This window comes from Aegilops tauschii, chromosome 6 (genome assembly GCF_002575655.3).
Source record: "Aegilops tauschii subsp. strangulata cultivar AL8/78 chromosome 6, Aet v6.0, whole genome shotgun sequence".
Classification (NCBI taxonomy): Eukaryota; Viridiplantae; Streptophyta; class Magnoliopsida; order Poales; family Poaceae; genus Aegilops; species Aegilops tauschii.
Window position 1 is genome coordinate 415,585,498 of NC_053040.3, and position 71,241 is coordinate 415,656,738.

Consider the following 71,241-nt stretch of genomic DNA (forward strand, 5'->3'; position numbering starts at 1 on the left):
GTGTGCCAAACTTGCCTCTTCGATGCTGGCGGCATTTCTGCTTCTGCTGCTTCCACAACAGGGGGTGCATTAGGCACTGCTAGCGGAGTCCACCTGCGAATGATGTATTGCGCTGGTATCTCATCAACCCCAAGGTGGGTGAAAACCTTCAAGATATGGCAGCAAAGGATACCATCTCTGTCCATCTTGCAGCATTCACATGTGTAATTGCCTGCATCAACTTCTGCTATTACATAATAGTGTCTGGACCCATATTTAGCAACCCATTCCCTATTAGGTTCAAGCTCATACAAATGTGCACCACAGGGGCATACATTGTACCTCCCAATCATCTCGAACTCCTCACGGAATTTACGGTACAAGTCTCTAGTGTAGGCTTCATATGCTTGCTTTTCAATGGGGAAATGTGACCACATTTCAGTCTCTAAGTGGCCCGTCCTATAATCTTGTGCACCCTCCCTAGCAAGCACATGAGTTTGAATCTTCTGATACTGTCTCACAAAGTTTAGCATAGAGCCATGCGGGTTCACATTGAAGGAAATATGCCCTATAGGCAATAATAAAGTATTATTTATTTCCTTATTTCATGATAAATGTTTATTATTCATGCTAGAATTGTATTAACCGGAAACTTGATACATGTGTGAATACATAGACAAACATAGTGTCACTAGTATGCCTCTACTTGACTAGCTCGTTAATCAAAGATGGTTGAGTTTCCTATCCATAGACATGAGTTGTCATTTGATTAACAAGATCACATCATTAGGAGAATGATATGATTGACTTGACCCATTCCGTTAGCTTAGCACTTGATCGTTTAGTATGTTGCTATTGCTTTCTTCATGACTTATACATGTTCCTATGACTATGAGATTATGCAACTCCCGTTTACCGGAGGAACACTTTGTGTGCTACCAAACGTCACAACGTAACTGGGAGATTATAAAGGTGCTCTACAGGTGTCTCCGAAGGTACTTGTTGGGTTGGCGTATTTCGAGATTAGGATTTGTCACTCCGATTGTCGGAGAGGTATCTCTGGGCCCACTCGGTAATGCACATCACTTAAGCCTTGCAAGCATTACAAATAATGAGTTAGTTGCAGATGATGTATTACAGAACGAGTAAAGAGACTTGCCGGTAACGATATTGAACTAGGTATTGAGATACCGACGATCGAATCTCGGGCAAGCAACATACCAATGACAAAGGGAACAACGTATGTTGTTATGCGGTCTGACCGATAAAGATCTTCATAGAATATGTGGGAGCCAATATGAGCATCCAGGTTCTGCTATTGGTTATTGACCGGAGACGTGTCTCGGTCATGTCTACATAGTTCTCAAACCCGTAGGGTCCGCACGCTTAAAGTTCGATGACGGTTATATTATGAGTTTATGTGTTTCGATGTACCGAAGGTAGTTCGGAGTCTCAGATGAGATCGGGGACATGACGAGGAGTCTCAAAATGACCGAGACGTAAAGATCGATATATTGGACGACTATATTCGGACATCGGAAAGGTTCCGAGTGATTCGGGTATTTTTCGGAGTACCGGCGAGTTACGGGGATATGGGAAGGAAGTATTGGGCCTTAATGGGGCCTTAGTGGGAAGGAGAGGCAGCAGTCAGGAGGTGGCGCGCGCCCCTCCCAAGCCCAGTCCGAATTGGACAAGGGGTTTGGGGCGCGGCCCCCCTCTCCCTTCCTTCTCCTCTTCCCCCTTTCCCCCTTCTCCTAGTTGGACTAGGAAAGGAGGAAACCTACTCCAACTAGGAGTAGGAATCCTACTCCCTTGGCGCGCCCCTCCTAGGGCCGGCCTCCTCCTCCCTTGCTCCTTTATATACGGGGGCAGGGGGCACCCCATAGACACAACAATTGATCCCTTGGATCTCTTAGCCGTGTGCGGTGCCCCCTCCACCATAATCCACCTCGGTCATATCGTAGCGGTGCTTAGGCGAAGCCCTGCGTCGGTAGAACATCATCATCGTCACCACGCCGTCGTGCTGACGGAACTCTCCCTCAAAGCTCGGCTGGATCGGAGTTCGAGGGACGTCATCGAGTTGAACGTGTGCTGAACTCGGAGGTGCCGTGCGTTCGGTACTTGATCGGTCGGATCGTGAAGACGTACGACTACATCAACCGCGTTGTGCTAACGCTTCCGCTTTCGGTCTACGAGGGTACGTGGACAACACTCTCCCCTCTCGTTGCTATGCATCACCATGATCTTGCGTGTGCGTAGGAATTTTTTGAAATTACTACGTTCCCCAACAGTGCCATCCGAGCCAGGTTTTATGCGTAGATGTCATATGCACGAGTAGAACACAAGTGAGTTGTGGGCGATATAAGTCATACTGCTTACCAGCATGTCATACTTTGGTTCGGCGGTATTGTTGGATGAAGCGGCCCGGACCGACATTACGCGTACGCTTACGCGGGACTGGTTCTACCGACGTGCTTTGCACACAGGTGGCTGGCGGGTGTCAGTTTCTCCAACTTTAGTTGAACCGAGTGTGGCTACGCCCGGTCCTTGAGAAGGTTAAAACAGCACTAACTTGACGAACTATCGTTGTGGTTTCAATGCGTAGGTAAGAACGGTTCTTGCTCAGTCCGTAGCAGCCACGTAAAACTTGCAACAACAAAGTAGAGGACGTCTAACTTGTTTTTGCAGGGCATGTTGTGATGTGATATGGTCAAGATGTGATGAGATATAAGTTGTGTTATAAGATGATCATGTTTTGTTGAAGTTATCGGCAACTGGCAGAAGCCTTATGGTTGTCTCTTTATTGCATAAGATGCAAGCGCCAAATAATTGCTTTACTTTATCGCTATGCGATAGCAATAGTTGCAAGAGCAATAGTTGGCGAGACGACCATGTGACGACACATTGATATAGATCAAGATGATGGAGATCATGGTGTCATGCTGGTGACGATGGAGATCATGACGATGCTTTGGAGATGGAGATCAAGGGCACAAGATGATGATGGCCATATCATGTCACATATTATGATTGCATGTGATGTTTATCTTTTATACATCTTATTTTGCTTAGTTCGACGGTAGCTTTATAAGATGATCTCTCACTAATTATCAAGGTACAAGTGTTCTCCCCGAGTATGCACCGTTGCGAAAGTTCTTCGTGCTGAGACACCACGTGATGATCGGGTGTGATAGGCTCTACGTTCAAATACAACGGGTGCAAAACAGTTGCACACGTGGAATACTCAGGTTAAACTTGACGAGCCTAGCATATAACAGATATGGCCTCAGAACACTGAGACCGAAAGGTCGAGCGTGAATCATATAGTAGATATGATCAACATAGTGATGTTCACCATTGAAACTACTCCATCTCACGTGATGATCGGACATGGTTTAGTTGATATGGATCACGTGATCACTTAGAGGATTAGAGGGATGTCTATCTAAGTGGGAGTTCTTAAGTAATATGATTAATTGAACTTAAATTTATCATGAACTTAGTCCTGGTAGTATTAGCATATCTATGTTGTAGATCAATAGCTCACGTTGTTGCTTCCCTATGTTTTATATATGTTCCTAGAGAAAACTAAGTTGAAAGATGATAGTAGCAATGATGCGGACTGGGTCCATGATCTGAGGTTTATCCTCATTGCTGCACAGAAGAATTATGTCCTTGATGCACCGCTAGGTGACAGACCTATTGCAGGAGCAGATGCAGACGTTATGAATGTTTGGCTAGCTCAATATGATGACTACTTGATAGTTTAGTACACCATGCTTAATGGCTTAGAATCGGGACTTCAAAGATGTTTTGAACGTCATGGACCATATGAGATGTTCCAGGAGTTGAAGTTATTATTTCAAGCAAATACCCGAGTTGAGAGATATGAAGTCTCCAACAAGTTCTACAGCTAAAAGATGGAGGAGAATAGCTCAAGCAGTGAGCATGTGCTCAGATTGTCCGGGTACTACAATCGCTTGAATAAAGTGGGAGTTAATCTTCCAGATAAGATAGTGATTGACAGAATTCTCTGGTTACCATCACCAAGTTAGTAGAACTTCGTGATGAACTATAATATGCAAGGGATAACAGAAACAATTCCCAAGCTCTTCGTGATGCTGAAATCGACGAAGGTAGAAATCAAGAAAAACATCAAGTGTTGATGGTTGACGAGACCACTAGTTTCAAGAAAAGGGCAAAGGGAAGAAGGGGAACTTCAAGAAGAACAGCAAGCAAGTTTCTGCTCAAGTGAAGAAGCCCAAGTCTGGACCTAAGCCTGAGACTAAGTGCTTCTACTGCAAAGGGACTGGTCACTGGAAGCAGAACTGCCCCAAGTATTTGGTGGATAAGAAGGATGGCAAAGTGAACAAAGGTATATTTGATATACAGATTATTGATGTGTATTTTACTAGTGTTCGTAGCAACCCTCGGTATTTGATACTGGTTCAGTTGCTAAAGAGTAGTAACTCGAAACGGGAGTTGCATAATGAACAGAAACTAGTTAAGGATGAAGTGACGATGTGTATTGGAAGTGGTTCCAAGATTGATATGATCATCATCACACACTCCCTATACTTTCGGGATTAGTGTTGAACCTAAATAAGTGTTATTTGGTGTTTGCGTTGAGCATGAATATGATTTGATCATGTTTATTGCAATACGGTTATTCATTTAAGTTAGAGAATAATTGTTGTTCTGTTTACATGAATAAAACCTTATATGGTTACACACCCAATGAAAATGGTTCATTGGATCTCGATCGTAGTGATACACATATTCATAATATTGAAGCCAAAATATGCAAAGTTAATAATGATAGTGCAACTTATTTGTGGCACTGCCGTTTAGGTCATATTGGTGTAAAGCGCATGAAGAAACTCCATGCTGATGGGCTTTTGGAATCACTTGATTATGAATCACTTGATGCTTGCGAACCATGCTTTATGGGCAAGATGACTAAGACTCCGTTCTCCGGAACAATGGAGCGAGCAACTGACTTATTGGAAATAATACATACTGATGTATGCGATCCGATGAGTGTTGAGGCTCGCTGCGGGTATCGTTATTTTCTGACCTTCACAGATGATTTGAGCAGATATGGGTATATCTACTTGATGAAACATGAGTCTGAAATATTTGAAAAGTTCAAAGAATTTCAGAGTGAAGTGGAAAATCATCGTGACAAGAAAATAAGGTTTCTACGATCTGATCGCGGAGACAAATATTTGAGTTACGAGTTTGGTCTTCAATTAAAACAATGTGGAATAGTTTCACAAATTCGTGCCACCTGGAACACCATAGCATAATGGTGTGTCCGAACGTCATAACCGTACTTTATTGGATATAGTGCAATCTATGATGTTTCTTACCGATTTACCACTATAGTTTTGGGGTTATGCATTAGAGACAGCTGCATTCACCTAAAAAAAGGGCACCATCCAAATCTGTTTGAGACGGCACCGTATGAATTGTGGTTTGGCAAGAAACCAAAGTTGTCGTTTCTTAAAGTTTGGGGTTGCGATGCTTATAAGAAAAAGTTTCATCCTGATAAGCTCAAACCCAAATCGGAGAAATGTGTCTTCATAGGATACCCAAAGGAGACAATTGGGTACACCTTCTATCACAGATCCGAAGGTAAGATATTCATTGCTGAGAATGGATCCTTTCTAGAGAAGGAGTTTCTCTTGAAAGAAGTGAGTGGGAGGAAAGTAGAACTTGATCAGGTAACTATACCTGCTCCTTTATTGGAAAGTAGTTCATCACAGAAATTTGTTCCTGTGACTCCTACACCAATTAGTGAGGAAGCTAATGATGATGATCATGTAACTTCAGATCAAGTTACTACCGAACCTCGTAGGTAAACTAGAGTGAGGTCCACACCAGAGTGGTACGGTAATCCTGTTCTGGAGTTCATGTTACTTGACCATGACGAACCTACGAACTATGAAGAAGTGATGATGAGCCCAGATTCCGCGAAATGGTTTGAGGCCATGAAATCTGAGATGGGATCCATATATGAGAACAAAGTATGGACTTTGGTTGACTTGCCCGATGATCGGCAAGCCATAAAAAATAAATGGATCTTCAAGAGGAAGACGGACGCTGATAGTAGTGTTACTATCTACAAAGCTAGAATTGTCGCAAAAGATTTTTGACAAGTTCAAGATGTTGACTACGATGAGTGTTTCTCACTCGTATCTATGCTTAAGTCTGTCCGAATCATGTTAGCAATTGCCGCATTTTATGAAATCTGGCAAATGGATAACAAAAACTGCAATCCTTAAATGGATTTATTAAAGAAGAGTTGTATATGATGCAACCAAAAGGTTTTGTCAATCCTAAAGGTGCTAACAAAATATGCAAGCCCCAGCGATCCATCTATGGACTGGTGCAAGCATCTCGGAGTTGGAATATACGCTTTGATAAGTTGATCAAAGCATATAGTTTTATACAGACTTGTGGTGAAGCCTGTATTTACAAGAAAGTGAGTGGGAGCACTACAGCATTTCTGATAAGTATATGTGAATGACATATTGTTGATCGGAAATAATGTAGAATTATTCTGCAAAGCATAAAGGAGTATTTGAAAGGAGTTTTTCAAAGAAGGACCTCGGTGAAGCTGCTTACATATTGAGCATCAAGATCTATAGAGATAGATCAAGACGCTTGATAAGTTTTTTCAATGAGTACATACCTTGACAAGATATTGAAGTAGTTAAAAATGGAACAGTCAAAGAAAGAGTTTCTTGCGTGTGTTACAAGGTGTGAAATTGAGTAAGACTCAAAGCCCGACCACAGCAGAAGATAGAAAGAGAATGAAAGTCATTCCCTATGCCTCGGCCATAGGTTCTATAAAGTATGCCATGCTGTGTACTAGATCTATTGTATACCCTACACTGATTTTGGCAAGGGAGTACAATAGTGATCTAGGAGTAGATCACTGGACAGCGGTCAAAATTATCCTTAGTGGAATAAGGATATGTTTCTCGATCATGGAAGTGACAAAAGGTTCGTCATAAAGGGTTACGTCGATGCAAGTTTTGACACTAATCTAGATGACTCTAAGTCTCGGTCTAGATACATATTGAAAGTGGGAGCAATTAGCTAGAGTAGCTCCGTGCAGAGCATTGTAGACATAGAAATTTGCAAAATACTTACGGATCTGAATGTGACAGACCCGTTGACTAAAATTATCTCACAAGCAAAACATGATCACACCTTAGTACTCTTTGGGTGTTAATCACATAGCGATGTGAACTAGATTATTGACTCTAGTAAACCCTTTGGGTGTTGGTCACATGACGATGTGAACTATGGGTGTTAATCACATGGTGATGTGAACTATTGATGTTAAATCACATGGCGATGTGAACTAGATTATTGACTCTAGTGCAAGTGGGAGACTGAAGGAAATATGCCCTAGAGGCAATAATAAAGTTATTATTTATTTCCTTATTTCATGATAAATGTTTATTATTCATGCTAGAATTGTATTAACCGGAAACTTGATACATGTGTGAATACATAGACAAACATAGTGTCACTAGTATGCCTCTACTTGACCAGCTCATTAATCAAAGATGGTTGAGTTTCCTAGCCATAGACATGAGTTGTTATTTGATTAACGGGATCACATCATTAGGAGAATGATATGATTGACTTGACCCATTCCGTTAGCTTAGCACTTGATCATTTAGTATGTTGCTATTGCTTTCTTCATGACTTATACATGTTCCTATGACTATGAGATTATGCAACTCCCGTTTACTGGAGGAACACTTTGTGTGCTACCAAACGTCACAACGTAACTGGGTGATTATAAAGGTGCTCTATAGGTGTCTCCGAAGGTACTTGTTGGGTTGGCGTATTTCGAGATTAGGATTTGTCACTCCGATTGTCGGAGAGGCATCTCTGGGCCCACTCGGTAATGCACATCACTTAAGCCTTGCAAGCATTGCAACTAATGAGTTAGTTGCGGATGATGTATTATAGAACGAGTAAAGAGACTTGCCGGTAACGAGATTGAACTAGGTATTGAGATACCGACGATCGAATCTCGGGCAAGTAACATACCGATGACAAAGGGAACAACGTATGTTGTTATGCGGTCTGACCGATAAAGATCTTCGTAGAATATGTGGGAGTCAATATGAGCATCCAGGTTCCGCTATTGGTTATTGACCAGAGACGTGTCTCGGTCATGTCTACATAGTTCTCGAACCCGTAGGGTCCGCACGCTTAAAGTTCGATGACGGTTATATTATGAGTTTATGTGTTTTGATGTATCGAAGGTAGTTCGGAGTCCCGGATGAGATCGGGGACATGACGAGGAGTCTCGAAATGATCGAGACATAAAGATCGATATATTGGACGACTATATTCGGACATCGGAAAGGTTCCGAGTGATTCGGATATTTTTCGGAGTACCGGGGAGTTACGGGAATACGGGAAGGAAGTATTGGGCCTTAATGGGCCTTAGTGGGAAGGAGAGGCAGCAGCCACGAGTTGGCGCGCGCCCCTCCCAAGCCCAGTCCGAATTGGACAAGGGGTTTGGGGCGCGGCCCCCCTCTCCCTTCCTTCTCCTCTTCCCCCCTTTCCCCCCTTCTCCTAGTTGGACTAGGAAAGGAGGAAACCTACTCCAACTAGGAGTAGGAATCCTACTCCCTTGGCGCGCCCCTCCTAGGGCCGGCCTCCTACTCCCTTGCTCCTTTATATACGGGGGCAGGGGGCACCCCATAGACACAACAATTGATCCCTTGGATCTCTTAGCCGTGTGCGGTGCCCCCTCCACCATAATCCACCTCGGTCATATTGTAGCGGTGCTTAGGCGAAGCCCTGCGTCGGTAGAACATCATCATCGTCACCACGCCGTCGTGCTGATGGAACTCTCCCTCAAAGCTCGGCTGGATCGGAGTTCGAGGGACGTCATCGAGTTGAACGTGTGCTGAACTCGGAGGTGCCGTGCGTTCGGTACTTGATCGGTCGGATCGTGAAGACGTACGACTACATCAACCGCGTTGTGCTAACGCTTCCGCTTTCGGTCTACGAGGGTACATGGACAACACTCCCCCCTCTCGTTGATATGCATCACCATGATCTTGCGTGTGCGTAGGAAGTTTTTGAAATTACTACGTTGCCCAACACACATACCGCTTGAGGACAGCATTGAAGCCCTCGCTTCGCTGTGTTGACTGCAGGAAAGGGAAGAATCTGTGCTTGAAGTAGCACGGCACCCATGTTGTCCGGTACTCATAGAGTTTGTCAAAGTGTGTACCAATAGCAGCCTGATATTTCGCCATTAGAGCAGCCCATTTTGCCTCAAATTCTTCGGGTGTGAAGCTGAAGTCAACACACTCGTTGAAATCCTTTGACAAACCAGGGTTCCTACCCAACAGTGCCCCAAGTTTCTCTTGAGCTTTCTTCATGATGTGCCAACGACAACGCCGATGCACACTTGTAGGAAAGATGTTCTTAATAGATTCAGCCATCGCAATGTCCTGGTCAGTTATGATGTTGTTAGGGGCCAGTCCATGCATTGCTTCAAGGAAACTCCCAAACAACCAATCAAAGCGCGTCTCCAATTCTTGCCTGACAAATCCACACCCCAACATGAATGACTGCCCGTGCCAGTTGATACCAATGAATGGTGCAAAAGGCATGTTGTACATGTTTGTCATGTATGTCGTGTAGAAGGAAATGCAATCATGATAAGCCTCAGCGTACGCCTTGCGTGCTAGTCCATCAACCCAGAAAATGTTCATAACCCTGTCCTCCTCATCATACTTGACCTTGTAGAAAAAATCAGGATCTATTTTCTCTTGCTCCTTGAAGTAGGCTACTGTCTCTATCATATCTCCTTCACTAGTAGCTTCCTTGTTCAAGCTCGATTTAAGATTTGATATTGCTTTAGTTGTATAAGGAACAATTAGTTCTGTCCCATAAAATTCAGACATAATTTGCATCATACGACCTGCACAAATCGCATGCAGAAAGAAAGTTAGGATATGAAAGAAACAAGCAACGAAGTTACTGGAAAACAGAACAACAGCAAAGCAACACAAACCAATGAATCAATTTGCTTTTTTTCAGAGAAGCTCAACTATATTTGCGTGGTGGGGCAACTTATGTGCATCAAGGACACAGAAGTTGCCCATCCTTTTCTTTCTAACTCATATAGTTTCCATAGATGCAGGCAAGTTATGTCCCCCTGGCACACAATGAATCAATTTGTTTTCCCAGAAAAGCTCAACTTTTTTTGCGTGGTGGGGCAACTTATGTGCACCAAGGACGCAGAAGTTGCCCATCCTTTTCTTTTCTAACTCATATAGTTTCCTTAGATGCGGGCAAGTTAGCCCCCTGGCACACAATGAATCAATTTGTTTTTTTTCTAGAAAAAGCTCCACTTTTTGTGTGGGGGGCAACTTATGTGCATCAAGAACACAGAAGTTGCCCATCCTTTTCTTTTCCAACTCATATAGTTCCCATAGATGCAGGCAAGTTATGTTCCCCTGGCACACATAAGTTGCCCAAAAATTTTAAGCTTTTAAATTTTGACAAAGAAACAGGGTTGTAGGCGAATTGCGATCCCCAAGCACACAGAAGTTTTGCCTCATCCTTTTCATATGCATTTTTCGACTAGTCAAGTTAGCGGGGGGTGGTCGGGGGAGGCAACTTATGTTCCCCCACCCAACAAAAAGTCAGCGGGAGAGGCAACTTATGTTCCCTATCCACACCAGAAGTTGGCTCCCCCACACATAGTCCAGCAGTGAGGCAACTTGCACTCCCAAAAACACACAAAAGTTGCCCAGCAAATCATAAAGTTTTTTTCCAAATTGCCAAACAAATTTTTTATGCCACACACATCTTCCTAGTAAAAATATTGTTGTACAGCAGTAAGTGCAGGATTTTTTTGCTACTCCTTGAAAAGTTAGCATATAAAGCAGTAAAAATGTGACACACACTTGTAGTCAAATTGCAATTATGAAGATTTGTTAGGAATAGCTTCTCTTTTGGAGGGATCCCTTGGTGCGATCAAAGGTACTTTGTGAGTGATGGCTTGTCAATTAGTGCATGATTGTGTTGAGCAATGAAGAAAATGACTTCCCACCGACCGTTCTTTAGCTTTACAACCATCCTTGCCCTGCACCCTGTCTACACTATTGTATCTCGTTTTCGTTTCTTTCTTCTCTTCTTTTTTGCACACTGATCATCAATGAAGACTATATCATCATGTGCATCATCGTCATCTGCATGTTCACAAAAATCTGGAATCTCATCTAGGGTAGGGGCAACTTCTGCACCACCATCATCCACTTTTGGTTTCCTAAACTTGTTGCAAACAAACTGTTGCTTTTCCAGCTGGCCAGTAAGATTAGATTTCCTCGAGGTGTTCATTTTGATTGAAACCCCAAGACGGAGAGCATATGCATTGTAGTGTGCTTGGGCACACTCTAGAGTATCAAACCTCATGCCTATAATGGGTTCTTTTGGCTGGGACCAAGCTTCATCATCATCATCTATTACCAAACCTTCTTGTGGAATAGTTTCCCCTGTTTCACCAACTGTAGTCGTGTCATTAAAAGTGTCACTATCTGCATGGATGGCTTCGGGCTGGGCAGCAACATGTTGCCAATTGTGGGATTAGGAGATTGAGCTACTTCATTATATTCTCCACCGTTTTGTGGGGCACCAGGTTGCGTGCAGTACACGGGGTCTTGAACTCCCATGACATCTGTCATAGGAACTCCACAGTTTGTATCATCGGGCAACTCATTCAGGTCAATCATTTTCAAACCTGAAAAAAGCAAGAACAATAATTTTTGCAAGTTTCAGATAGCGTTTTAAAGGCAAGTAATAGTAATTTTCAACGCAAGTCTAGCTTGCAAAAGTGTAATAACAATACATGTCCAAATGATTGACTTTTTTCCAGGATACAAGAGTGGGACCATATTAATTTTTTTGAATCTAAACTACATTTTTTTCGCGTTTTTGTGTTTTGCAGGAACATGAAGACTAAAGACGTGGCAGAACTGTAGAAGTTATAGAAGAATTGCGCAGAACATGAAAGACTAAAGACTATAGCAGAATTACATCTCAGTTTTACATAGGAGTTGCATTTTCTTCTTTCTAGACTTTGTTTCCGCGTGTTCTAAACCTGATTAGGGGGTTGTCCTTTTTCAAGTGCTTATTTGTCACTTCTTAAAACTTTCTATCACACTTCTATAATGGTTGTTACACTATATGCCTTTTTCTAGAAATCATAGTTTTGTTGTCAAATGTTACAAAAACAACAGGTGTGGCAAGAAAGACGAATTCCAAGAGAAAAGCAACTTTCTAGGTATTTTCTCTACTATCTTTCCGCCCTATATCTTTATTTTTTCGTAGTAGTGAACATGTTCTCTCATTTGTACAGCACATTTTGCCTTTTTTTATCCATGAAAAATTAACATGGTTGATAGAAGGGGGGTATGTTATTTTTTTGCTTGCATAACAATTCTATGCATGAGTTGTGTGACTCCCCCGTTTTGACCGTACACTAATCATGCACGCAAACGTGTACGATCATGATCAGGGACTCACGGGAAGATATCACAACACAACTCTAAAACATAAATAAGTCATACAAGCATCATAATACAAGCCAGGGGCCTCGAGGGCTCGAATACAAGTGCTCGATCATAGACGAGTCAGCGGAAGCAACAATATCTGAATACAGACATAAGTTAAACAAGTTTGCCTTAAGAAGGCTAGCACAAAAGTAGCAATGATCGAAAAGGCAGAGCCTCCTGCCTGGGATCCTCCTAACTACTCCTGGTCGTCGTCAGTGGGCTGCACGTAGTAATAGGCTCCTCCGGTGTAGTAGGAGTCGTCGTCGACGGTGGCGTCTGGCTCCTGGGCTCCAGCCTCTGGTTGCGACAACCAGGTAAAGGGAAAGGGGGAAAAGAGGGAGAAAATCAACCGTGAGTACTCACCAAAAGTACTCGCAAGCAAGGAGCTACACTACATATGCATGGGTATAGGTGTAAAGGGCCATATCGGTGGACTGAACTGCAGAATGCCAGAATAAGAGGGGGGTAGCTAATCCTGTCGAAGACTACGCTTCCGGTAGCCTTCATCTTGCAGCATGTAGAAGAGAGTAGATTGAAGTCCTCCATGTAGCATCGCATAGCATAATCCTACCCGGCGATCCCCTCCTCGTCGCCCTGTTAGAGAGCGATCACCGGGTTATATCTGGCACTTGGAAGGGTGTGTTTTATTAAGTATCTAGTTCTAGTTGTCATAAGGTCAAGGTACAACTCCGGGTCGTCCTTTTACCGGGGGACACGGCTATTCGAATAGATAAACTTCCCTGCAGGGGTGCACCACATAACCCAACACGCTCGATCCCATTTGGCCGGACACACTTTTCTGGGTCATGCCCGGCCTCGTAAGATCAACACGTCGCAGCCCCACCTAGGCACAACAGAGAGGTCAGCACGCCGGTCTAAATCCTATGGCGCAGGGGTCTGGGCCCCTCGCCCATTGCACACCTGCATGTTGCGAGGGCGGCCGGAGGCAGACCTAGCCTAGCAGGCGTTCCAGTCCAATCCGGCGCGCGCCGCTCCGTCGCTGACGTCACGAAGGCTTCGACTGATACCACGACGTCGAGTGCCCATAACTGTTCCCGCGCAGTTGGTTAGTGCGTATAGACCAAATGGCCAGACTCAGATCAAATACCAAGAACTCGTTAAGCGTGTTATTTTTAAGTATCCGCGGACGCCGACCAGGGCCAGGCCCACCTCTCTCCTAGGTGGTCTCAACCTGCCCTGTCGCTCCGCCACAAAGTAACAGTCGGGGGCCGTCAGGAACCCAGGACCACCTCTACCGGGATGGAGCCACCTGTCCTTTCAGCCCCCTCATCCGAATCACTTGCGGGTACTCAACGAGCCGACCCGACTTTAGTCACCACATGTGTCATGTATATAAAGTATATAGTATATACCCGTGATCACCTCCCGAAGTGATCACGGCCCAGTAGTATAGCATGGCAGACGGACAAGAGTGTAGGGCCACTGATGGAACACTAGCATCCTATACTAAGCATGTAGGATTGCAGGTAAAGGTAACAACTGTAGCAACAAGGACAGGCTATGCATCAGAATAGGATTAACCGAAAGCAGTAACATGCTACACTACTCTAATGCAAGCAGTATAGAGAAGAATAGGCGATATCTGGTGATCAAGGGGGGGGCTTGCCTGGTTGCTCTGGCAAGAAGGGTTCGTCGTCGATGTAGTCGATCACAGGGGTACCGGCAGCGGTCTCGGGGTCTACCGGAAAGAAGTAACGGAGGGGGGACACAATAAATAACAGAGCAATCAAAGCATCACAAAGCATAACATGGCAATACGCAGTGCTAGAGGTGATCTAACGCGGCAGGAGGTGATACCGGCGAAGAGGGGAAACATCCGGGAAAGTATTCCCGATGTTTCGCGTTTTCGGACAGATGAACCGGAGGGGGAAAGTTGCGTGTTCGATATGCTAGGGGTGTGTGGCGGACGAACGGGCAGCGTATCTGGATTCGTCTCGTCGTTCTGAGCAACTTTCATGTACAAAGTATTTTCATCCAAGGTACGGTTTATCTTATATTAATTTTCAAAGTTTAAAATCATTTTTAGAATTAACAGAATTAATTTAATTCGAAACTGGATTTATGACATCAGCATGATGTCATGCTGACGTCAGCAGTCAACAGGGGTTGACTGGTCAACCTGACCAGTGGGTCCCACTGGTTAGTGACACATTTAATTAAACATATTAATTAACCTAATCAGGATTAATTAGGGGTGGGCCCCACTGTCATTGACTACTTAGTTAGCTAATTAGGTTAATTAGGTAACTAATGTTTAATTAGTTTAATTGGTTGTTTAGTTTAATTAATCAAAATTAATTAATTAATTATTTTTTAATTATTATTTATTTATATTTTTTATTTCTTTTTTTATAAATGTTCTCAGGGTTTCGGGCCCCGGCTGTTAGTGGCCAATGAGCAACTAGAACGGGCGCGCTGGTTAACGGGCATAGCCCGAACGGGCGCATGCCCGAGGGGCGCTGGGCACGCACGGCGCTCGCCGGCGGCCAGGACCAGGGGAGACGGCGGAGGGGTGGTCGCGAACCGGCTGGGCGGAGCGGGCGCAGGGGGGCGCGACTGGAGGTGGTGGTGGCAGGGGGTGGCGCTCGGCGACGAGGCCAGGGGCAGAGCAGCGCGTGCGGGACGAAGGCGATGGCCGGAGCAAGCAACTGCAGGGGAGCCGGGGCGGGCTCGCCGACGCGAGGCGCGGCACGGGGCGCCAGCGGGGCGCCGGCCCAGGCGCGGGCGCGCGGTTAGGCGCGGTGTGGGATCCCGCGCGAGGGAGAGCAGGGGAGGCGCCGATGCGGGGCGGCGGGCACGGCGACGTCGAAACGGGGAGGGGGAGTGCGAGGAGAGGGAGGTCGTGGCCTCACCGGCGTTGCAGAGACGAGGGGCGGCGAGGCGCGAGGACGACCGACGAAGGAGAGGCGGGGATGGGGCAGTCCGGCGCAGCGGGGGTGAGGACTGGCCGATTAGGTTAGTGGGCTGGCCGGTTAGCTGGGCCGTGGCCCAGTGGGGGGTGGGGGCTTTTCTCTTTTCTCTTGTTTTACTTTATTTCTTTGTTTAGTCTTTTCTCTTTTTCTGTTTTATTTTTGTTCCTTTTTATTTCAGTTTTATAAAAATTAACACTAGCACCTAAATTTGTATTTATAAATATACTACTGCCACATTAACTTTTGCACCTAAATAAAATAGTTTTGTAATTATTTATTATTTAAAAGTATTTATTAAATAACAGTTTTGCCGCTGTTTTAATTACTATGGTGCATTTAAATACTTTAGAGGAGTGTGGTTTCTACACCAATATTTAGTATGGATTATTTGGCTCACCCCGAACATTTTAGTTTTAATATTTGAAAACTTTTATTGTTTGCTTGATTTTGAATTTGAATTTGAATCAGTTTCGAACTAACGTGAGATTAGCAACAGTAATCGAGGTGACGTGGCATCATTAGTAGAAAGTTACTGTAGCTTAATTATCCGGGCGTCACAATTCTCCTCCACTACAAGAAATCTCGTCCCGAGATTTAAGAGGGGAGTAAGGGGGAAGAATAGGTTACGAAATTCTAACGATTCTTCTCGGTCTTGGTTGCTCTTCTCGAAGAGGTTGATCCATTATGTTGATGCCTTCATTTCTCTGCTTCCAGTCATCATGATGAAGTCGGCATTCATTCTTCGGGAACTCCATCGTACTTACGAAAGAATAAGGGGGTATTCTGGGAGAATGGGACCTCTGCAAGGTTGACTAAGCGGTCAATAACATCGGGGAAGGTGGTGGAAAGTAACTCTCGAATTGAACTTAAGAAAATATCGAGAGCAAAGTAAGGAGGTATCATGGAAAGTTTCGAGCGGGTACGCAATCGCTCGATGTCTGAAACAGGGCATGAAAGGGGTTCAAAGCAACGGGGATAAGTATTGTGTTTGATACCAGAATTGATGATCCCTCGGAAGGTGGTCGTGAATTATATACGAGGTCACGCGCGAAGAACAACCTTGGGAAGCAGTGGTGTACAGGAGAGTCAGGTTTCGATCCTGTGGAAATGTGGGTTATGGACCCACCATGTGGGTTAAAAGTAGGAAGAGGGGTGACGTCTTGCGCGATCATGTAAGCAAGGCATGTCAGAGAATAACCGGTCAGTTTTGTTGGCAGCATCGCTGGTACCAAGGGTGAGGGACGAAGAGAACCATTTTCCTGCTCGTTGAAACGAGGCGGGCCAATAGGCAAAGTTCTCGTCCATCGGTGGTTACCGAAATGTCATCAACAATAGTAACACAGTCTTGCTGACACAGTTGCACACCAAGGTGTTTACATAAGCAGAAGAATATTACTGCTTAGATCATATAGATCACAAGCAACGTTAAACCAACCAATGGAAAGGAAAATATGACTATCATATTAAACGGATCAATGGAAAGGAAAATGTGTTTAAACACATATTTCAAGGGTATATCCTTCCGAAGGTCAAGCAGAGCATGATATCCATGTTAGGATATAATGTAGAAAACTCTTTAGGTAGGGGAGAGAAATTTCATGACATTACCCATACAACGGTGTTTGGATAATTGAGCAAGAAACATTTAGCATTGGGGTTCAAATGTTCTTGTTGAAAATCGGAGTACCATAGACATGCTTCGAGATAGCATTGACATGGTCATTAGGTAAGATCAGGCTATGGATACACAAAGGATCCATCAGGAACAACTTATAGAGTAAGTCTTACAATTTCCTCATGGAAAGAATGGATAACCTTGCTAAAAATGAAAACTATAACAATAGGGCCGGAGGGCTAGGTATGACACCACCTTACCGGGTCATATAAAGACCAATGTTATAACTATTGGAAATATGTTCCAACCATCATATCTGACCGAGATTCAGATCTGATTGGTGTCAGGATACCTCAGACTCAGGATGTCTGAGAAGAAAGGTGCAACACAAATTGATGGGATGACATTGTAAGATTCTCGGGAAATGAACTATGAAAGCAAGTTCCGAAACAAGAGTTCATCATTAAACCAAGGAGAGGGTTAGGAGGTGGCTGATGGACTCAGCGACATTCCATTGAGATTTCCAAAAGATGGATTTCCACAATTATGTGTACAAGGAGATAGCTTTTGTCAGTTCAAATGATATAATGAGGTATGCTCGAGGAAACATACACGATTGAACATTGGTTGACGGTGCACCCCAAATACGGACTTAGGTAGCACAAACAATGTTAGAATGGCGATTCGATAACCAATGGTCTAAGAATGAAATGTTGACCATTAACTTCAAAGCAATAAGGTTGCTAGAAGTTTTGAAGTCGCACACCATAGTTCAATTGTCGGTTTTCCGGTTAGGAACAACACGGGGACCAAGGAATGAACGGATATGGCAAGAAGTTTCACCTGTATCAAGATGTCATAAGAGGTGGTGAAATTCTCACGACATTCTTGACATAAAAGATGGTAATACTGTTGGTAATCGTAGCATAATTTTAAAATTTTCCTACGCTCACCAAGATCCATCTATGGAGTATACTAGCAACGAGGGGAAAGGAGTGCATCTACATACCCTTGTAGATCGCGAGCGGAAGCGTTTCAATGAACGTGGATGACGGAGTCGTACTTGCCGTGATTCAAATCACCGATGACCGAGTGCCGAATGGACAGCACCTCCGCGTTCAACACACGTACGGTGCAGCGACGTCTCCTCCTTCTTGATCCAGCAAGGGGAAGGAGAGGTTGATGGAGATCCAGCAGCACGACGGCGTGGTGTGGACGTAGCGGGTCTCGGCAGGGCTTCGCCGAGCTTCTGCGAGAGGGAGAGGTGTAGCAGGGGAGGAGGGAGGCGCCCAAGGCTGTTGTACTACTGCCCTCCCTCCCCCCTTTATATAGGCCCCCTGGGAGGGGGGCGCCGGCCAAGATCCCATCAAGGGAGGGGCGGCGGCCAAGGGGGGAGACTTGCCCCCCAAGGCAAGTGGGGCGCCCCCCCACCCTAGGGTTTCTAACCCTAGGCGCAGGGGGGAGGCCCATGGGGGGCGCCCCAGCCCACTAAGGGCTGGTTGCCCTCCCAATTCAGCCCATGGGGCCCTCCGGGATAGGTGGCCCCACCCGGTGGACCCCCGGGACCCTTCCGGTGGTCCCGGTACAATACCGATAACCCCCGAAACTTTCTCGATGGCCGAAACTTGACTTCCTATATATAATTCTTCACCTCCGGACCATTCCGGAACTTCTCGTGACGTCCGGGATCTCATCCGGGACTCCGAACAACTTTCGGGTTTCCGCATACTCATATCTCTACAACCCTAGCGTCACCGAACCTTAAGTGTGTAGACCCTACGGGTTCGGGAGACATGCAGACATGACCGAGACGCCTCTCCGGTCAATAACCAACAGCGGGATCTGGATACCCATGTTGGCTCCCACATGTTCCACGATGATCTCATCGGATGAACCACGATGTCGTGGATTCAATCAATCCCGTATACAATTCCCTTTGTCAATCGGTATGTTACTTGCCCGAGATTCGATCGTCGGTATCCCAATACCTTGTTCAATCTCGTTACCGGCAAGTCTCTTTACTCGTACCGCAATGCATGATCCCGTGACTAACGCCTTAGTCACATTGAGCTCATTATGATGATGCATTACCGAGTGGGCCCAGAGATACCTCTCCGTCAAACGGAGTGACAAATCCCAGTCTCGATCCGTGCCAACCCAACAGACACTTTCGGAGATACCCGCAGTGTACCTTTATAGTCACCCAGTTACGTTGTGATGTTTGGCACACCCAAAGCACTCCTACGGTATCCGGGAGTTGCACGATCTCATGGTCTAAGGAATAGATACCTGACATTGGAAAAGCTCTAGCAAACGAAACTACACGATCTTTTATGCTATGCTTAGGATTGGGTCTTGTCCATCACATCATTCTCCTAATGATGTGATCCCGTTATCAATGACATCCAATGTCCATAGTCAGGAAACCGTGACTATCTGTTGATCAACGAGCTAGTCAACTAGAGGCTTACTAGGGACACGTTGTGGTCTATGTAATCACACATGTATTACGATTTCCGGATAATACAATTATAGCATGAACAATAGACAATTATCATGAACAAAGAAATATAATAATAACCATTTATTATTGCCTCTAGGGCATATTTCCAACAGTCTCCCACTTGCACTAGAGTCAATAATCTAGTTACATTGTGATGAATCGAACACCCATTGCGTCCTGGTGTTGATCATGTTTTGCTCTAGGGAGAGGTTTAGTCAACGGATCTGCTACATTCAGGTTCGTATGTACTTTACAAATATCTATGTCTCCATTTTGAACACTTTCACGAATGGAGTTGAAGCGACGCTTGATATGCCTGGTCTTCCTGTCAAACCTGGGCTCCTTTGCAAGGGCAATAGCTCCAGTGTTGTCACAGAAGAGAGTCATCGGGCCCGACGCATTGGGAATCACCCCTAGGTCGGTAATGAACTCCTTCATCCAGACTGCTTCCTGTGATGCCTCCGAGGCTGCCATGTACTCCGCTTCACATGTAGATCCCGCCACGACGCTTTTCTTGCAACTGCACCAGCTTACTGCTCCTCCATTCAAAATATACACGTATCCGGTTTGTGACTTCGAGTCATCCAGATCTGTGTCGAAGCTAGCGTCGACGTAACCCTTTACGACGAGCTCTTCGTCACCTCCATAAACGAGAAACATATCCTTAGTCCTCTTCAGGTACTTCAGGATATTCTTGACCGCTGTCCAGTGTTCCATGCCGGGATTACTTTGGTACCTTCCTACCAAACTTACGGCAAGGTTTACATCAGGTCTGGTACACAGCATGGCATACATAATAGACCCTATGGCCGAGGCATAGGGGATGACACTCATCTTTTCTCTATCTTCTGCCGTGGTCGGGCATTGAGCCGTGCTCAACTGCACACCTTGCAATACAGGCAAGAACCCCTTCTTGGACTGATCCATATTGAACTTCTTCAATATCTTGTCAAGGTATGTACTCTGTGAAAGACCAATGAGGCGTCTTGATCTATCTCTATAGATCTTGATGCCTAATATATAAGCAGCTTCTCCAAGGTCCTTCATTGAAAAACACTTATTCAAATAGGCCTTTATACTTTCCAAGAATTCTATACCATTTCCCATCAATAGTATGTCATCCACATATAATATGAGAAATGCTACAGAGCTCCCACTCACTTTCTTGAAACACAGGCTTCTCCATAAGTCTGTGTAAACCCAAACGCTTTGATCATCTCATCAAAGCGAATGTTCCAACTCCGAGATGCTTGCACCAGCCCATAGATTGAGTGCTGGAGCTTGCATACTTTGTTAGCATTCTTAGGATCGACAAAACCTTCCGGCTGCATCATATACAACTCTTCCTTAAGGAAGCCATTAAGGAATGCCGTTTTGACGTCCATCTGCCATATCTCATAATCATAGTATGCGGCAATTGCTAACATGATTCGGACGGACTTCAGCTTCGCTACGGGTGAGAAAGTCTCATCGTAGTCAACCCCTTGAACTTGTCGATAACCCTTAGCGACAAGTCGAGCTTTGTAGATGGTCACATTACCATCTGCGTCCGTCTTCTTCTTAAAGATCCATTTGTTTTCTATGGCTCGCCGATCATCGGGCAAGTCAGTCAAAGTCCATACTTCGTTTTCATACATGGATCCTATCTCGGATTTCATGGCTTCTAGCCATTTGTCGGAATCCGGGCCCGCCATCGATTCTTCATAGTTCGAAGGTTCACCGTTGTCTAACAACATGATTTCCAGGACAGGGTTGTCGTACCACTCTGGTGCGGAACATGTCCTTGTGGACCTACGAAGTTCCGTAGTAACTTGATCCGAAGCTTCATGATCATCATCATTAACTTCCTCCCCAGTCGGTGTAGGCACCACAGGAACATCTTCACGCGCTGCGCTACTTTCCGGTTCGGAAGGGGTGACTATCACCTCATCAAGTTCCACTTTCCTCCCACTCAATTCTTTCGAGAGAAACTCCTTCTCCAGAAAGGACCCGTTCTTGGCAACGAAGATCTTGCCTTCGGATCTGAGGTAGAAGGTATACCCAATAGTTTCCTTAGGGTATCCTATGAAGACGCATTTTTCCGACTTGGGTTCGAGCTTTTCAGGTTGAAGTTTCTTGACATAAGCATCGCATCCCCAAACTTTTAGAAACGACAGCTTAGGTTTCTTCCCAAACCATAATTCATACGGTGTCGTCTCAACGGATTTCGACGGAGCCCTATTTAAAGTGAATGCGGCAGTCTCTAAAGCATAGCCCCAAAATGAGAGCGGTAAATCGGTAAGAGACATCATAGATCGCACCATATCCAATAGAGTGCGATTACGACGTTCGGACACACCGTTTCGCTGAGGTGTTCCAGGCGGCGTGAGTTGTGAAACGATTCCACATTTCCTTAAGTGCGTACCAAACTCGTGACTTAAATATTCTCCACCACGATTTGATCGTAAGAATTTTATTTTCCTGTCACGTTGATTCTCAACCTCACTCTGAAATTCCTTGAACTTTTCAAAGGTTTCAGACTTGTGTTTCATTAGGTAGACATACCCATATCTACTTAAGTCATCAGTGAGAGTGAGAACATAACGATATCCTCCGCGAGCCTCAACACTCATTGGACCGCACACATCGGTATGTATGATTTCCAATAAGTTAGTTGCTCGCTCCATTGTTCCGGAGAACGGAGTCTTGGTCATCTTACCCATGAGGCATGGTTCGCATGTGTCAAATGATTCGTAATCAAGAGACTCCAAAAGTCCATCTGCATGGAGCTTCTTCATGCGCTTGACACCAATGTGACCAAGGCGGCAGTGCCACAAGTATGTGGGACTATTGTTATCAACTTTACATCTTTTGGTATTCACACTATGAATATGTGTAACATCACGTTCGAGATTCATCAAGAATAAACCATTAACCAGCGGGGCATGACCATAAAACATATCTCTCATATAAATAGAACAACCATTATTCTCGGATTTAAATGAGTAGCCATCTCGAATTAAACGAGATCCAGATACAATGTTCATGCTCAAAGCTGGCACTAAATAACAATTATTGAGGTTTAAAACTAATCCCGTGGGTAGATGCAGAGGTAGCGTGCCGACGGCGATCACATCGACCTTGGAACCATTCCCGACGCGCATCGTCACCTCGTCCTTTGCCAGTCTCCGTTTATTCCGCAGTTCCTGTTTTGAGTTACAAATATGAGCAACCGCACCAGTATCAAATACCCAGGGGGAGGAGGGAGGCGCCCAAGGCTGTTGTACTACTGCCCTCCCTCCCCCCCTTTATATAGGCCCCCTGGGAGGGGGGCGCCGGCCAAGATCCCATCAAGGGAGGGGCGGCGGCCAAGGGGGGAGACTTGCCCCCCAAGGCAAGTGGGGCGCACCCCCCCCCCCACCCTAGGGTTTCTAACCCTAGGCGCAGGGGGGAGGCCCATGGGGGGCGCCCCAGCCCACTAAGGGCTGGTTGCCCTCCCACTTCAGCCCATGGGGCCCTCCGGGATAGGTGGCCCCACCCGGTGGACCCCCGGGACCCTTCCGGTGGTCCCGGTACAATACCGATAACCCCCAAAACTTTCCCGATGGCCGAAACTTGACTTCCTATATATAATTCTTCACCTCCGGACCATTCCGGAACTCCTCGTGACGTCCGGGATCTCATCCGGGACTCCGAACAACTTTCGGGTTTCCGCATACTCATATCTCTACAACCCTAGCGTCACCGAACCTTAAGTGTGTAGACCCTACGGGTTCGGGAGACATGCAGACATGACCGAGACGCCTCTCCGGTCAATAACCAACAGCGGGATATGGATACCCATGTTGGCTCCCACATGTTCCACGATGATCTCATCGGATGAACCACGATGTCGAGGATTCAATCAATCCCGTATACAATTCCCTTTGTCAATCGGTATGTTACTTGCCCGAGATTCGATCGTCGGTATCCCAATACCTTGTTCAATCTCGTTACCGGCAAGTCTCTTTACTCGTACCGCAATGAATGATCCCGTGACTAACGCCTTAGTCACATTGAGCTCATTATGATGATGCATTACCGAGTGGGACCAGAGATACCTCTCCGTCACACGGAGTGACAAATCCCAGTCTCGATCCGTGCCAACCCAACAGACACTTTCGGAGATACCCGCAGTGTACCTTTATAGTCACCCAGTTACGTTGTGACGTTTGGCACACCCAAAGCACTCCTACGGTATCCGGGAGTTGCACGATCTCATGGTCTAAGGAATAGATACCTGACATTGGAAAAGCTCTAGCAAACGAAACTACACGATCTTTTATGCTATGCTTAGGATTGGGTCTTGTCCATCACATCATTCTCCTAATGATGTGATCCCGTTATCAATGACATCCAATGTCCATAGTCAGGAAACCGTGACTATCTGTTGATCAACGAGCTAGTCAACTAGAGGCTTACTAGGGACACGTTGTGGTCTATGTAATCACACATGTATTACGATTTCCGGATAATACAATTATAGCATGAACAATAGACAATTATCATGAACAAAGAAATATAATAATAACCATTTATTATTGCCTCTAGGGCATATTTCCAACAAATACTCCAAGGTAGAACATATCATAAGCTAGATAGCAAGGAAATCAAGATACAACACAAAATATGAACAAGCTTGTGTTGGGGGGAGGCAAGAATGTTGTCGATGATAACATAATTCATCGGGGGGCAAGGATGGTATTTCTCATCCTGAATTTCGACACACAACTTGGAAGAAGTCAAACTGTTGACAATGATCACGACAAATTTGTCGAGAGGTTTTCAAGAAGATGTAATTGATCGACGATGACATCAAGTCAAAGGAATGATGAAAGTGAAAGGTTATTGGAACCACAGGTAGGACACAAACTCGAAATCAAGTTTGCTGTTCAAGGAGAAGTGATATGACGAGGAAGATCGACGCAATATTAGCTCACTGGCGAAATTTGTGCGCTGGGAAGGACCAGGTAGCACAGTTAAAATTGGCACGATAATGACATAGCCGAGTAGGCTAGGGATGACGTGATCGAGTACGAACTCGTAAGCAAAGGAGATTACTAAGAGTTGTTTAATCGTGATGTGGACTCGATTCAGTTATCGATGTCCTTGAGTGTTTAATAACTCGGAGCCCGTGAAAAATTGGAATCAATGAGAATGTAATACTTGATGGAGAACTCATAAGAGGTTATGCAGTTCCGTGATAATCTCGAGATACCAGGGGGTAATACTCGACGACAGATCAAAATAGAGGTTGGATTGGGTATTGCTCTGCAGAAGTCAAGTGCTTAAACTTGCACGAGAATTGGTGTTTAAAGGAGAACATGGTCGAAACCACGATTGCAAAAGGCCAGATCCCAGATATAAGATGAACTTATACCAAGGGAATAATTAATTTAAGAGAAGCTTTTAATGATAAGATCTACATCGTGTCCATGGGCATGAACACAAAGTTCAAGGTCGACTCCCACTTCTGCAATGCATAACCTTTCATTCACTGCTCTACTAAAAATAATTTGAGTGCGAAGACCTACCTGGTGAATTACCAGAGGAGTATGAACCTTGGAAAACTTTCGGGTTCACACAGATTAAGGAAGGCATAGGTTCAACCCATCAGGGCAACTTAGAAACATATGCCACAAGCTTCGAGAGTGACTATCACCAGCTCAAAAGTAGAGCATGGTTGACAAAGCAGAGGATACAATTTACCAAAGGCATTATGTATCCGAGAAAAGACTCACAAAGTTATTGAATATGAAGGACGTCGTCGGATAAAATCCCATGAAGGTTCTGGTGGTCCACAAGAGACCTGATGTGAGCATCGGTACTTAACCAGCAGAAGAAAGAAAGCAAGGAGATCGGATTATCAAAACAACCGACTCATTCAAAGCTCCAATGCAAAGGAATTATGAGCTCCAAATCAAGGGATCAGAAGCAAACACTCTGATCAAGGATGGATAGGTTGAGTAGGCTTAAGGGTACAATCGATGGCAATTTCATTGGTCGAGATCCAACTCATTTTTAATATGACGTCTGAGCCGGAAGGATGAATTCTAGGATCTAATTGAGGACTGCGAGAATTCGCAGCATATTGAATCAAGGGACTCTAATGATAATGACAAAGGATACTAATGAATATTGCTATTCATATGGAACGCAACCATAATGCAAGCAGACAAGTATTTGCCGAGTAATAGCGGGCAGAGGATTATCAAAAGATCAGATAGTATTTCAATGTGTCTTGTAAATCAAATAAACAACGGGGGAAGAGCGGATACTCGGTAAGTGCGAGGAATTATCCGTAGAGGGTATTCATGTGGCAAGAACTGCAAGGCAGTAGGCACAAAGTATTCACGGATCAATAGAGGGAATTTCAGGGTATCTTGTAATGACAAGATCAACTGGGAACAAAAGTAAGATCGACAGATGTATGTATTTATCCATAGGGATATTTCGGTGATAGGGAATTGCAAAAACGACGGAGACAAAGTCTCGAGAGAACATCACAGGGTAACTCCGAAATCTTCTAGTGCAGCAGGCGATCATCTGAAGTGAGGGACTCTCCGGGAGAAAGTACTTTCGAGAACCTAAAGTTAGTTTTGTTTTTAGCAAAATCATTTAACCCGAATAGAAGAGAGATCAGAGTCCCAGAGTATAGACAAGGAGTAAAAGATCCTAATACCACCCAATGGCGACGTGGGCCCGTAAGCCACACATCCATGTTAGTTAAAGTTTCTCAATGACTAGACTCGACTTCGGCCAAGGAGTTGGAAAGGGGGATTCCTACAGGCAGTTGGCTCTGATACCAACTTGTGACTCCCCCGATTTGACCGTACACTAATCATGCACGCAAACGTGTACGATCAAGATCAGGGACTCACGGGAAGATATCACAACACAACTCTAAAACATAAATAAGTCATACAAGCATCATAATACAAGCTACAAGCCAGGGGCCTCGAGGGCTCGAATACAAGTGCTCGATCATAGCCGAGTCAGCGGAAGCAACAATATCTGAATACAGACATAAGTTAAACAAGTTTGCCTTAAGAAGGCTAGCACAAAAGTAGCAACGATCGAAAAGGCAAGGCCTCCTGCCTGGGATCCTCCTAACTACTCATGGTCGTCATCAGCGGGCTGCACGTAGTAATAGGCTCCTCCGGTGTAGTAGGAGTCGTCGTCGACGGTGGCGTCTGGCTCCTGGGCTCCAGCCTCTGGTTGCGACAACCAGGTAAAGGGAAAGGGGGAAAAGAGGGAGAAAAGCAACCGTGAGTACTCATCCAAAGTACTCGCAAGCAAGGGGCTACACTACATATGCATGGGTATAGGTGTAAAGGGCCATATCGGTGGACTGAACTGCAGAATGCCAGAATAAGAGGGGGGTAGCTAATCCTGTCAAAGACTACGCTTCTGGCAGCCTTCATCTTGCAGCATGTAGAAGAGAGTAGATTGAAGTCCTCCAAGTAGCATCGCATAGCATAATCCTACCCGGCGATCCCCTCCTCGTCGCCCTGTTAGAGAGCGATCACCGGGTTATATCTGGCACTTGGAAGGGTGTGTTTTATTAAGTATCCAGTTCTAGTTGTCATAAGGTCAAGGTACAACTCCGGGTCGTCCTTTTACCGGGGGACACGGCTATTCGAATAGATAAACTTCCCTGCAGGGGTGCACCACATAACCCAACACGCTCGATCCCATTTGGCCGGACACACTTTTCTGGGTCATGCCCGGCCTCGTAAGATCAACACGTCGCAGCCCCACCTAGGCACAACAGAGAGGTCAGCACGCCGGTCTAAATCCTATGGCGCAGGGATCTGGGCCCATCGCCCATTGCACACCTGCACGTTGCGACGGCCGGAGGCAGACCTAGCCTAGCAGGCGTTCCAGTCCAATCCGGCGCGCGCCGCTCCGTCGCTGACGTCACGAAGGCTTCGGCTGATACCACGACGTCGAGTGCCCATAACTGTTCCCGCGCAGTTGGTTAGTGCGTATAGACCAAATGGCCAGACTCAGATCAAATACCAAGAACTCGTTAAGCGTGTTATTTTTAAGTATCCGCGGACGCCGACCAGGGCCAGGCCCACCTCTCTTCTAGGTGGTCTCAACCTGCCCTGTCGCTCCGCCACAAAGTAATAGTCGGGGGCCATCAGGAACCCAGGCCCACCTCTACCGGGATGGAGCCACCTGTCCTTTCAGCCCCCTCATCCGAATCACTTACGGGTACTCAACGAGCCGACCCGACTTTAGTCACCTTAGTATATACCCGTGATCACCTCCCGAAGTGATCACGGCCCAGTAGTATAGCATGGCAGACGGACAAGAGTGTAGGGCCACTGATGGAACACTAGCATCCTATACTAAGCATGTAGGATTGCAGGTAAAGGTAACAATTGTAGCAACAAGGACAGGCTATGCATCAGAATAGGATTAACTGAAAGCAGTAACATGCTACACTACTCTAATGCAAGCAGTATAGAGAAGAATAGGCGATAGCTGGTGATCAGGGGGGGCTTGCCTGGTTGCTCTGGCAAGAAGGGTTCGTCGTCGATGTAGTCAATCACAGGGGTACCGGCAGCGGTCTCGGGGTCTACCGGAAAGAAGTAACGGAGGGGGGACACAATAAATAACAGAGCAATCAAAGCATCACAAAGCATAACATGGCAATACGCGGTGCTAGAGGTGATCTAACGCGGCAGGAGGTGATACCGGCGAAGAGGGGAAACATCCGGGAAAGTATTCCCGATGTTTCGCGTTTTCGGACAGATGAACCGGAGGGGGAAAGTTGCGTGTTCGATATGCTAGGGGTGTGTGGCGGACGAACGGGCTGCGTATCTGGATTCGTCTCGTCGTTCTGAGCAACTTTCATGTACAAAGTATTTTCATCCAAGGTACGGTTTTTTTATATTAATTTTCAAAGTTTAAAATCATTTTTAGAATTAACAGAATTAATTTAATTCGAAACTGGATTTATGACATCAGCATGATGTCATGCTGACGTCAGCAGTCAACAGGGGTTGACTGGTCAACCTGACCAATGGGTCCCACTGGTTAGTGACACATTTTAATTAAACATATTAATTAACCTAATCAGGATTAATTAGGGGTGGGCCCCACTGTCATTGACTACTTAGTTAGCTAATTAGGTTAATTAGGTAACTAATGTTTAATTAGTTTAATTGGTTGTTTAGTTTAATTAATCAAAATTAATTAAGTTAATTAATTAATTTTTTATTATTATTTATTTATTTATTTATATTATTTTTTATTTCTTTTTTTTATAAACGTTCTCAAGGTTCCGGGCCCCGGCTGTCAGTGGCCAATGGGCAACTAGAACTGGCGCGCTGGTTAACGGGCATAGCCCGAACGGGCGCATGCCCGAGGGGCGCTGGGCACGCACGGCGCTCGCCGGCGGCCAGGACCAGGGAGACGGCGGAGGGGTGGTCGCGAACCGGCTGGGCGGAGCGGGCGCAGGGGGGCGCGGCTGGAGGTGGTGGTGGCAGGGGGAGGCGCTCGGCGACGAGGCCAGGGGCGGAGCGGCGCGTGCGGGACGAAGGCGATGGCCGGAGCAAGCAACTGCAAGGGAGCCGGGGCGGGCTCGCCGACGCGAGGCGCGGCACGGGGCGCCAGCGGGGTGCCGGCCCAGGCGCGGGCGCACGGTTAGGCGCGGCGTGGGATCCCGCGCGAGAGAGAGTAGGGGAGGCGCCGATGCGGGGCGGCGGGCACGGCGACGTCGAAACGGGGAGGGGGAGTGCGAGGAGATTAGGCCGTGGCCTCACCGGCGTTGCAGAGACGAGGGGCGGCGAGGTGCAGGGAGGACCGACGAGGGAGAGGCGAGGATGGGGCAGTCCGGCGCGGCGGGGGTGAGGACGACGCAGTCCGGCGGGGATGTCCAGGGCGACGGCGTCGGAGCCGGGCCGGCGTGGTGGCTCCGGCTTCGAGCGGCGGGGCGGCGTCGGGCGTCGAGGGCGCGGTCGCGGTCTGCGCGGCGAGGGGAGACGTCGAGGGAGAGGGGACGGGGGCGCGAGGACGAGGGCGGGGGCCGGCGAGGCGGCACCGGGCGATGGCCATGGGGGCAGCCCCGATCCGATCTGGATCGGGGGGGAGGGAGAGACGAGGGAGTGAGGGGGGAGTGGGTTGGTTTCGTTTAGGGTTTCGGGGTGGAGTGGGGGGCTATGGGGAGTGGGGGTGGGCCGGCTAGGTTAGTGGGCTGGCCGGTTAGCTGGGCCGTGGCCCAGTGGGGGGTGGGGGCTTTTCTCTTTTCTCTTGTTTTACTTTATTTCTTTGTTTAGTCTTTTCTCTTTTTTTTTGGTTTTATGTTTGTTCCTTTTTATTTCAGTTTTATAAAAATTAACACTAGCACCTAAATTTGTATTTATAAATATACTACTGCCACATTAACTTTGGCACCTAAATAAAATAGTTTTGTAATTATTTATTATTTAAAAGTATTTATTAAATAACAGTTTTGCCACTGTTTTAATTAATGGTGCATTTAAATACTTTAGAGGAGTGTGGTTTCTACACCAATATTTAGTATGGATTATTTGGCTCACCCCGAACATTTTAGTTTTAATTTTTGAAAACTTTTATTGTTTGCTTGATTTTGAATTTGAATTTGAATCAGTTTCGAACTAACGTGAGATTAGCAACAGTAATCAAGATGACGTGGCATCATTAGTAGAAAGTTACTGTAGCTTAATTATCCGGGCGTCACAAGTTGCCACCCCTATGTATGAAACTTGGCCAAAGACTAGATAATGTCTGCTCAAAGCTAACACTGTTTCTTGCCTTGATTTTTTTTGCAAACATCAATTTGCTTGATTAGAAAACTAGTGTAAATGCACAGATGCCAACAAATTTTTGTGCTGTTTAGGTGGGAAACAAAACTTGCTTGCAGATATAATTTAACTTGCCAACCATGTGGATGCAACTTGCCTACAACCATGCGTTAATTTTGCACACAAAAACAAAACCTACTTACAATTCTATTTTCATGACTTGATAATGTCAAAGTCTTGTTACCAAAAACACATTATCTGCTCAAAACTAACATTGTTTTTGCCTAGATTGCAAAAACATCAAAATTTACTTGACTTGAAACTAGTGTAAATGCATACATCCCAACAATACTGTGTTGTTAGGGTGGGAAACAAAACTTGCTTGCAGATATAACTCAACTTGCCAACCCTGTGGACGCAACTTGCCTACAAGCATGTTTTTTTTGGAACAACACCTGACTTTTTCAGATCTGAGTCTTTGCTAACCATGTGGATGCTAATTTGTCTAAAATTCCTATGCTTTTTTGACTGTTTTTTCGTCCCTCCTAAGTCTTATGCTTTTTTGACTTGCAAATCCTTTTTTTGCTGCAGCAATGAGGGACGCCATGGGGAAAGGATGAACATGGACGTACCAGCAGATGTAGGAGAGGGCAGGGCTAACAGGGGAGGAGGTGTGGGGGCAAGAGTTCCCTGGTAGGTGTTGTTGGATTTTTGGGGCTGGGTCAAACTTCAGCTGTAGCCATGAAGCTCTGGATCCAGCAACAATGGCGCCCTTGAGGGCAAACGATGGTTAGGAAGAAGGAGAAGGAGGGGGGAGAGGGTCCAGATGCATGGGGGTAGGTATGATGCTACCTGGGGTCAGCATAGGATGGACGCTGGTTTGGGCAGCAGCGTCCAGCTGCCGGTCCTTGATTTTTTGGGGGAGCGAATCTTTTTCTGTTGCGGGATGGGCGCGGGTGGCGGGTGGGTTCCTTTTTACGTACGACAGCTGGCAGGGGGTTTCCTTTTTAAAGGTGTGTGCCGCGATAAGCTATCTGGCCAACACGTGCCAGCGAGTCGCGTCCGAGAAAAAAAGCACTAGATCAAGGTGTTCCACTCTGTTCCCGGGCTGACGCCTGACAGCGATAAAGCTCACACCTCCTCGTCTCCGTCGACACTTGTTCGAAAGTAAAGCAGCACTCCATTAGCATCCCCTTGCTCCGTCGGCCACCAAGCCTGCTTGCGGCGGCGGATCACCAAACCCGCCGCAGTCTGTCCGTTTGTCCATCCATCCACCTATCTCTTCTCTTCCGTGGCGTCCGTATCCTCGCAGAGAACTGATGCAGGCAACGTTTCCATTGGTTGTTGATGCATTATTGTATGTTTAGCATTATTGGTTCCAAACCATCGCATACGTATACATTTTAAAAATAATTCTGCAGTCGTATGAGAAAGGTTCACTTAAAATTCCTGCCAAATGCGTCTACAATTCTTTCTTTTCAGGCGCCAGCAGTGCAATGGCTGCACCACTCAACATTCCGCACTGCTGCAGCAGACATCCTCAGAGAAGGAGAAGTTAATGGCATATCTCCTCCTACAGAGCAGAGCATGTTTGCCCACTGAACAACGACCTAGAGATTGTGCGAGATAACCAATCATTCAGGGCAAATCATTTAGGAATCAAGAAAAGAAAAGGGAGTCGCTAGTGGAGCAGCATGTGCATCCAATCATGAGCCCACGAGGAATGGAATTTTCAGTTTTAATACAGTACCAATAATTTAATATCGACATCGATTCTCCTTTCTCAGGGATCAGATTCAAAGTCGCTTTGCAAACGGCAACTGGATGCATGGTCATCCCTTGTGTGGATCAATAATGACATGCCGACGCGGACGCTAATGGCGATTAGGCAACCAATCAGGAGTCGTTCTTACCTGCTGATTAGGTACTCGCAGGTGTCGTCCCTAATAACAGTAAACAACCCCGTTTTTTTCCTTGGCAGAACAGTACATAAACAATCCCAACCTGTAGCTGTTTATCCATTGCTTCTGGTAACCTTCTTCCGGGTATCTTTTTCCCTATTCTCTCTGCTCCGGCTGTGCAGCAAAATCAACATGTTTATCCTGTCACGTCAAGCAATAATAATATAAGATCCCTTGATAGTTTCGACAAAAATATTCTGATTGAAAATAGACAGACAACTACTGCCTCCCTCCGTTTAAACACTCTTATATTTATTTGCAGAGAAAGTATCTACAAATTTACTCATTTAATTTTCCTCGAAGATTCTTTTTCAGACTTTGCTTGCACTGCCTCCATTCCTCCATGATTGCTTGATCGCGGAGGAGAAAAGGCAGTCGCACGGAATCTAGAGCTCCGCTGCACGACACATCGGTGGTTTTTGCCACTAGAATTAGAAACCAGCGCCATCGAAGAACACAACGGCTTACATCATTCATTGCAAGTTGGTGCATAGTCAAAGGTTTGGTGCCGGCCAAAAAATATGTTTGTTCAGTGGAATTTCTCTTGGTATTTTGTTATCTATAAAGGTTGGAATTTTGTTGTGTACAGCCTGCAAGCGCTTTAATAAATAGCGCTCTGGTTGCTAAGAAAAGAGAAATGCACTGTACAACAACCACTTTTTTTCTGCTAATTGGCATCCTGTTTAGACAGGAAAAGAAAATCAAACAAATGTATATAGAGCTGTTTTAGTTGGTGCGTGCATCTCCTGGTCATCAAATAAGAACTATACAATTGTGTTAGTTGCTCCAAAGTCCAAATAATGGACCTAATCACAGCACACAGTATAATGGGGATGTTTTTCTTTCAATGAATAGAATGAGGATTTCGATAGGTCGTTATCCGGGAAAATACAAATACTCCTGCCTGAGCACAAGAGACATAAATTCGGATGAAGAGACGTGTCGCCAGTTTTATACTAGACAATAAAAATAGTTGCGGCCGGTACTCTACATTTTCTTTGACAACGACCAATTTATGTATCAAAGTTAATCATGTACTAAGATGTAACTACAACTCTTGCATACCAGCAAGGAGGAGCTTGAAGTTGTGAAACTGCTACCGAAATTCAAGCGGGCGAATGTCAGGAGGGTAGCCCATGATATTGCTAAGTTATGTTTTATTTTTTGTAAAACCGGAGCATTTGTTCATGGGTGAAATTCCGTATTGTGCTAGTAATTTTTCTTGATTAATATATGGGTCTTCAAACAAAAGCACAGTATAATATATGTAAGTTTTATCCATGATTGGAATGGTTGAGGTTCACAAAACTTCTGGTAATTTTTTGTTGGCAATATATAAATCTACAATCTAAAAAAATAAAAATAAATCTTAATGTAAGCTCAATCCACAACCGAAGGAAAAGGACAAATTTCATTGTGAATATCACATTCGAAAGGAGCCTGCTATGCATACGACACCTCCATTCCGATTTGTATACAATACACCATCATTGGGAATGTAGGGTAGTTTGTCATTCAAAATTTAGGGACCTGAATACGACACACCTCCATTGGTGCGTGGAACGGAAGTACATCCGACCATTGGATTTAGCATCGTACACATATAGGACCACGGTTTCTCGTATGCACGGTAGTTTTTCATTCGAAATTTGCCATGAATAGTAAATTTGCGAGCTACACCCTCCGTCCCATAATATAAGAGTGTTTTTGACATTGACAACACTGACACTAACTAGTGTTGACATTGACAACACTGGCACTAACTAGTGTTAGTGTAAAAAACGCTCTTATATTATGGGAGTGTCAGTGTAAAAAACGCTCTTATATTATGGGATGGAGGGAGTACCATTCACATCATGTTTGATCTTTTTCATTTCTTGATTGATAAAGTGTGGATTAAATCTTGTACCAATCAGACACATAGTGACATAATGTGACTTCGATTCAAACCATTTTATTTTGGTGTAGACCAATATAGCATAGAGCATCGATGCATCCCAGAGGCCTAGACGTAGTCAAGCCACCAAGATAGAAATCCGCGTCGGTCCATCCCGATCATTGTTTCCTCCTGACTAAAAAATTTCCCCCTCCGTCACTTACTATGCATAATTGACTTTATTTTTTGTTTGATTGGAAAAATCCTCGACGCCAGGAGCACTGCAATTGGGCTACTGTTTGCGAGCAATCTTTCAAAAGAGGTAATATCACCGGTAGTCATAAAACTTGCGCTCAATGTTCAGTTTGATGCTAGAACTTTTAAAACACGGAATTGCAGTCACTTAACTTGACTCAAGCGTGCACATACGGTTCAAAAATATGTTGCGGGTGTATCCATATGTATGGGCCCACCTGTCAATGACTGATGGAGCTCAGCCAACGCATATTTGCACAAAACACGCTTGTATTTTTTTTATTTGCAAAAAAGACCGACCGCCATAACGCATTTTTTCACTAAACCTCCTCGTATTATTTATTTGTAAAAAAACTAACCACTATACGCTGAGAAAATTAACGCCAAAAAGGACGTCATGTCTCGAACACACGCCATGTTCAGCCGTTCAGCCATTACAGCCACTCCACCCATGCTGAGCTCGTGGCTACCAAGGATAACAAATTTAGTTTTTTTTAGAGCTCGGATAACAAATTTAGATGTATGAACAGTAATGCATGTCAAGTTTAAATGGGCTGCAGATACTACGGCCCAGTTTGCACACGCCAGTTTTTTAAAAAATATTTGCAAACGTAAGTAAAATAGTTATGTCCAAATTGTGTGTTATAAATAATATACATACTGATGATGATTAGTAAATTTAAACTTGTGTATTATATAAAAAATATTAAGTAAAACGTAAGTAAACTTTTTAAAGATATTTGTGAAACGTAAGTAATAAAATTGTGTTCACATACTTGTGTGTTAAAAAATAGTGTACATACAAAGATCATTAGTAAATAAAAATATTTAAATATAAAAATAATTAATCAATGAATCTATACAAAATTATACACTCATGGTTTATATTTAAATTATAAAAAATGATGAATACAAACATTTACTAAATTTTTATGAATATTAATGTCTGCATTATTTTTACTCATGGCTTGTATTGAAGAAATTATATAATTTAAATCTTAGAAACGATTGAGTATTCATATAAACATTTTAAATTTTTAGTTTTGAATGCTTTTAGTTATAAAAACATTTTTACAATTCATAAATATTATTATAAATATATGAGTATTTTAAAATAATACATGAACAATTTTCAAAGTAGGTTATTTCGTTTGCATGTAAATATTTATAGCATGAATATTTAAAGGTTATTTTTACGTAATTTCTACAAAAAGAAATAGATGCAAAATGGGCTTTCAACTCCACATGAGATTAAGACTAGTTATTCCTTTTTGGAATCTAAAAAAAGTTATCCCTTTTAAAGTTGTATACAGGTGGATGTGGTAGTGGGTAGGTCTGTACTGGCGTGTTGTCTTGGGTTGGAGACCTGACGGTCTCAATACATTCAGACTTGTTATCTTTCGTATATAAGATAACTTGATGGGTGGATTGGCTTGGCTGGCTCGTGTGTTTGATATTTGCCGTCCCGTTTTTAGGCGTTAATTTTTGCAGGTCGTGTGTTCGATACTTGGCGTCCCATTTTTTAGGCGTTGCAAATAAAAAAATGCGAGCGTTGTTTAGTGCAAAAAAGCGTGGCGGTGGTCTCTTTTTTCCGAGAATAAAAATATATAAGGGTGTTTTGTGCAAAGATGCGTCGACTAGCGCCATCAGCCACCGACAGGTGGGCCCATATGTACGGATACGTCTAAAATGTATTTTGTGATCGTATGTGCACGCTCGAGTCAAGTTAAGTAACTGCAATTCTGTATTTTTAAAGTTCTAACACCAAACTAAACATTGAGTAAAAGTTCTATGATGACCGGTGATATTACCTCCTTTCAAAATCCCGTGAAACTCGTACGGTGGCCGGAAAGAAGAGATTTTTTTGGGTTCAAGCACCAGTTAAAGTACCGAGGAGGAGGCCACTAGCCCCGGTCTCTGTTTGTCTTCTCCCTCCCCCACCCTCCCCCCTCCCCCCCTCCTCCTCGCCGAGTCGCCGTCCCTTCGCTTTCAACCCCCCTCGGGCGAAAGCAAGAATTCCTCGCTAGAATCCGACCCCGGGCCGATTTGCGTGGCTTCTGTGCGGCCCTTTCTGCGCCATGGACTTCTGATCCGGGGCCTCTCGGATCTTGGGGGGAAGAAGGTGGGTGGCGGGCGGTGGGCGGTGAGCCGGCCGGGAGATGGCCGGCGGGAAGGAGCCGATCGAGGTCAAGTTCCGGCTCTTCGACGGCACGGACATCGGCCCCAGCAAGTACGACCCCGCCACCACCGTCTCCGCGCTCAAGGACTTCATCCTCGCCCGGTGGCCGCAAGGTGAGACGCAGATTCCCTCCGCTCGATTTGGCCGGCCTCCTGATCCGCTTGCTTGAACCGGTGACGGAAAAAGATGCGCGCCTCTGTTGCTCTTGCTGCCATGGAGTTTCGGGGGTCATGTATAGCTTCTTTTTTCTTTTACGGTCGTTGCGTGGTGCTCGTGCAGTTCTAGTCTTCGTCAGCGGCAGATAATTGTTACTGGTGTGCCTGATTTTCTTCTTCTTCTCTTGATGCGTACCTTGGCCGATTGACACATGACTGCTGTCCCCTCAAAAAAGAGAAGAGTAACACATGACTGCTGCATCATTCGGACAGTGAATATTGCCTTTAGAAAACCTCTCACGGGCAGTGTATGCATACATGTAGAAAACCTCCCACGGACAGTGAATATTGCCGAAGCACTCTTGTGGCAGAAAGAACTCCTAAAAGAGCATTTATTTTTGGCAACAATCCGTTTGATTTGGATCAGAAATTACAAGTTGAATGAAGGGACAAACAAGGACCTCTGTCTTCCTAAACTTTCTATGAAGACGAAGTGAAAAATGGCAAGAGATCACAAGCTGCAGTTTGCCTTTAGAGTGCCAGTTTGTTCTCTTGCATCCTGTGAACAGAATCCTGCTAGCATATGAAAGCAGTTGTCTGTCCATCTTTTCGCTAACTGAGGTCCTTTCCATGAATATGATAGCAGGTCCATTGTCCATTGATCCATTATGCCTAACGATCTCTTGGAACTTATCTGATTATCACACTCAGGTGGGGATCTTCTCTTGATATGATATACTCAGGAGTCAATGACTAGAACACGTAAAATTGAATCCTTTCCTAGCTGAATTAGCCCCCAGAAACAATCAGGTCATGGTGTGGGTGCTTATTAACCCAAACATATGGACGCTAATCACCACCATCACTGTCTGTCATCTTTCTGTAGGATGTTTGATTTTATTCTGATTTGTCCAGGGCTTAATTTGCATTATGACTGGGAATAGTGCAAATGTGCAATGGCATGTTTTTCTTCTTTCTAAGGCACCTTGCTTGATTTTGATTTTGACTTCAAATTCTGTTATCTGGATTGGTTCTTTTGAAAACTCACTCCATAATTCGAACGTGTTATGCTTACCGGAATCCTAGTTTATTTTATTAAAAGGAATTGTTCTTGTCATTTCTTATGACAGATAAGGAAATAACTCCAAAAACTGTCAATGACCTGAAGCTCATCAATGGTGGAAAGATATTGGAGAATAACCGGACACTTGCCGAGTCGCGTGTTACAATAGGAGAGGTCCCTGGAGGTGTAATTACAATGCATGTGGTAGTGCGCCCTCCACAAGTTGACAAAAACCGTGGTATTGCCGACAATTCTATGCCTTTTCTTTCACATTGTGTTCCTGGTTCTGTAATGATCTCTTACATTCTGTTACATTTAATGAATGAAAAATGTTGGATACAATCAACTATCATTTAGATTTTGTGCTTCAAAAATCCACATGTATAGGCATGAGTGCTGCAGCCTGCAAGACGAACCCACTTATTTCCATGGAGTGAAATTTATTCCTTCCGTTTTAGTAGTGATTTGTTGATCACACCATATTTTTAGTGAGAAATTTTATTTGAACTCTGTGCTGAGCCAGTGTTCCGTACGTAGATAGAGGCACAAATAAAGAGTGACTAAACAGCACATGGTATTATGAAGTTCTGCACAAATAAAGAGTGGTACTGATGGTTTTTTCAGTCCTTTTGTGATTTATGAAGTTCTGCCAAATTGGCTACATTTGTTTTTGCGTGTTCGGAATTTGAAAAGTATAACTACAAGAGTGATGTTGTCACATCCGTGGGCCAGTCATGTGAAAATTAAGGATTTCGCTATAAATCAAACGTCAGATTTTTTTTAGCATGACAAATCGAACGCCTAAGATGGCAAATTATGTTGTCGCGAGGATGGCAATTTCCTTTAACAAACATGACAAATCCTTGCCATGTTCAGTATTTTGCCAGGAATTGCCATGCTTGCTAAAGGAATTTGCCATCCTCGCGACAACATAATTTGCCATGCTTACAAATCTGACGTCAGATTTGTAGCATTCCCGACTATTGATCTATGGAAAGGAGAGAGAGAATAATGAATACCCACAAAAGCATATGTTACAAAATTTGTTTAGATATATAGTTAAGGGGGTTTAATGGACTTATAATCCTTCATTTTGCAACTGTTGAGACAGTAATGATGTTGTAAGTACAAAGTGTATTAGGTATCTATCTGGTCACACATGGATTACTATATGCAAAATAGTTGGGTTTATCATATTATTGCAATTATGTGATGCTTAAAACTATCAATCAATTTATGCGACACTTCTAAACAACCTATAATTTTGCTTTTTTGGATTTGTTCTTTTCAGAGAAGCAGCTGGGCAATTCCCCCAAGCAGAACAGATGCGGATGCACCATACTGTGATACGGCACCCCCCTGGTGATGTTCGATGCGCCTAGTTGTAGAATTTCACTTGTGCTTTTGTTGCGTCCACGACGCGGTGTGTATTCATTTTGACATCCAGTTCATGGAGCCATTGAAACTCGATCTAGAAACGCATGCATGTACTCCTGAAAGCATGTTTGGGAATCTGGTGGGACTGGCTGGGAGTGAAGGTTCCTCCTTGGGATGTTGCTGATGTGTGCAGGAGTCAAGGAATGGATTGGATGCTTGCTGTTGTGTAAATTGTAATGTGGAAACAACCATCTTTTCATTTTTCCTTTGGCCATGTTTGACATTATATCGATTCTTTTTAGCGCTGCTGTTTGCCATGTAAAACAGATATATTGTACCATTGGAATATATATACGGTTTTGCTAAATATCAGGTACCTGAAACAGTCACTTTTTCTAGGGTAGCACGAGGCCGAAGGCGGTGATGGCGTGAGGAGCGCCGGCCACGCGAAGCCGAGCCGTGTATGAGTGGGAGCCAGTGATGAAGTAGAAGAGGGACGTTGAGAATGAGCACTGATGATCTATTACTAGCGGGAGCCAGTGATGAAGTAGAGGGGGTTGAAGATGAACAATGCACGATCTGTTTTCGACTTTTCGGACTTTTCGGCCATACGATGAAGATCTAACAGTCCTGATTGAAGATAAAAATTTCAGGTGCCTGACGTATAGGTGCTCCCATTTATATACTCCCATTGGTTCGGAAATAACTGGTGTGGTTCAAATTTGAACTAAAACCATATCGATTATTTTCGAACGGAGGTAATATGTATGTAGCTTGGGAAATGATTGGTCAGTTCTGTTTTAAAAGGGAGAAGAGGACACCTCAAAAACAAAGAGAGGAGGAAGCAAAGAAAGTGAAAACACATATTTTTTAAGGAGAAGAAAGTAAAAAAAAAACACATTTTTTTTTGAAAAAAAATTACATGACTGTGCTCCTGGGTAGTGGAGTTTGTATGGCCAGTGGGCCGCGCACTACACCGTCATAAAGGCCATGTCAAATAAATAAAACAAAGGCCATGCCCAATATAAAGAAGAAGCCCAATACAACAACCCACCGCACACCTTCTCTCCCCTGGCGCTACCGAAATCGTCATCTCCGCCGCCGGCAGCCCCGCCTCCCACCCACCCCCGGAGTCGTCCCCAATCACCTCCCGCGTCTCCTCTCTCACCGCGGGCGCCTAGGTCCGAGCGGTCTCCCCCGCCTCCTTCCTCGCCGTGACACGCCAGCAGCAGGTATGCCCTCCTCCCCCCTCCTCCCCTCTTTAGATCTGCTCGCAGAAGTATGCCGTCGTGGTTCCGTTCCTCTTTAGATCTGCTCACCTGAAGCACGTATGGTCTCTGCGATTCGTTCAGGCGCTCAGCAGCTCGAGTAACCAAACTAACGCACTCTTGACAGGAACGCCGCAGCCGACGGCCGGCGACGGGGGCGCGGCCGCAAAGGGCTCGTCGGGGGTCAGGAGGTGTTCGCGGGCTCGGCGACAACCTGTCGTCATCGTTGCATGATCCAGATATTTTCGAGGATAGCAGCAAGAAGCCCTCGCCGAGCCACCTCCGCATCGCATCCGAGTAGCTCGAAGCATCGTCCGGGACAGTTCCCTTGTTGTAGCCCAGCTTACCGAGGTATTACTGCTATTAGCACCAGCAATCCCATGAGGTCGGGTGATGGAAACTCGGAAGGCCAGGATGCGCCACTCGCCGAGGGGAAGGACCACGGCTGCTCCCCGGGTGTCCAGTCCACACCGGACATCGAGAAGAAGTACGTGCACCGCGTCTACGATGCCATAGCCCCTCACTTCAGCTCCACGCGGTTCGCCAAGTGGCCCAAGGTCGCGGGGTTCCTGAACTCGCTGAGGCCAGGGTCCGTCGTGCTGGATGCCGGCTGCGGCAATGGCAAGTACCTGGGCTTCAATCCCGAGTGCTTCTACATAGGCTGCGATATAAGCCCGCCGCTTATAGAGATATGCGCGGGGAGGGGGCACGAGGTGTTCGTCGCCGATGCCGTCAACCTCCCGTACAGGGAAAACGTTGCCGACGCCGCGATTTCGATAGCGGTGTTGCATCATCTCAGTACCGAGGACAGGCGGAGGAAAGCCATAGAGGAGTTGATCCGTGTTGTCAAGAGGGGTGGTCTTGTGCTGATCACTGTTTGGGCCGTGGAGCAGGAAGACAAGTCGCTTCTTAACAAGTGGACTCCTTTATGCGACAAGTATAATGAAGAGTGGGTTGATCCCAGCAGTCCTATGGTGCGTAACAAATCTGCTACTACGCTAGATAGCATTGAAGAGACTGATGAAGACACGCGAGCCGTTAAGCAAACAGATGATCAGCTGAAAAATAGTTATGATGGTTTGGAGGATAAGACCTTAATTATGGATGAGCATGACAAAACCCAGCAGGAGTACTTTGTTCCTTGGCATCTACCATTTCACCGAGCAGAAATTGGCGGCGCATCTGCTGCTGCTCTACAGAATGGATTGGCAAAGAAAGATGATAAGAAGGGTACTGTGGTCTACAACCGCTATTATCACATTTTTGTCGAAGGAGAACTTCAAAGGTGGAGTATTCTTAATCTGAACGTTCACATGAAAAATGCTGCTTTTGTTTCTCTTATTTGTGAACCTGCACAAGTGAAGATATTAAATAACATCATATTTTTTAAATCGCCATGCTGGAGGTATCATACAGTCTTTCTACTTCATAGCCTTAATTTGACAACTACTACCTCTGTACCAAAATATAAGACGTTTTTGCAGGCTAAACTAGCCTACCAAAACGTCTTATATTTTGATACGGAGGTAGTAAGTCACATCATCCTATATTTGTTCAGATATGTCACACAAGATCTAACTTTTGCTCTAGATAGTAGTACCATACAGTACACTTGTTCATATCAACATACTCATTTGGTTACGCAAACAATTGCGCGACAAAATGGGAAATGTGAGCTTTACATGCGATCTGATGGCTATGGCGTTCTTTTGTTGTATCTTTCTTGAGTAAAGATTTTTCCAGAAAGGGTGACCTATCGCTAAAATCTTATGGCTCATTTGGTTCCATGCCGTTATCATGTTACTGCATTATTATTAGCCATTAAACAAAGAAAGTGGCATCCGTCATCTGCTTTTGTTTTGCTTCAGCTATGGTCTACTGATTGAGAATAACATGTTGCATTTGTTGTGTCATCATTCCAGGCTAGTTGCTGGCATGAAAAATGCAGCCATCGTCGACCAATTCTACGACAAATCCAACTGGTGCATAGTTCTGGAGAAGCTTTGAGCCGCAGACGAAGCGATGGCAGAGAATGTGTCCGAGCCTGGACCCTCGTGTCTCGTAGGACCATCAGCCGCTAGTGCATTCGGCGAGGGCGCAATTTCGAGCCCGGAGGTCAGACACAAGCAACAATCTTGCACAAGCTGTGTGCTGCTGTCTTGCAAACTGTGGAAACTCGTGAATCAGAATGGATTGCTTGTACTATTTTTGGTCTATTGCATGATGGAACATTTTTTACAATCAGTGAACATTGTCACTAGTTTTCAGTCATTCTTGTGTAATCCTTGATGCTGCAAGTTGGGCCAGCTGGATGTACGAGGATCAGGTTTCGTATCCTGCGGGGATGTGTCGCTGCCATGTGGGTCCTTGGCGATGGTCGGTTCGTCAATGCGTCGACGGACACCAATGTGTGCTCTATTTGCAATTCAGAGGAGGATACTTGGAAGCATGCTTTGGTGGAGTGTTCCATGGGTCTGGTCATTAGTAGATGAAGATATTCTGGAACACCTTATTGCGTGTACTCTGGTCACGAGATGCATTTGTTACAACCCTTGGGCTGTCTGGTGGGCTCGGCGTAGAGCGATACACACACGAAGAAGAGTTCCAGTCCCCGCTGACTAGTTTCTCTCTTATTCAGAGTTTCTCGGTTAATATACAGTCCAGTCAGGCTGTACCAATTGGGAGCTTTTGCTGTGATTTGCAGAGACGCGTCAGAAGCTTATGTTGGAGCTTTTTCTGTTTTTCTTTTGAATAAAAGATGGGGGCTCCCTCCGATTTCATTAACGAAACCAAAAGCATCCAGCACTGCTAGACAGGTTCAAAGAGAAACAAAAGCGAAAAGGAGTTTAAACGACATCTAGTAGCCATATTATAAGGGTCAAAAGCCCCAAAAGCATAGCAAGCTCCAGCAGCAACCAAGAGTCCAAGAGTTCCGGGGGTAACAGAAAGAAAAAGACGCTTCCGCAGGAAGGAGATCTAAAATGCCCAGGCCAACAGACTTCAGCCTCTGAATCCCAGCCTTTGCATCCCTAGTCTCCATCCTTGTGGCGCCCTATAAATCTTACTTGCCGCCCACTCGATTAGTCTTGCCCCCAGCATCAACAGCTTTTGATCTGTTTTCTTCTTCTGCAAAATAGGTCAATCAATTATCCAATTGCACATCAGTCTAATAATAATCATAGGATCATGAACTTGTTTGCATCTAAACACAATGTCATTTCGGCATCTCCATATGGACCAGAACATAGGAGAAATCCCAACTAGCATAAGTAGTTTTTCTGGTTTCTGAAATGTTTTTATCCAGACATTTAAAAATGCATTTAAATTTCTTGGAGTTGTTCTAAGATCAAAGGCACATTTGACCAAACTCCAAATCAATCTAGCAGCAGAGCATTCAAAAAACAGATGATTGATGTTCTCAGAAAACGCAATGCTTCCCCCCCCCCCCCCCCCCCCATCCCTTTTTAATCAAGTTATCCTTAATTAAAATGCTTTTCCTAGCAATTGACCAAAAAACATATTGATTTTGGCAGGGATTTTAATTTTCCATAAAAACTTGTGAGGGGAACCTAGATCAGACTTGATCAAAAAAGCATATAAAGATTTCACCGAGAATTTTCTATCTTTTGTGAGCATCCATAAGGATTGGTTTCTCCCCCCATACATCCTAACTTCCTCACATCTGGCTTTCAAACTAGCCCATAAATCAACAGTCTCCTCCATTGGGGTTCTTCTGAAGGTAAAGCCATCTCATATCTTGTTGATGGCCTCAGCAACAGAAATATTATGATCAAAACTTATATTATAGATTCTGGGATAGGCATCCTTTAAAGGTTTGGACCCTACCCACCAATCTTCCCAAAACCTAGTATTTGTTCCATCTCCTAATTTTTTCTTCACATGTTGCTAATATGTTTTTTTTACCCCCAACAGACTCCCCCAGAATTGAGAATCCCCAGGTTTCTTCTCAACCCTAGATATACATTTCTCCTTGACATATTTGTTAAGAAGTATGTCGGTCCAAATCCCAGTTTCAGTTTTTAATTTCCAGAACCACTTGGCCAGCAAAGTTTTGCTTTATTCATGATTCCTAAATTTATAATTCCCAAACTCCCTTGCTCTTTTGGTAGACAACATGTCTTCCAGTTAACTAAGTGGTATTTCTTTTTATCCTCATTCTCTTGCCAGACCAATCTAGCTCTAAGGAAATCAACCTTCTTCCTAGTTCTCACATGCAAAGGATAAAATGACATGATAAACAAGGGTATTTTAGTAAGGCGAGCCTGGACAAGAGTCACTCTGTCTGCCATATTTAAAAGTCTCCCTTGCCAACATGCACGCCTTTTTTCTATTTTTTCAGTGACCCCTTTCTAGAATTTATTTCCCAGTCTTACATCAGACACTGGCAGCCCTAGATATTTCAAGGAGGTTTTCCCAATCTCACATGTCAATATTTCTTATATTTTTCTGCCTTACTGACATCCTCCCCAAAAAAGAAAATTTCACTTTTATGAAAAATAACGATTAACCCCGACGTTTGTTCAAATGCAGTCAAAATGAATTTCAAGTTTTAGCACTTTCCTCATCATCTTGCAGAAGAAAGATAGTGTCATCAGCATATTGCAACATGTTGACTCCATTATTACCTAGCTAATTCTGGCAGGACCCCTTTAGCAAACCCTTCTTACTTTGCCTTCTCTAATACTCCCTCCGGTCCTTTTTACTCCGCACATTAGCTTTGTCTGAAGTCAAAGTTTGCTAAGTTTGACCAAATTTATATTAGAAAATATTAACATCTATAACATCTAATAAATATAATATGAAAATATATTCTGAGATGGATCTAATAATAAATGTGTTGTTATGTAAATGTTAATAATTTTTTGTATAAACTTGGTCAAAGTTGGATAATATTGACTTCAGACAAACCTAATATGCAGAGTAAAAAGGACCGGAGGGAGTATAATGGCCAAGGCAGCGGCCTTATGTTGGAGCTTATTTGGCTTGAACAAAGTGTTTTACCCCCTCAAAAGAAAAAGGACTAAAATTCAGATAATCAAGGCAGAAACCGAACCCTGGAGCTTCGACAGCACAACGCAACGGTACACACACCCAGGGCCACCGGCCATATCCCTATCCAGAATTCCTGATAGATAAGTGGAGTAGAACCGAAACGAAAGACCCGGCCCTTCCTTCCTTCTTCTTATCTCGTGCAACAACCCTCCCTGCCCACGTGCGCCTGCACGCGTGTGACCCGATCTCCATCCACCTCACTCCACAGTCCACGCCACTCAAACCGCCCGCCCGCCCGCCTACATATGACGCGCAGCTGAGCTCGCACCCAGCACCCTCGTACCTCATCTCCGTCTCCCATCTCCATGGCCATGGCAGCCTCTCCTCCTCGCGTCCTCTGCGCCGCCCTCCTCGTCCTCCTCGCGTCGTCCCTCATCTGGTCCGGCCTCCTCCTCGACGCGCAATGCCGCTGCAATGCGTCAGCTAATCATCTACATATGTCTATCCATCTCAAACACCTTTTTCTCATGCATGCATGTGTGTCGTGATTTCAGGGCTTCTTGCGAGGCAGAGGCGGCGGGAGATGGCCGGCGGCGGCTCGCCATGCTGCCGCCGAGAGGGTGGAACTCGTACGACTCCTTCTCCTGGACCATCGACGAGGCCGCCTTCCTCCACAACGCGCAGATCATGGCCGACAGGCTGCTCCCGCACGGATACCAGGCTCGTTGGCTTGCCTGCTGGGTACCAAGTTCATAGTTCATGGTAGTATATATGGATCACGGTTTTCTCTCTCTTCATGCGTGCAGTACGCGGTGATCGACTTCCTGTGGTACCGGAAGAACGCCAACGGCTCCGGGGAGGACTCGTACGGCTTCGACAGCGTCGACCAGTGGGGGCGCCCGTTCCCCGACCCCGAGAGGTTCCCGTCGTCCGCCGGCGGCGAGGGGTTTAAGCACGTCGCCGATAAGGTCCACGCCATGGGCCTCAAGTTCGGCATCCACCTCATGAATGGCATCAGCACCCAGGCCGTCAACGCCAGCACCCCCATCCTCGACGTCGACACGGTACACCGTACTCACTCTCCGTCGATCGTGGACCTCTTCTCTTTTCTTTTCTTTTTTTACAATAACCGATCTTCGTTTCATCTTCAAATCCACTTACTTCGCAATACACTTGCACCGTAAGAAAAGAAAATTCCTAGTGTGAATGTCTTACTAGTGAGTGCATATTTGAGGAGGTATCACGACCTGGCAGACAACCATAAAAGAAAATCTTAGTGGTTTACCATAATTTTATTCAGGGAAAAGCCTACGTAGAGGATGGCCGGCAATGGACGGCGAGCGACATAGGCCTCACCCACAGGACCTGCGCGTGGATGTCGAACGGGTTCATGAGCGTAAACACCGACGCGGGGGCCGGGCGAGCGTTCCTCAGGTCTCTTTACCGGCAGTACGCCGATTGGGGTGTCGATTTCGGTAAGCCGCCGACTCCGGGCCCAAACTTCGGAGTGTTTTTCAGTTACTACATTATTCTGAATTTCAGAAGCAACTGTTGGTAACATAAAACTGTTCTTGTTTGCAGTGAAGTTAGATTGCATCTTCGGCACAGACTACAGCCCGAAGGAGATCATGGCTGTTTCAGAGGTTTTAGATATTTCAATAAGGACTACATACGAATATATATAGACATATTGTAGAGTGTAGATTCACTTATTTTACTCCGCATGTAGTCCCCATTTGGAATCTCTAAAAAGACTTATATTTCGGAACGGATGGAGTAGCTTCCATTCTGGGATAACAATTGGTGGGTTACCTGTTGAAACCAGTTCATGCGAATGAACACATTGTTGCGTTCACTGCAGACCCTGAAAGAGCTTGAGCGGCCGGTCATCCTGTCCATCTCCCCCGGAACCGAAGTCACTCCGGCATTAGCCGAGAACATCACCCAGCACGTTGACATGTACAGGATAACAGGGGACGACTGGGACAGCTGGAAAGATGTTCGCCCGCATTTCGATGTCGCCAGGTGACCAGATAGCATCAGATAAATTCTAGCCATATATTCTCAGCATGTTGACTTGTAATCTCAAGTAAAAGTCAGTCAGTTTATTCTATCTTCTTTTTCACCTGCATAAACATATATATGATGATATACAGATCATTTGCCGATGCGAATAAGATCACCGGATTGAGAGGGAGGTCTTGGCCTGACTTGGACATGCTTCCGTTCGGCAGGCTTACTGATGCAGGTGATCATTCGTACCATAACTTTGTGGCATTCCCTTTTTGGTAATGCACAGCTGTTCTAAGTCCATGCACATTGGTGACCAATCATTGGAAAACGCTTGATATTTCTCTCATACAGGTGTTAACCAGGGCCCTCACAGAAGCACTAACCTTACATTCGACGAGCAATTAACACAGGTTTGCATTGCACTTGAAGAAACTTCATTTCTGTTTTCCAAGTTGCAACCCAAAGTCTTACAGCATTTTTGCAAACTGGCATGACCTTGCAGATGGTGCTTTGGTCGATGGCCAAATCCCCCCTCATGTATGGAGGTGACTTGAGGCATCTCAACGATGATACATTCGATCTAATCACCCACCCTACTCTGCTGAAGATTAATCACCACACTAAAAACAACATGGAGGTAAACAATATACTATTAATTGAAGTCTGGAGATTCCTGCTGCAACATAGAGTGAACAGGAAGTTAACTTGTGGATTTTTTTTTTCAGTTTGGTTATATTCACAGTGAAAGGACTTCAGAACGCAATGAACATTCTGGTCGCTCGGACCTGACAAACAATGGTGGAACTGTTCTTGGTCTTGCTACCTGCAACGATAAGAACACCGGTGGATGGCACAGTTCCTCAAAAGATCACATTTGCAGAGGCTTTGGAATCCAGAATGACAATGCCTCATTTTGCATGTCCAAAGCAAAACTTCTTCCAACATCGTAAGTGCCTCGCAAGAAAACAATTCGTGAAAGGAAGCAGTACTAGTTTTTTCACTTGTATGTAAGATCCACACATATTATGTGCTTCAGGGATGGAGTTACCATGAGCGGTGTGGAAGACCAAGCGAAGTTCCATCTGGTGGGTATTGACACCAATGATGGTTGCTTGGATGCATCTGTCAGTCCCATGTTCTCGACCTGCGAACAGCATTCAAAGCAGGTACCTGAAGAACACACATTGGTAACCTAGTAAGAGAACGGGATCCATACAGAGTGAGGCTGAATTCCAGTGTTTCTTGGAGCATTTTGTTTCATGAAGTTGCTTGATTCACTTAGCTATTTACCTGTCGCGACAGCCAAAAACTGGACACTTAAATCATATTTTGCCCATACCAACTGCAGGTCTGGGAGCTAACGGAGAATGGACAACTTAAAAGCAGCTACTCAGGATTGTGTGCTACAATGAAGTCCAGCAAGGAAGGAGGTATAAGTTACTCCATAACGAGTCACCACAAATTAATCGCTATTTTTATCTAAGTAGCACTCTTGTTTGATGCAACAGAGAGTGAAACTACTGGAGCACGAGCATGGACAGCAACTGGAGACAAAGGTACTTTTACCTAAGTAGCATGCATCTTTGCCAATGCATACATGGCGAATAAGCATCCCTTTTCTTTGCGCTGATTCTTTGTCCTCCATGGAGCAGGAGAGATCTACCTGGCCTTCTTCAACCTTGACACTGCGAGCAGGAAGATTGCTGTAAGGGTGCCGGATCTAGAGAAGGTTGCAGGGCAAAAGTTGGCAAGGAAACACCTGTGCACCTGCACTGAAGTCTGGAGTGGAAAGAGCCGGAGTCTCATGAAGGGGGACATCTCAGAGGTGGTGAGCGCACATGGCTCCATACTGTTTGAAATCCAGTGTTGAGGTCTCCCTAATGTTCGCTAGTTCATCTTGGAACTTGGAAGCATAGGACGATTGGGTGTAAATTCTTTAGTTGCTGTCAATCCTTTGTAGAACATAGTCCTAATAAAGTAAGCATTTTAATCGATACTAGCAATGTGTATGTGCAGTGCATGTGTTGACAAAAGTAGACTAATTAAAGCATTAAATTTACCTAAAGCACCGAGAAGTATAAATTCCAAAACCCAAATTCTGAGATGTGTGGGATGAGGGTTTCTTCCAAATAGTGATCTAGTCCATAACCAACTGTTATAACATGCGATACTGTTCCTCTGAAGCACAACCAAGCACTAGTAACAGAAGGTATAGCAAGGCCACTGATGAAACAAAGATGCTACTGTGATTTTATAACACAACTATGAAATTTGGAAGAAAACCCTTGCCAAAGCACATACAGAAGAAGGGTATCTTGAAGTTGAATGGGATGAGATGTCTCCAGTACCATGTGGTTCAGTTGTTTTTGGTGAATGTACATGAGAAAAATATTCCTACAATTTTAACCTGACATCTAGGATGGTTCGAATTCAAGCAACCAATCACATGGATTGCCTTTTCCTAGGATATCACTTGGTACAAGCAACTGAACAAATTCTACTGTGAAGCAGTTCAGAACAGAGCACCCTATCAAGAAGCTACTTGTGAAAAGCTTAGCTCTGGTTTGCTTGACGTAGCTATTTCTGAACTGCTTTCAGAACCTGTATCTGGCTTGCTTGCAGAGTTTGAATTTGGTAATATCCTGGGGGTTTTCTTGGAAGCACCAACTGCTTCCAAAGTACTTAACACTGGCTTGCTTGGACTAGCCATTTCCAAATTGCTTGCAGAATCTCTACTTGACTCTCTTGCAGAGTTTGAGGTTTGTACCCTCCTGGGTTTATTGGCGGAGGTACCAAATGCTTCCAGAGCATCAAGGAAGAACTTTTTATTCGGAACAATACCCTGCTTATTCATTCGCTGGAGCAGCTTCTGGACAAGCATCTTATCGTTTGCCCTGGTGTAGGCCTTGTAAAGCAGCTTATATGTGGAAGCACTGGGCACTACACCTTTCTCAATCGCACTATCCAACAGCCGATCTGCTTCCATAGGCAAGCGGTTCATGCAGTAGGCATCAAGCATTGCATTCAACGAAGATAGGGGAACAGTACTTTGTGAGCTTACGAGCTCATCAAATATCTGCTGGGCCTTTGAGACGCAATCACAATATGCATACATGTTGATGAGACACTCTTGCGTCACATAATTCGGTTTGAATCCCAATTCTCCCATCTTCTCAAGTACAGACTCAGCTTTCTCTCTAAGCCTTGCTTTCCCATAGTTTGTTATCATGGAATTAAACGTTGGGTGGGTAGGTCTCTCCTTGGACCGCAATAAACTCTTGAACACCTGCTCCATCTTGTCGAATGTCTGCTTTCGCCCATACGAATCTATGAGTATGTTGAATGTGATCACATCTGGACGGCACTGCTTGCTTTTCATCCGCACCAATACAGACTCCATCTCTGCAATCATGCCATTCTTCCCATATCCGTCGATCACTCCATTATATGTGTAGATATCTGGAGAGACTATGCTTTCATCCAGATCCTTGAAAAGGATGTCCACCTGCTTCGTGTCGCTAGCCCGAGCACAGGCCCTCAAGAGGATGTTGTACGTCACGATATTCGGCTGGCATCTCTCCATGCCCTTCATCTTGTCAAAATAGCCGAGAGCTTTCACCAAAGCCTTACTCTTGTCCCGTGAATGCAGATGCGCACCGATAAGGGAATTGTATACCGAAGTGTCCGGCTTGCACCCGCTGTTGCGCATCTGGGAGAAGAGCCACATGGCCATCCGTATTTGCCCCTTCCTTCCCATCACAGATATGAGCTTGGAATAGATGCCGTTGTCAGCCACGTACCACCGCTGCTTCTGCATCCACCTGAAAATCTAGCAGAGCACAGTGCATTAGAGAAACGAGCAGAAATATCTAACAAACATCAACTCCACAAATCATAAACCGTTGACCCACATGGACGTCTGAAATCTTATCTAGAGTTCTAGAGCAATCCTACATCAAGGTACCTTATGTAAGTTAAGCAAGACACTGGCTCTAGCTCATGAATGAATGATCTAGTAACCCTGATTGAGTTGGGCGCAAGGGTAGGGCATGGTGGCTCACCTCGAGGCACTGGACCCAGCCGTCGCGGCGGCCGAGCTCCTCGAAGAGGAGGAAGCAGTGCTCGGTGCGGACCACCTTGACGTGGCGGTCCAGCACGGACACCAGCCGGTCCTTGCCGCCGTCGGTCTTGCGCAGGAAGAACCGCACCAGCTCCGCGGCCTCGGCGGCCGGGTCGGCCTCCCCCTCCCCGGCGCCCGCCCGCCTCCGCTTGCCCCTGGCCGGCGCGCCCGCGGGCGAGGCCGCCACCGCGACGCGGCGCGGGGAAGCGGCGGCCGGGTGGCGCTGCGGCCACGGCGGGGTCGACGTGCTTGGGTAGGCGAGCATCTGGGCCGTGCGGTAGTCGTCAATGGAGGATGGGCTTCGGGGGTTGCATTGGAGCGCGGGGAATGGCGAGGGCGAGCTCGGAGAATTCGCAGCGGCCGGGAGGGAGAGGTTCTGGGTTCTGGATAGGGGAGGAGGGGATTAGGGGGGTTTGGACGGCTGGGATGGTTGGTTTTGGGGGATGGACGGTGGATTTTGCGTGGGATTAATGGAGGCGTGAATTGAAAAAAAGGAACCGGATTAGGATCGGGGGAATTGAACCCGACGTGAATCGAACACGCAACCTTCTGATCTGGAGTCAGACGCGCTACCATTGCGCCACGGATCCGGTGTGCTACTGATCGTTAATTAAGTTATATCACAGTACGGACCTCCGAATCAGTATTACCCTTGACTCATTACTAATCTGAGTTCTTATTCAAAGAAAATAAAGGTGTTTCCCTCGTTACATTTCACTAAAATGCATAAAATATCCACAACGGCACGAACGGAGTAGCTGATCAGAAAGGATTCTTGCTGATTACCAGCCGAATTGAAAAGGCGACACAAGCACAAAACGCTACAAGCCTAGGTCAGAAGCTAGATCAATTCACGCATTGGAACCAGTTTGTGTGGACCAAGGACAAATGTTGTCGTTATTCGTCAGTTGCATCCGGCAGGAAGATAAACCCCAAGTAATCATCTGGAGTTCCCTCCCGACGATTATTTAGGAGATGTAAACATCGCAAATCAGTGCCGGTTGAGCATCTTCACATTGAGATCTTCCATTGGTGCAGGTGCACTCTTAGCTTCCCAATGACACATGAGATACTTCTTCATACGCGGGCCTGTAAAAATAGTCTATTTCGTAAGGTCCGAACATCAACAAAACTAAACAGATTGCAGACATCCATTTTCTTTCTTTGCAGCCAATCAGACAAGCATGTTGGCATATCCAACTCGAATAGATCAGAAAGGATTTATGGGACAGCCTTACCAACAAATTCAATTAATAGGTATTGCACATTCTACAGTTCCTTCCAAAATAAGTAAGTCATATCATCTACTAGACGCCGTTTAGCAAGCTTATAACGGGTTGGAATTTTTTTTTTTGGGGGGGGGGGGGGGGGGGGGGATCAGTCTATCACTAACATGAGAGATCCGGTAGTCATAGCTTTAGTAAAAAAAAGTATGTAAAGCATAATTGCTAAAGCTAATAGGCATGATTTTCTTCATCTCTTTCATATCATTTTTCTTTTGGAAACAATTGCGAAGTTTAACATAAAGACATCCAAAGTGCCATTTTCATGTCGTTGACAAGGACCATAAAATTCATTTTTATAAGGTTACAAGAATTTTGATAAAAAGGAAGGAATGCCCATAAGTGTATGGGGCCCCATGGGTAAGACCTTATGATGCATCATTGATCAACTTGAGGAAAAGGTTTCTACAGAGTGGCATTTTTAGCACCAGTGACGATACCATCAGGGGTCCCAAAGCCAACACCAAGTTGAACATTCAGGTTTGGTTCCTAACCAAAAATGTTGTTATAAAAAGAGGTAGCTACCTCAAGCATCTCGGCAGTGGAGTAGACATGACCATCACCCCTTATTTAAATTTCCTATCCCTAGATTTTCTACCATGTGATGTTTTCTTCCTTTCTCCAAGTAGATTCTAGTTTAGATTTAATGTTTCGTTCCCTTTATAGCATCAGAGATGCAATTTTGTTCAGCAAATACATCCATGATGTCATATTCTTTCAAGAGGTTTTGTAGTTTTCTTAAGAAAAACTTCTAAATACCCCATCCTTTGATTCCCCGCTTCTCAAGTGTCTAGATAGAATTACCAGGTGTCAATGGGACATGAGCGTGTAGAAGGGATGCCCCAAGTTTTATGAATACAAGGAAAAACGTGGGGGCGGGGGGGGGGGGGGGGGGGTGGAAACCACCATTTATCAAATCTAAAAGGCTTTAGGGAGGTTACCCTCGGAGATTCAATATCTTGGGAAGTGCTTTTAGAGAAGAAAGGGGGAAATGATAATCCCAATCAACCGAGGAAAATACCCTATCAGCAGAAATAGGATTATTTTGGTTATTTCTCCAAGTATAACATTTATTAGAGATAGAAATATCAAGCAAAACCCACTTTTGATTCATTAGTTAAAGAGAATAGGCCCAATGGGGTTTCACTACAATGTTGTTTTATCTTATGCTTCTCTAACCAGATTAAAGTCGTCAGCCAAGAGGGATCACATTTCACAATTTCTTCATTGCGCGACATACATGATGAGCAGTCTCAAACCAAGAAAAAATTTACAACCCCTTCGAAGCTTGTCCCTAACGACCATATAATAAGCATGGACTTTGAATTTACACGCGCTAGAGGATGTGGTCATTTTCTTGTGGTTAGTCTAGCAAAAATGCAACACATAATGGATTTAGGAGGCTCGAAGCAGAGTGACACGAGAGACCTCCTATGTGGGTCAGCTCACTAGCATGACCCAAATGACATCACTCTTTTATTAATTTGTTCTATTTCTCATTTATGTAATTATTTGTTTCAAAATCATTTTATTAAAATATTGTCAAAGTAACTTTGAATATAATAAAAATCATTACGTAAATTATAGAAGGCCACCTATGTGCATATAAATGTTATAATGTATTGAAAATGTTTGTGTTTACACAATATTATATTCACATGTTAAAATGTTTACATATTAAAAAAAATCATAGATTTAGAAAAAATATTGTACGCATATAAATAAATACACATCACATGTTTCTTAAATCTATACAAAAATATATCCATGCATTAAAAAGATTACGCGTGTTTGAGAAAAATCAAAGTTTTAAAAAGTTGTCCAAACATGTATGAATATGCGTCTATATAGTGTGAAACAATGTTCAATTCCAAAATGAGGTAAAAACATAAATCAAAGAAAAGAAGTAAAAAAAGGTGAAATTTGCATTAAAAAAAGAAAGGAAGAAAAGGAAAATAAAAGGACGAACTAAAAACAGGAAGGAAACGAAAAACAAAAGAAAGAATGAGTGACACGAGAAACCTCCTATGTGAGCCAACTCACTATCACGGCCCAAATGAGATTGCTATTTTATTAATTTTTGTAAGAAATATTTTTCAATAACATGTTATTAAAATATTATTAGAGTAACTTTGAATATTAAAAATTATCACATAAATTAGAAATGTCACCTATGTACATATAGAGGTTCGTAATTATTTGAAAATGTTTGTGTATACAAAACAATTATATTCACGTATTTAAAATTTACATATTTTTCAAAAAACATGGATATAGAAAAGGTTCATATGTATATAACTAACTATACATCACAAAAAAAATATACCAAAAATATTCATGCGTTAAAAACTATTAGATATGTTCTAGAAAATTCAGCATTTTTTAAAAGTTATGCATATATGTTTCATATAGTGTGAAGTAAAGTTCAAGTCCAAAACGAAGTCTAAAACATAAATCAAAGAAAGGAAGTAGAGAGGTGAAATTTGCATTAAAAGATGAAAGGTAGAAAACAAAGAAAGAAAATGACCAACTGAAAACGGGAAGGAAACTAAAAACGGGAAAAAGAGGAAAAACACACACAAAAACCAGCTAAACTGGGAATGGGCCGGCCGAGGCATGCGTAACGTTAGAGTTTGATCATTTTTTTTTGCACAAAAAAAGTAGTAGAACGTAGCATACAAGATGCAACACAATCTTAGGATGCCCGTCGATAGCAATGCCACATTCTATATCAACAGCCGTGGTGCCTTATTGACACATATGGAAGATTAATATCCCACCGAAGATCAAAAATTTCTTGGATGACACGAGAGACTCGAAGCAGAGTGACACGAGACATAATGGATTTAGGAGGCTCGAACCAGAGCGACACGAGAGACCTCCTATGTGGGTCCGCTCACTAGCATGACCCAAATGACATCACTCTTTTATTAATTTGTTCTATTTCTCATTTATGTAATTATTTGTTTCAAAATCATTTTATTAAAATATTGTCAGAGTAACTTTGAATATAATAAAAATCATTACGTAAATTATAGAAGGCCACGTATGTGCATATAAATGTTATAATGTATTGAAAATGTTGTATTTACACAATATTATATTCACATGTTAAAAGGTTTACATATTTTTCAAAAAAATCATAGATTTAGAAAAAATATTGTACGCATATAAATAAATACACATCACATGTTTCTTAAATCTATACAAAAAATATATCCATGCATTAAAAAGATTACGCGTGTTTGAGAAAAATCAAAGTTTTAAAAAGTTGTCCAAACATGTATGAATATGCGTCCATATAGTGTGAAACAATGTTCAATTCCAAAATGAGGTAAAAACATAAATCAAAGAAAATAAGTAAAAAGGTGAAATTTGCATTAAAAAAAGAAAGGAAGAAAAGGAAAATGAAAGGACGAACTGAAAACAGGAAGAAAACGAAAATAAAAAGAAAGAATGAGTGACACGAGAAACCTCCTATGTGAGCCAGCTCACTATCACGGCCCAAATGAGATTGCTATTTTATTAATTTTTGTAAGAAATATTTTTCAATAAGATGTTATTAAAATATTATAAGAGTAACTTTGAATATTAAAAAATATCACATAAATTAGAAATGTCACCTATGTACATATAGAGGTTCGTAATTATTTGAAAATGTTTGTGTATACAAAAACAATTATATTCACGTATTTCAAACTTTACATATTTTTCAAAAAACATGGATTTAGAAAAGGTTCATATGTATATAACTAACTATACATCACAAAAAAATTAAATATATACCAAAAATATTCATGCATTAAAAATTATTAGATATGTTCTAGAAAATTCAGGGTTTTTAAAAATTTATGCATATATGTTTCATATAGTGTGAATTAAAGTTCAAGTTCAAAACGAAGTCTAAAACATAAATCAAAGAAAGGTAGTAGAAAAGTGAAATTTGCATAAAAGATGAAAGGTAGAAACAAAGAAAGAAAATGACCAACTGAAAACAGGAAGGAAACCAAAAACGGGAAAAAGAGGAAAAACACACACAAAAACCAGCTAAACTGGAAATGGGCCGGCCGAGGCATGCGTAACGTTAGAGTTTGATCAACTTTTTTTGCACAAAAAAAGGTAGTAGAACGTAGCATACAAGATGCAACACAATCTTAGAATGCCCGTCGATAGCAATGCCACATTCTATATCAACAGCCGTGGTGCCTTATTGACGCATATGGAAGATTAATATCCCACCGAAGATAAAAAAAATTCTTGGATGACACGAGAGACTCGAAGCAGAGTGACACGAGACATAATGGATTTAGGAGGCTCGAAGCAGAGTGACACGAGAAACCTCCTATGTGGGTCAGCTCACTAGCATGACCCAAATGACATCACCCTTTTATTAATTTGTTCTACTTCTCATTTATGTAATTATTTGTTTCAAAATCATTTTATTAAAATATTGTCAGAGTAAATTTGAATATAGTAAAAATCATTACGTAAATTATAGAAGGCCACCTATGTGCATATAAATGTTATAATGTATTGAAAATGTTTGTGTTTACACAATATTATATTCACATGTTAAAAGCTTTACATATTTTTCAAAAAAAATCATAGATTTAGAAAAAATATTGTACGATATAATTAAATACACATCACATGTTTCTTAAATCTATACAAAAAATATATCCATGCATTAAAAAGATTACGCGTGTTTGAGAAAAATCAAAGTTTTAAAAAGTTGTCCAAACATGTATGAATATGCGTCCATATAGTGTGAAACAATGTTCAATTCCAAAATGAGGTAAAAACATAAATCAAAGAAAAGAAGTAAAAAGGTGAAATTTGCATTAAAAAAAGAAAGGAAGAAAAGGAAAATAAATGGACGAACTGAAAACAGGAAGGAAACGAAAAACAAAAGAAAGAATGAGTGACACGAGAAACCTCCTATGTGAGCCAGCTCACTGTCACGGCCCAATTGAGATTGCTATTTTATTAATTTTCGTAAGAAATATTTTTCAATAACATGTTATTAAAATATTATTAGAGTAATTTTGAATATTAAAAAATATCACATAAATTAGAAATGTCACCTATGTGCATATAGAGGTTCGTAATTATTTGAAAATGTTTGTATATACAGAAACAATTATATTCACATATTTAAAACTTTACATATTTTGCAAAAAACATGGATTTAGAAAAGGTTCATATGTATATAACTAACTATACATCACAAAAAAAATTAAATATATACCAAAAATATTCATGCGTTAAAAATTATTAGATATGTTCTAGAAAATTCAGCGTTTTTAAAAGTTATGGATATATGTTTCATATAGTGTGAAGTAAAGTTCAAGTCCAAAACGAAGTCTAAAACATAAATCAAAGAAAGGTAGTAGAAAAGTGAAATTTGCATAAAAGATGAAAGGTAGAAAACAAAGAAAGAAAATGACCAACTGAAAACAGGAAGGAAACCAAAAATGAGAAAAAGAGGAAAAACAACACAAAACCAGTTAAACTGGGAATGGGCCGGCTGAGGCATGCGTAACGTTAGAGTTTGATCATTTTTTTTGCAAAAAAAAAGTAGTAGAACGTAGCATACAAGATGCAACACAATCTTAGAATGCCCGTCGATAGCAATGCCACATTCTATATCAACAGCCGTGGTGCCTTATTGACACATATGGAAGATTAATATCCCACCGAAGATCAAAAATTTCTTTTGGTTAATGCTTTAGAAATAGTATTTTGTCCAAGAGAAGCAAATGACAATTGACAAAGAGTGTGAACTGGAAATGAGAGAAGGAATCCGTGGATGATGCCAGTTCCACAGCTTAACTTGCATAGTAGGCGATCACTCTGCAACGGATCTCATGTGCGTCGCAACACTAGCGAAGATGCTCAGGAGGGGCGTAAATAAAAAAAAGTACCCATATTTGGTTAATGCTTTAGAAACGGATCTCATGTGCGTCACAACACTAGCGAAGATGCTCAGGAGGGGCGTAAATAAAAAAAGTACCCGTATCTGGTGCCTTATTGACACATATGGAAGATTAATATCCCACCGAAGATCAAAAATTTCTTATGGTTAATGCTTTAGAAACAGTATTTTGTCCAAGAGAAGCAAATGACAATTGACAAAGAGTGTGAACTGGAAATGAGAGAAGAAATCCGTGAATGATGCCAGTTCCACAGCTTAACTTGCATAGTAGGCGATCACTCTGCAACGGATCTCATGTGCGTCGCAACACTAGCGAAGATGCTCAGGAGGGGCGTAAATAAAAAAGTACCCGTATTAGGATCGGGGGAAACGCAACCTTCTGATCTGGAGTCAGACGCGCTACCATTGCGCCACGGATCCGGTGTGCTGTTGTGCTCTAAAAACACCATTTCTAGTTTGTCGATCACACTTACCTGGACGTCTTATGCAGCATGTACTACGTGGTTGCCTCGCCCGGTCGCCCCTAATCAGGATTCAGGACCCGGCGTCTTGTTACAGAACTGCTCCGGCTCAGTGCACCATTGCAATTTACAACCACTCAGAAGGGCGTGGCCATGGCTCAGCAGGTTAAGCCGCGCAGGAAAACACAACGTACATGCGGGATCAGATTTCAGAGCCCCGAAGATCTGGCAGCAGGGCGACAAAGACGCAGAACGGTGCGATTTTCAGTGCAACGGAAGCGGCAGAGCAACTGAACAAGTCACACGCACGCTGAAACGGGAAAACTGAACGCAACATGATCTTGATTGCTTGCAGGTCGATAGCAAACGTAAGCTCAGGTGAACAGTAAAAAATTCAAAAAAAAATATCATTTTTAGCAAACATTGTTAGATGTTTTGATTGCTTGCAAAGTTTTAACATCGGATGACATTCGTGGAAAACGTGGCAAAAAAAATAAAAATCGATGCTCCAAAAGTATTATTTGCAAAAGCATTTTGGAGCATCGAGATTTTTGTTTCCACATTATTCAGAAAGGTCATTTCGTGATGAAACTTTGCAACAATGAAAATATTGTCAATGTTTGCTACAAAAAAAAAATCAGAAGTTTTTGATTTTTTTACTGTTCACTCGAGCTCATATGAGCTGAGCTCAAAAAAGCACTTTCATGCCACCAGATCCTAAACTCGCCTGCACACAAATTTATCGGCGGGTACATAATAGGATAATTTCTTATTTAGAATTCAAAATGGATTTTGTAGCTGAACTTCATGACACTTTGAACAATGCTTCTTATCCTATTATGGTTTGTGGGGATTTCAATTTAGTTAGAAATTAAGCTGAGAAAAGCAGTGGGCAAATTAACCAACAAACTACCTTCCTCTTTAATGATTGGGTCAATAGATGGGCCCTGATGGAGATTTCTATTTCCAATAGAGTCTTCACGTGGTCTAATAATCAGAGCTCTCCGATTTTTGTTGTTCTTAATAGAGTGTTCACTTCTGTGGACTGGGATGCACATTTTCCCTTTTCAACCTTGACTGCTCTTCCCAGGGTTGGGAGTGATCACACACCTTTAGTCATTGACACTGGTGCTAGGGCTCCAACTAACCCCAAACCATTCAGGTTTGAAAAATGGTGGTTATCTCAACCTGGGTTCCACCAGATGGTTACAGAGGCTTGGAATTCTGTGGCCTCCTCTAATTCATCTGCTGACAATTGGATGATTAAAGCTAAGGTTCTTAGAAAGAAAATCAAGGGCTGGAGCATTAACAGAGAAGCTGCTTTGAAAAAAAAGAAGATGGCACTCCTTATGGAGTTTGATGCTCTTGATGTCCTCTCTGATTCTCAGCAGCTTTCTGCTTATGATTTCGAGAGGATGAAAAATGTCAAAAAGGAGCTTGATGATATTTGGAAAAAAGAAGAGACTGCCTTATGGCAAAGATCTAGGGACAGAAAAATCTTGGAGGGAGATAGAAACAATGCCTACTTTCAGGCTCTTGCTAACCATAGACATAGAAAGAACCACATTACTGAACTGAATAGCCCAAATGGGGTGGTTACTTCCACCAAAGATATGCTTGATGTGGCCACTTCCTTTTATAAGGAGTTGTTTGGTTTTGACCCTAGACTTGACATTCATCTAGATGCTGATTTCTGGGCTGTTGATGAGATGGTTAGTGATGAGGAAAGAGAATTCCTAGAGAGATCTTTTTCTGAAGATGAAATCAAACAAGCTATAATGAGTTCTTATGCTAGTGGTGCTCCTGACCCTGATGGCCTCTCATTTTTATTCTACCAAACCTTCTGGGATCTGATTAAAGAAGATTTTATGTGGATGGTTAGAGATTTTGAGAATGGTGCTCTAGATATGTATAAGCTGAACTATGCCATCATTACCCTCATTCCTAAAGTCCCTATGGCTAGAGATCTGAAATTTTTTAGACCTATTAGTTTAAGTAATTGTGCTGTTAAAATTTTCTCCAAGGCCATGACCACTAGGGTTTCCCCACTGTGTGACAAACTTATTTCCTCTAATCAAACTGCCTTTATTAAAGGCAGGTTCATTTTGGAAAGTGTGGTTATGGCTCATGAGGTTATTCATGAGATTCATAGGTCTGGTTCCAGTGGTTTAATCCTTAAAATGGACTATGAGAAAGCTTATGATAGAGTAAGCTGGGATTTCCTGAAGGAAATGCTTCTTTCTAAAGGCTTTGGCAGTAAGTGGGTGGGCTGGGTGTTGTCTACTATTCACCAGGGGACATTCCAGGTCAGAATTAATGACACCAATGGCCCTCAATTTGCTGGTGGTAAAGGTTTAAAACAAGGTGACCCCCACTCACCCCTACTGTTTAATTTGGTGGCTGATGTCTTTTCTAAAATGCTACATAAAGCTGTTAATAATAACTTGATATATGGGCTTCTGCCTAATGCAATCCCTGGGGGAGTGGTCAGCCTGCAATATGCTGACGATACTATCCTTTTCCTTGACAATTCTATAGAATGTGCCAAGAACCTGAAGTGGATCTTAACCTGCTTTGAGAAACTTTCTGGTTTGAAAATTAATTTTCACAAAAGTGATCTGCATACTATCAATGTCCCTGATCAAAAAGCTAAAGAATTTGCTCAGGTGTTTTGTTGTCAGCTTGGGGATTTCCCCTTTAAATACTTAGGTGTTCCTCTGCACTTTAGAAAACTTAGGAGAGAAGACCTGCAACCCATTATAGACAGGATTATTAAGAACATAGCTGGGTGGTTGGGGAGATTCCTCTCATATAGAGGCAAATTGATTCTGCTTACTACCTGCATTGCCAGTATCCCTACCTACTTGATGTCTATTGTTAAATTTCCTAAATGGGCCATTGATATGATTACTTCTCAGATGTCTCATTTCTTCTGGGGAAATGTGGCCGATAATCATAAGTATCATCTTGCTAGTTGGGGCCTGATCTCCAGGAGGAAAGAGTATGGTGGTTTGGGGGTTCCCAACCTTAGAGATTTCAACATGGCCCTCCTGGCTTCTTGGGGGAAAAGATTTTTTGATGATAGAGTTAGTGATTGGAAAAAGATTTTGGCTTAAAAATATAATGTTGATAATCCCAACCTTTTTAGTACTAGAACTACCTTGGTATCCCCCTTTATGAAGAGCTTAGCCTCGGCGTTGACAGCAGCTACAAACTTCTATAGGTGGATCCCTGGGGATGGCAAGAAAATTGCCTTCTGGCATGACACATGGATTGGGGATTGTTCCCTAAAAACTGCCTTTTGGAACTTGTTTGAAATTTGTCAACAACAAGAAGCTACTCTGGCGCAAGTTTGGGTTGGGGGTGAACTCCAACTAACCTTTAGGAGGTGTGTGGATGGAGAGACTCTATCCAGATGGGGTGATCTCGTTAATATAGTGAAACAAGTGGTATTATCTGATTTACCAGATCAGCCTGTTTGGATGCTGGACTCGTCTGGTAAATATTCAGTCAAGTCCTTTTACAAACTGATTAACTTTGGAGGGATCCCTTCTGAGATCAGAGATGATATATGGAAAATTAAAGTTCCTCCTAATTTTCATGTTTTTCTTTGGTTGATTTACTACAATAAGAGCCTGACCAGGGACAACCTGGGCAAACGTAGACATGTAGAGGATAAGACATGTGTCTTTTGTGATGAATTAGAAACTATTCAACATCTGTTCTTTGACTGTATTGTTGCCAGGCAGGTCTGGGAGCTATTAGCTGAATGCTTTAAGATTACTGTACCTGACTCTTTTATTGTGTTATCTTCCTTCTGGAGAAAACGAAAACATTGTGAAGCTTTGAATATATCTGCTGCTGCTGCCTTGTGGAGCTTATGGAGTTTGCGAAATGATTTTGTTTTCCAGGGGCGAAGATGGCGAAGTATACACTGTATTTTGAATCTGTTGGGGGCAACGATCAGGCAATGGAAAATCCTATGTTCAGAAACTCAGGGTGTTCTTCTTCTCCGGTGCTTAAAGCTGCTGGACTACCGAAGAGGGGAATTGCTTAGAATCGCCTGGAGATGAGGAATAAAAGGAGAACTCTGGATCCATAGCTAGGGCATGTAGTGCTAGTTGTTTGCTCTTTCTTTGATCTATTCCGAGGGCTGGCATGAGTGCTTTTACTGGCTGTGCATCCGTTCTTGGACTTTATTAAAAATCAACTGTAATAGGGGTAGTTAGAACCCTGCTTATGTTCCCGTCTGTGACAGCTACTCTTTGGCTGTCGCCGAGCGCTGTTTAACAGTCTTTGTGTGTTGGTTTGCCTTGGCTTTCAATAAAAAAGTTGGGGTGGGGGGAAACCCCTTTCATTTAAAAAATTGTTGTTAATTTCGCCGGCTGAACATGGTGGAGCAAACTCTGATGTGGTTGAGTATTTCAGAACACTCTTAACGAGTGTTTGCAAATCCCTGTGAAAGAATAAAAAATCATCACATGACAGGTTAAATAGATACTCCCTCCTTTCCAAAATAGATGACTCAACTTTGTACTAACTTTAGTACAAAGGTAGTACAAAGTTGGGTCATCTATTTTGGAACGGAGGGAGTAGTTCTCAAGCGAGTGACACCGGTGTTGATGTGGACTAAATTTATCTCACTTCTAAAGAGGAACTCTAAAAAAAGTTCCCAAGTCAAACTTTGATCAAGTTTATAAAAGAAAATATCAAAATCTATAAAATAAAACCAAAACCAATAGATTCATCACGAATACATTTTCATGGTGTACTTATTTGGCATTATTGGTATTTATTTCTATCACCTTTGTCCAACTTGAGAACCGGAGACTTTGCTTCTCTTAGTTCATTGAAGAACAAAATGGATTAATTTGTATGGATCGGGGGTATTGAACCCGACGTGAATCAAACATGCAACCTTATGATCTGAAGTCAGACGCGCTACCATTGCCCCATGGGATCCTTAGTGCTAATTTTCATTGGCTAAGCTCCATATTATGCTAATCCACCCCGCCCGGGCATGTTATGCATATCCTATGGAGGTATGGCACGTGGTCAAGGAACCAACATGTTGTTATACAGTGGGCTTAAACGTCTCTGAGGAGTCTGAGAAGCCACATGCCATACTTTTTACAACATTACCTCTTGTAGGCCCGTGGAATTCTTTCAGTGGAGAGCTATTCTTAAGTTGCTTCATGATTTAAAAAACATTGCCTCTTGCAACATTGGAGATGGTTCCTCCGCTGTCTTTTGGCATGACAAATGGAACAATGCTCCCCTCAAAGAACAATTCCCTGGACTTCTCTCCTTTGCTGTGGATAATCCAGCATCTGTCCACCAGGTTGTTTTTGGACAAACTGAAGACATCTTCCACATACACTCTCAATCAAAGCTTTTGATCAGTTCCAATAGGTTAACATGATCTTGGCTCAAACCTAGCTTTTAACAAGCAATGATAAATGGATTTTGTCGGGGATATACCCCGTGGTATGACCCGGCCGGATACATGACCCGGCTGGGACTTGGCGTTACATTGGTAACCCGCTGGAGGATTGGCGACTCACGAGTGTGGCGGCTCACTGGTCTGACGACTCATGAGCCTGGCAACTCACTGATGGCCCCGATGGTGAGTCAGACGGACGACAAGGCCCAAGGCCCAGAAGGCCGGCTCCTGTTATGGTGGCCCGGCTTAAGAGGAAAGGCATAAGGAATATTCTCCTACAAAGGAAGCAAGACTAGGATGCCACTTGTAATAGAGTAATCCTAATCCTACTAGGACTAGTAATGTAACCCGCCCCTTCAACTTATATAAGGAGGGGCAGGACACCCCAAGAGGGACAAGAAAATGATCGCTAAGGCTAGATACAACAAAGGGGAGCCGGCTTATGCGGCGACTCCCTCATGAGTATAATGTGACCTAGCCACAAACATCATGTAGGGCTATTACCGGATGATGTTTCCCGGGGCCCGAAGTTGTCTAAACCCTTGTCTTGTGTTGCGTCTCTCAATTCCGATCAACCCCTCTCAAGCTACTACATAGATGTGTTGGCCTCACGACTAAGTCCTCACACTAGGACATCTGCCGTGACAATTCCATGGTGGGCGCCAACTGTCGTGGAATTGTCACGGCAGATGTCCTAGTGTGAGGACTTAGTCGTGAGGCCAACGCATATATGTAGTAGCTTGAGAGGGGTTGACCGGAATCGGGAGACACAACACAAGACAAGGGTTTAGACAGCTTCGGGCCCCAGGAAACATCATCCGGTAATAGCCTTACATGTTGTTTGTGGCTAGGTCTCATTATGCTCATGAGGGAGTCGCCGCATAAGCCGGCTCCCCTTTGTTGTATCTAGCCTTAGCGATCATTTTCTTGTCCCTCTTGGGGTGCCCTGCCCCTCCTTATAGAAGTTGAAGGGGCGGGTTACATGACTAGTCCTAGTAGGATTAGGATTACTCTATTACAAGTGGAGTCCTAGTCTTGTTTCCTTTGTAGGAGAATATTCCTTATGCCTTTCCTCTTAAGCCGGCCCACCATAACAGGAGCCGGCCTTCTGGGCCTTGGGCCTTGTCGTCCGTCTGACCTGCCATCGGGGCCATGAGTGAGTCGCCAGGCTCATGAGTCGTCAGACCAGTGAGCCGCCAGACTCGTGAGTCGCCAATCCTCCAGCGGGTTACCAATGTAATGCCAAGTCCCAGCCGGGTCATGTATCTGGCCGGGGCATACCACGGGGTATATCCCCGACAGATTTACAATTGGAACTCAGCTACTTTCTCCTCCGCAAGACTCTATAAAGTTTTGAAACAAGGAGTGGCTGCTCATCCCCTTTTTATGGAAGTTTAGAATTCAGCAGTAATTCTCAGATACAAATTTTCTCCTGGTTACTCCTTCATTATAGAATTATCACTAAAGATTTGCTACAAAGGAAGTCCTCCCACTTGCCCTCCTACCATTGTGTTCTTTGGAATGATCAGGTAGTGGAAACCAATTTGCATCTATTATGAGACCGCTCCTTTGAATTGCAATGTTGGGACACTTTAATTCCCAATATGAAGAGGGATACATCTGTTTTTCAAGAGTTCAACTTGGCCCTCTTCGAATTGCCCAATAGAATTGCTTTGAACATTATTATTATGGGTTGCTGGAACATCTGGATGCAAAGGAAGAATAAAATCTTCAAAAATGGCAACCCAACCATTCTCTTAGAATCTTATGTTAAAGAAAAATTTGATCTTACTGAAACACAAAATTAGTCACAAGTTTCTTCAAGTTTTCCAGGACTGGATAAAGGCATATCTATAACTTCCAGCTTTTAATATTTGCTACATTATGTTACCTAGAACTGGCATTGGTTGATGGAGTTTCTCTTCAATTTATGTGTACTTTGTATATATTTAATTAATGAAAATATACCATAGAACAATTGTTCTACAGTCACTGCCTCACAAAGAAAACATGTCGTACTTCTGATGATGACAGAAACCTGTCAACAGAAGTCACATAACTATCTCAGTGCATGATTACAATTTACAGAACCCCTTTCAACTTTTGAAGGGTGTGGCCATGGTAAGAAATGCAGAAAAACACAATACTGATTTCAGAATGTAGGGTGACAAAGTGCAGAGGCAGAACCATGTAATTTTAGCAGCAACGGAAGCAACAGAACAACTAAACAAATTATGGTTGTCGTCTTTTGGAGTGCAAGTCACCGGAACGGAAATACATAACGCAATGTGATCTTATTTGTTGGTTGAAGCAATGCTACATGGTATACAAGTCTAAACACAACTTGATCGACAGGGGGGCATAGCTATACATGTCATTGCTTGAATATGGAGGAGCAAACTCGCTATAGTTGAGTATTTTTAAGTATATTATTACAAGATCCCAACAACACAAAGACAAAAGGAAATTATAGAGGATGGATCCTACCAAAAAAAGATTTATGTCCTTACTACTCCATCCGTTTTGAATTACAAGATGTTCTACCTTTCTTATGAGTCAGATGTATATATACGTGCTTTATAGTATGTTTGTTCATGCGTTTCAGTCTGTATGTGTTCTATATTAAAATATCCAAAATGTCTTACAATTCTGAACATAAGTGATATTTTTTTGGAAAAAATAATGCCCTCCATCACATATGTAGGTCTGAAGAAAACCAACATTCTTACTCGGTTCAGCAAATCCTCGTGCTGGTAATTACTGCAAAAGAATGAAAAGCAATCACATGTTAAATTCATAGTCACCAATTCTTACAATATGAACATACAATTTACCTAGTTTGAACTAGTAGATTGGGAGTTAAGGCTTAAGAATGTTCCTCTAAGTTTGCATGACCACAATCATTACAACTCCAAACGCTCAAGCTAGTGACATCGGTGTTGACGTGGAATCAATTATTTGACTTCCAACGATATACTCTCGAAAATCATGTAGTTCAAAATTTTGATCAAGTTTATAGAAAAAAATATCAACATCTATAGAATAAAAAACCAATACCACTAGATACATCATGAAATACATTTTCTTGAGGTATAAGTTTTAGATTGTTGATATTGGTACTTATTCTATAAACGTTTTCAAATTTTAAAAAGTTAACTTAGATACAAAGTAAATATGATTTATATTTTGGGATTTAGAGAGTATGGGCTTAAAATGCTTCGAGGAGTCACACGCCTTTTCGAGGGAGCATAAGATACCTGCAGAGCTATCTTTTGTGCACGTTTACACTTTGCAATTCCTACAACGTGTGCTATACTTCGTAAGCTGTGTCAAACCGATCAACAATTTACAATCCTTTCGAAGTTTCATGCTGGTGACTAGTTAATACACTTGGACTCCTCCCCCCCTAGCAAAGTACACATGGATTTGAATTGTGCAGACGCGGGAGGATGTGGTTGCGGTCTCGTGGTTAGCCAAGTAAAAGTGCAAAATAGAAGCGGTATGGATCAAAACACAACATAGTAGTGTGACACAACGCAAAACTATGCAATTTTGGGAGCAACAAAAACCTTAGAACAAATCTTAAAAAATGCAACATGGTCTTAGATTTCCAGTTGAGAGTGATGCCACATAAGGATGCAACTATGGTCCCGCTAGGTTTGCAAAACATGATGGATTAGTTAAAAAATGCACTAGAAGCATCAAATTGCCCATAATGTAAGATTTGGACCCTAAAATGTTGGACGCGGGCTTCGCTTTTCACCCCACTACATACTACATACACAATTTGTATCCGAAGGCTATGTCCCAGTATCCCTTTGAGTGTAATGTATCCGAACAATAAAAGTTGATCACTTCAGTTGAAAAGGGTGTACCATGTTTGGCATGGATTCTCACAAGTTGAAGTTGTGGCATCTGCTATTTTGGGCACGATCAACATCACTTTTACCCCCAAATTCTATATACAGTTGAAGTGGTTGTGGCACCATGTTTGCAAAATGCTATTTTCGCATGGTAATACATGTCTCATTTATATCATAAGGATCATAGTACAAGCCATGTACATACCGACCCAACAAAGCTGAAAAATAGCAGAATGCTAGCCTTTACACAAAGGAACATCAGCCAAGAAGTAAAATTACAAACAAGACCGAAGAAACCTTTGAGCTTGACACCAATGCCCATCACCTGCCTTTGGCACCACCAGAGCAACCACGAAAGGAAAAAGAAATGACGGATCACCTCCACACCCGAGCTCGACACGGCTCCATCGCTGATATGCAGCTTTGTGGACCTTCAAGGTAGCTCGCCAAAGGCGAAACCATTACCGTTGAACGAATCAGGCCGGAACAACACTCTGGACACACCATCAACTCCAGCTCTGACACCCCCATATTACTAAGACGTCAGAGAGGAAACCAAACCTGCCATCCAGAACCCAGCATACGATTCACCATCTTCCAGATGCAGATGACGCCGATGCAGACCACAATCTGCATATGCTACTAGACTACCTCCCTAGCTCCGCACGACGTTGGAGCAAACACTGTTGCAACGACGGATCCCGAAGACACATGTCCAGCAGGAGGATGCCACCGCTGCCGCATCATCCTTACTTGAACAGACTGGATTCCAAATTCATCCTCATGGACCGATCGCCTCGTCGGAGTAGGATCTGAAGAGACTTTATTCAATGCCCCCACCGCCGCCGCCGAAGTCAAGACGGCGAACAACCTAAAAACTAAGCTACATTGGCCTAAAACTATTCACACACATGGATCCGGCGACCCCCTCACCACCGATGACCAACGTCGTCGGCGGAGGGAGTCGAGGACGGCGGTGGAGGAACTCCCTAGTGACTGGCGCTGACCGCTTCAGTTGAAAAGGATGTACCGCATTTGGCATGGATTCTCACAGTTGAAGTGATGGTATCTGGTATTTTCGGCACGATCAACACACAAAGTATGTGGTATATCTTTCAAGGAAAAATGGATTAATCCGCATGGATCGGGGTATTGAACCCGACGTGAATCGAACACGCAACCTTCTGATCTGGAGTCAGACGCGCTACCATTGCGCCACGGATCCTTAGTGCTAGTTTGCCTTAATTAAGCTCCATATCATGCTAATCACACTTCTTCTGGACGTGATATGCATATCCAATGCAGGCACGTGATTCTTTGAAAATGATGGATATCCTATTCATATCTAAGAGGAGGAGGAAGAAGCCTCTCCGTTTTAAAATAAGTGCCTCAACTTTATAATTTTTTTAAGGGAGTCTCAACTTTATATTAACTCTAGTATAATGTAGTATTCCCTCCGTCTCAAAATAAGTTTTTCAACTTTAATATAACTTTATATTAAAAATAGTATAAAGTTGAGACACTTATTTTGAAACGAAGGAAGTACTAAGTTTGGGAGTACATGAGATGCGCACGCATGCCGTTGAATTAATGGAAGTTGCTATTGTGGCGGTCATCATGATCTTTCCGAATTGCTGCTGCGGTTTTGATGATTGTTATCATATTACGTGTGACTTTTCTCATGTAATTTTTGAACACGTTTCTAGAGAGGCTAATTGCGTAGCCCGTGATATAGCTAATCTGGTTAAGTGCGGGGTGTGTGATGGGTGGATGAAAGAACCCCGACTGCAGGGCCTCTTTGATTCATAGGATTGCAAAAATACAAGAATAGGAAAAACATAGGATTGCAATGACATGTCCATTGAATCCCTATAGGATTTGAGTTTGTTTGATTGTGTCATAGAAAAAACAAAGGATTTTTTTCAAGAGGTTGGAGTGCATGTTAGAATTCCTATGAAATGTAATACAGATGAATCCTTAGGAAAAAATCCTATAGGATTCAATCTTATGAATCAAATGACCAATGTAGGAAAAATTCCTAAGGATTCCAATCCTTCAAAAATCCTATAAAAATCCTTTGAATCAAAGAGGCCCTAAAATAGTTTCACTTCTTGTAACCGATGCTTCTTGTTTGATGTTAAAAATAAACTATCGGCCTTAGACAAAATTTCATAATCTGTAAAAGATAATATCGAATGACTTGCAATAAGTCATGGTGAGGAGGAAGAAGGATGTGAGACATGTCAGAATAAATTATCAACTGAGATAGCTATGTGTCAGTTCCTGTCGAAAACCACGTCACATCATCATTGAAGGGGCGAATAGCTCCCATGCGACGTCGTTGGTGTGAATTGTCTCTCATGCGACGTCGTTGGTTGTAATAGCTCTCATGCGACATCTGCGTTGGAAAAAATAGCTCCCATGCGACACTACTGCCTAATCCAAAGACACATGTTTAAAACTCGAATCAGGTGAGCGGGACCCACAGCATGGGACCCACTAACTTATCCAACTCAGCATTGGTCAGGTGAGCGGGACC

General features: G+C 43.5%; 5 protein-coding genes and 2 non-coding genes across 8 annotated transcripts; 3 read left to right on the forward strand and 4 right to left on the reverse strand.

Annotated features, from left to right (window-relative positions):
• Positions 1-9,110: 9,110 nt before the first annotated feature.
• Positions 9,111-29,727, reverse strand: LOC109741210 (protein FAR1-RELATED SEQUENCE 5-like). Its single transcript, XM_020300281.1, has 4 exons — positions 29,436-29,727; positions 11,672-11,776; positions 11,184-11,531; positions 9,111-9,952 (listed from the first exon to the last, which is right to left on the reverse strand). Exons 1-4 carry the CDS (start codon positions 29,725-29,727, stop codon positions 9,111-9,113), a joined length of 1,587 nt encoding a protein of 528 aa, XP_020155870.1.
• A 6,693-nt stretch (positions 29,728-36,420) lies between these two features.
• LOC109741231 (membrane-anchored ubiquitin-fold protein 3) lies at positions 36,421-39,670 on the forward strand. Of its 2 annotated transcripts, none has more exons than XM_020300310.4 (3): positions 36,421-36,821; positions 37,994-38,164; positions 39,218-39,670. In XM_020300310.4, the coding sequence occupies exons 1-3, from the start codon at positions 36,689-36,691 to the stop codon at positions 39,271-39,273; spliced, it is 360 nt and encodes a 119-aa protein (XP_020155899.1). In that variant the 5' UTR covers positions 36,421-36,688; the 3' UTR covers positions 39,274-39,670. The 2 variants fall into 2 exon arrangements, with proteins under 2 accessions (XP_020155899.1, XP_020155900.1); XM_020300311.4 differs by having other exon boundaries at positions 37,994-38,161.
• Positions 39,671-40,335: 665 nt separating this feature from the next.
• LOC109741229 (tRNA (carboxymethyluridine(34)-5-O)-methyltransferase) lies at positions 40,336-42,842 on the forward strand. The gene is made up of 3 exons (XM_020300309.4): positions 40,336-40,535; positions 40,699-41,856; positions 42,494-42,842. Exons 2-3 carry the CDS (start codon positions 40,802-40,804, stop codon positions 42,576-42,578), a joined length of 1,140 nt encoding a protein of 379 aa, XP_020155898.1. The 5' UTR covers positions 40,336-40,535; positions 40,699-40,801; the 3' UTR covers positions 42,579-42,842.
• Positions 42,843-45,816: 2,974 nt separating this feature from the next.
• Positions 45,817-49,593, forward strand: LOC109741197 (probable alpha-galactosidase B). The gene is made up of 14 exons (XM_073502341.1): positions 45,817-46,023; positions 46,139-46,304; positions 46,391-46,648; positions 46,885-47,059; positions 47,166-47,227; positions 47,446-47,609; positions 47,741-47,832; positions 47,949-48,007; positions 48,100-48,234; positions 48,323-48,543; positions 48,634-48,763; positions 48,946-49,027; positions 49,106-49,153; positions 49,250-49,593. The coding sequence occupies exons 1-14, from the start codon at positions 45,950-45,952 to the stop codon at positions 49,465-49,467; spliced, it is 1,884 nt and encodes a 627-aa protein (XP_073358442.1). The 5' UTR covers positions 45,817-45,949; the 3' UTR covers positions 49,468-49,593.
• Positions 49,594-49,824: 231 nt separating this feature from the next.
• LOC109741198 (uncharacterized) lies at positions 49,825-52,092 on the reverse strand. The gene is made up of 2 exons (XM_020300268.4): positions 51,659-52,092; positions 49,825-51,426 (listed from the first exon to the last, which is right to left on the reverse strand). Exons 1-2 carry the CDS (start codon positions 51,980-51,982, stop codon positions 50,128-50,130), a joined length of 1,623 nt encoding a protein of 540 aa, XP_020155857.1. The 5' UTR covers positions 51,983-52,092; the 3' UTR covers positions 49,825-50,127.
• Positions 52,093-52,235: 143 nt separating this feature from the next.
• TRNAW-CCA (transfer RNA tryptophan (anticodon CCA)) lies at positions 52,236-52,307 on the reverse strand. Its single transcript has one exon. It is a non-coding gene; the product is annotated as a tRNA-Trp (tRNA).
• A 17,548-nt stretch (positions 52,308-69,855) lies between these two features.
• Positions 69,856-69,927, reverse strand: TRNAW-CCA (transfer RNA tryptophan (anticodon CCA)). The gene has a single exon. It is a non-coding gene; the product is annotated as a tRNA-Trp (tRNA).
• Between the last annotated feature and the right edge of the window lie 1,314 nt (positions 69,928-71,241).

Coding starts and splice junctions, on each gene's coding strand:
- LOC109741210 (XM_020300281.1), bottom strand. CDS start 29,727: ATGGCCATCGCCCGGTGCCGCCTCGCCGGCCCCCGCCCTCGTCCTCGC. Junction 11,532..11,671: donor CGTGTACTGCACGCAACCTG/GTGCCCCACAAA, acceptor TTGGTGAAACAG/GGGAAACTATTCCACAAGAA. Junction 9,953..11,183: donor AGTCTTCATTGATGATCAGT/GTGCAAAAAAGA, acceptor CGATTTGTGCAG/GTCGTATGATGCAAATTATG.
- LOC109741231 (XM_020300310.4), top strand. CDS start 36,689: ATGGCCGGCGGGAAGGAGCCGATCGAGGTCAAGTTCCGGCTCTTCGAC. Junction 36,822..37,993: donor CCTCGCCCGGTGGCCGCAAG/GTGAGACGCAGA, acceptor TTCTTATGACAG/ATAAGGAAATAACTCCAAAA. Junction 38,165..39,217: donor ACAAGTTGACAAAAACCGTG/GTATTGCCGACA, acceptor TGTTCTTTTCAG/AGAAGCAGCTGGGCAATTCC.
- LOC109741229 (XM_020300309.4), top strand. CDS start 40,802: ATGATCCAGATATTTTCGAGGATAGCAGCAAGAAGCCCTCGCCGAGCC. Junction 41,857..42,493: donor GTCGAAGGAGAACTTCAAAG/GTGGAGTATTCT, acceptor TCATCATTCCAG/GCTAGTTGCTGGCATGAAAA.
- LOC109741197 (XM_073502341.1), top strand. CDS start 45,950: ATGGCCATGGCAGCCTCTCCTCCTCGCGTCCTCTGCGCCGCCCTCCTC. Junction 46,305..46,390: donor TGCTCCCGCACGGATACCAG/GCTCGTTGGCTT, acceptor TCATGCGTGCAG/TACGCGGTGATCGACTTCCT. Junction 48,764..48,945: donor GCGAACAGCATTCAAAGCAG/GTACCTGAAGAA, acceptor TACCAACTGCAG/GTCTGGGAGCTAACGGAGAA.
- LOC109741198 (XM_020300268.4), bottom strand. CDS start 51,982: ATGCTCGCCTACCCAAGCACGTCGACCCCGCCGTGGCCGCAGCGCCAC. Junction 51,427..51,658: donor GCTGGGTCCAGTGCCTCGAG/GTGAGCCACCAT, acceptor GTGCTCTGCTAG/ATTTTCAGGTGGATGCAGAA.